The sequence below is a fragment of the Sciurus vulgaris genome, assembly GCF_902686455.1.
Source record: "Sciurus vulgaris genome assembly, chromosome: 14".
Lineage (NCBI taxonomy): Eukaryota > Metazoa > Chordata > Mammalia > Rodentia > Sciuridae > Sciurus > Sciurus vulgaris.
The window spans coordinates 23,173,049-23,245,137 of NC_136475.1; the positions used below are offsets into that span (position 1 = coordinate 23,173,049).

General features: G+C 39.4%; 1 long non-coding RNA gene across 1 annotated transcript; it reads left to right on the plus strand.

Annotated features, from left to right (window-relative positions):
* Positions 1 to 34,210: 34,210 nt before the first annotated feature.
* On the plus strand, positions 34,211 to 43,301 carry LOC306643667. Its single transcript, XR_013759029.1, has 3 exons — positions 34,211 to 34,304; positions 41,280 to 41,383; positions 43,076 to 43,301. It is a non-coding gene; the product is annotated as an uncharacterized lncRNA (long non-coding RNA).
* The last annotated feature ends 28,788 nt before the right edge of the window (positions 43,302 to 72,089 follow it).

Genomic DNA, 72,089 nt, shown 5'->3' on the forward strand with positions numbered 1-72,089 from the left:
ACAAACCCAAATAAATACAACTTTCTAATACTAGACAAAGGCGCCAAAAATATGCAATGGAGAAAAGATAGCCTCTTCAACAAATGGTGCTGGGAGAATTGGAAATCCATATGCAACAGAATGAAACTAAACCCATATCTCTCACCCTGCACAAAACTCAACTCAAAATGGATTAAGGACCTTGGAATCAGACCAGAGACCCTGCATCTTATAGAAGAAAAAGTAGGTCCAAACCTTCAACTTGTTGGCTTAGGACCAGACTTCCTCAACAGGACTCCCATAGCACAAGAAATAAAAGCAAGAATCAATAACTGGGATAGATTCAAATTAAAAAGCTTTCTCTCAGCAAAGGAAACTATCAGTAATGTGAAGAAAGAGCCTACAGAGTGGGAGAATGTCTTTGCCAATCATACTTCAGATAGAGCACTAATCTCCAGAATCTATAAAGAACTCAAAAAACTCTACACCAAGAATACAAATAATCCAATCGACAAATGGGCTAAGGAAATGAACAGACACTTCACAGAAGAAGATGTACAAGCAATCAATAAACATATGAAAAAATGTTCAACATCTCTAGTAATAAGAGAAATGCAAATCAAAACCACCCTAAGATTCCATCTCACCCCAATTAGAATGGCGATTATCAAAAATACAAGCAACAGGTGTTGGCGAGGATGTGGGGAGAAAGGTACACTCATACATTGCTGGTGGGGCTGCAAATTAGTGCAGCCACTCTGGAAAGCAGTGTGGAGATTCCTTAGAAAACTTGGAATGGACCCTCCATTTGACCCAGCTATCCCACTCCTTGGCCTATACCCAAAGGATCTAAAATCAGCATACTACAGAGATACAGCCACATCAATAGCTCCTCAATTCACAATAGCCAGACTATGGAACCAACCTAGATGCCCTTCAATTGACGAGTGGATAAAGAAACTGTGGTATATATACACAATGGAATATTACTCAGCCATAAAGAATGACAAAATTATGGCATTTGCAGGCAAATGGATGAAATTGGAGAATATCATGCTAAGTGAGATAAGCCAATCTCAAAAAGACAAGGGATGAATGATATCGCTAATAAGTGGAGGATGACACATAATGGGGGGGAGGGAAGGGTTAGTGTTAGGGTTAGAGTTAGGGTTAGGGAGGGGGGCAAATATGGAGGAAGAAAGTACTGTATAGAGGGTAAAGAGGGGTGGGAGGGGTGGGGGGAAGGGGAAAAATAACAGAATGAATCAAACAACATTACTGTATGTGGATTTATGATTACACAAATCGTATGCCTTTGCGCCATGTACAAACAGAGAGGCAACATGTATCCCATTTGTTTACAATAAAAAAAAAAAATAGAATTACTTCAGATTAAGTAGAGGGGAGTGAAGGGAGGGGAGGGGATATGGAGATAAGAAGGATAGCATGAAACAGATAATTATTACATTATGCACATATATGAGTGCATGACTGATGTCATTCTACAGCATGTACAATGAAAAAATGATAAATTATGACCCATTTATGTATGACAGATATATCAAAGTGCATAAATGCATTCTACTGTCATGTATAACTAATTAGAACAAATAAACTTTAAAAAAGAAATGGATAGGAGGTACTTACAGCTCTGGAGAAGGTGGTGCTGAACACAGAGAGAAGGGTGGTCTGAATGTGGAGATTAGTATTGAGACATGGGGGGCTGAGGAGCTAGACAGCAGGTAGGGAACTATTCTGGTGACATTAGGGATCCACTGAGGACTTTTAAACCCAAACCTTACAACGAGCATGTGAGAAGTGCAGACAGGAGAGTTATGTGACACCTCTGAGAGAAATTTAAGAGTCCAAGTTTCTGGCTTCTCATTCCCAGGGAGGAATTTTAACAAAGGTGGGTGGAACACAACTTGGCCAGTTGACCACCTATAACCCTGCAGAATGGTGGCGAGTTCCTGCCTTGAGGGAGGGTAGATACTGAGGAAAGAGACTGACTCAGTCTTCTCTTCCCCACCAGATTAGATTCAAGCCAGTCAGATGGACTGCTCTCCCTAGGAGCCATGGTTAAATTTAAGGATATTTGTCCATTGCTGCAGAGAATGGGTCTTCTGGAAACTCAGAGAACCTGGAGTCTGGAAATAATGTCTCTCTTTCAAGAGTCTCCCCACTTCCACTGGCTTTTAGCACTGATATTATACAATAATTCTTTGCAGGTAAACCCTTCAAACAAACAAACGAATGAGCAAACAGGCCTGCTGATCTAAGGACGCATCCTCACATCCTTCCTCTAAATGACCAGTTCTTTTCCACGTGTTTTCTATTTGTTCAAGTAAATCCTTTTGGAACTGTACATGTCAGTTCTCTCTTTACCAACTTTTCTGAGCAGATTACTGCCTGGAGCAGACCTGATTTTTTTTGTCTTACTTTTTTGCTCTTACCAGTTCAACTCATCTATTTTCTGCTGTCCCTAGTACAGTTGCAACTTATAAATGAAAGTTAATATGTTCTATTTTGAAGGGAGATTTAAAAGCTCCCTTTAATTCACTTCATAAACCTTATTAGGAAGTTATAACCAACCATTAAAAATTAATTAATTTCCTTGTACTAAAAATTACAGTTGTTTATCATAGGAAAATTTAAATCACAAGAAAGTATAAACAAAGATAAAATCAGAGAATTCTCATTAGTAGAGATAACTAGTTTTAGTCTGTGAATGCTGTGAATCGCTCTGCTCTTTGGTTCTATGGGTTTACACGTTTGTGCACACGCATGCACACAGATTTTGATTTAGGAACCAGAGAAGGAAAAAAGAAAACCCACCATGGTTTATTCTTTTTAAAGTGTCTTTACACAAGACCTGAGTTAAAGTCACTATTGCTCAAGACGGAGAGGGGGCGGATGTATGACATTGATGCTTTTTTCATATAGAGTCCATCATAAGCAACTTAAAACATCAGTATATTCCTGATTTATTCAAGTTTGGCAACACTTAAAACTTCAGTGCCAAATTCAATACTTTTTTTTTTTAATTTTTAAAATCAAGGTCATAGTAAGTGTTACTGGAGAAGGAAAAAAACAAAAAAACAAACAAAAAATCCCAGGTGGCTGGTGATTACAGTGGAGCCAGCTACTAGAAAGGATCAGTGGTCTTTTAATGAATCTGTTAGCAATTGTCACACTGTCTCCCTTCACCACAACTGGAGATTTTACAGCCTCTACATAAATATTGTCAAAGACCCCGATTGGTTCTTCAAGGTGTGAAAGAGCTAGTTTTCATTTTCTTTTCTTTTTTTAAAGTAATCTATTGTTTAGAAGAAACCCAAAGCCTTAGACTTAAAGATGTAGTTTATTCAAAAAAAGAGTGATTGTAATCAACACAACATATAATCATGTTGATTACTGCCCCCCTGCAAGAATTTAGGAGTTACTAAAAGCACTTATCCAGAAAAAGAAACTACTTAAAGCACCTTAAATGGGCTCATTCCCAAAAGGTTTATTCTGAGTAAAAGATGTCTTCTGGAGTAGAAGAGAAACACTTTTGAAATTAATATAAACTAGGAAGAGAGGCGGTACCTGTAATTAGTCTATGCTTTCAGCAAAAGCAAAATATCAATATGGGGTGGGACAGATTTCTGTTTGAACTTAGTTCTGATTCAATACAAGTTTTCTTTTTTGAAAAAGTCACAATAACGTAACTTAAAAAGTTTCTGGAAATATTTATTGTACATAGCCTAGAAGATGAAAAGAATGTAACTATTATTCTTGGTTTGTTTTGAGGTTATTTACTTGGGGCTAAGCACCTCATTTTTCTTGTGTACAAAAAGTAATTATGCAGTCAGAAGAAATATAGCTCATATACTTCAAAACATATGAAAAATGTAAAACTTTATTACACACATTAATTTCTAACAAAGGACATCTCTCGCATCCGTGTAACTGGGACAAGCCAGATAACTGATGTATATATATGGATGTTTCTCCCAAATGGGTTTTATAAAGGCAAACAGACAAATAAACAATTTCTTCTTTTATGTCTGTCTCTCTTTTATAAATTTTCACTTCCCAATATAGGCAATAGTTTCGAGGATTTTTTTTTTTGCGTGTGTGCGTATACATTAATATATTCTGCTAAAGTTAGTCTTGCTAGCTACCCCCTTCATTTCTCTTATTACTGCTTCGAGCTACTCATGTTGAATCTATTTCAACATGTCGCAAAGCTAATATATGAAAACCTACAAATTATGAACAAAATACATTCGTGGTTTTCCCAGGATGGCGCTTGCCCATTCTGACCTTCTGGAAATGTCAGCATATTCTTGGAAAGCCACTCTTGGTGTGAGCCAGGCCTGCTCTGTGTGACCTCATTCTTTCACTCCCAGAGCGGTGGTTTCTGGATAACAAGGTCTGGATTCTTGCCACTCATAGGCAGGAAGGTTTGTGGTTTGACTTCAGTTGTCTTGGGGCCTTTGCTGGATTCTCTGGGAGCTTCACACTGCACACAACAGGGTATGGCTAACACAGGGTAGAGAGGGTGGGTGGCGCTCACCTTGTGTACTCTAATATCTGGATAAATAATTTATCAACAAAAGGCAAATAAGTGTAATAAGGCAAAATAATAAACCTTCTTTCAGATGGGGTAACAAAGCTTACTTAACATGTTAAATTGTTAGGCCAGAAGTAGTCAGTAGACTCCCCTCTTCCTGGCTAAGTATGCAAAAAAGATTTGATGTTTGAAGCTATTTAATTAAATAAAAAATAAGCCAAAAAGAAATTTGCGAGTAAAAGGACAAATGTATGTATATGTGTGCATCCAAGTTTGGGGGTTGGTAAAGGGTTAGGAAATGGTTTAGAGTCATGAAAATATCACAAAGAAAGTGAATAAATAGTTTCTCAATATAATTCTCATGAGTCTCTTTGGTATGAGTTCTACAATTATCTTCACTATGTATGAGGCAAATGAGACACAGAGATATAACTTTGCCCAACATCTTAAGGTTAGCAAGTGACATAATGCATAGAATTTGGATAGTTAAATTTTGGAGCCCATACCCTGAACCACTGTGCTAGGATGAAATATATTTTTGTGAAAAAGTATGAGCATGTGTGTGTGTGTGTGTTACTACATAGCTCTTCTTTTGGAGCATATATTCTTTAAGGCCAGTGCTTACAAATTTCTCTAACATAGTATCATACACATATTAGACAACAAATGTTTGATGAATTAAATATCTCAAAATAACCCTGAAAGATACGGCAAGAAGTAACAAAAAGATTATTCAGAATGAAGAGCTACAATTTCTGAAACTGCATATAATTCAATATAAAAATCAAAATCAAATTTACCAAAAGGTAAAAGGATTTACATGTATATTTTAGCAGCATATGCATTATGTCAGGCAAGACATACCACCATTGAGCTAGAATGCACTAATCACTAAATTACATGACATTCCTCTGTAGTTCTTAAGGAAACACACAACAGAAAATATGGGATATTAAGCTAGAAAATGATGCATCTTCTCATTCCCTCTGCTATGAGATATTTCACAACCAGGCCATTGTCATTATGTAGGTGTCCTGACTGTAATATGTGGAATGCTTCTTCAGAGGTAGACAAACTATTTCATTTACAGATGCAGCAATCAAGGTTGAAATGAATAGATTTGGGGGAAGATGGGATGAATTGTTGAAATTGTTTTTGAGAGTGGTTTAACTACTCCAGCTTATGAAAGAAGCAAAGCAGCTGAAGCTTCCTCCCAGGGACTGAAGTTGAAATTAAGATGCATAATGGAACCACAGATTCACTGGTTTTAAGATGACTAAGAAGTGAGACAGAGTTATGCACGTTGATCTTGGAAGTTTCTTGGAAATTCTTTCCAGTGTGATGCTTGCAGGTGGTTGGTCGATACTGTAGGGAGACTGTTGCCTTTCTAAAGAATAACTCAGTTTGTTCTTGGAGAATGACACGGATAAGAAATAGAAGGCAAAAGTGATGAAATACGTTTTGAGGTCTGAACTAAATTCCTGGGTGACGTTTAGCTGAAAGGTTTTGCAATTCTATACTTTGGAGCTCCCTTAAAGATAAGAACTATGGTCCTCAAACTCAAACTTCAGCTACAATGTGTGGTATCTGCAACCTCAATTTCTAGTGGTTTGAGCTCACTTGGCAGGAAAAATTTCTCCTTTTCCAAAGTAGGAGAGAGAGAGAGAGAGAGAGAGAGAGAGAGAGAGAGAGAGAGAGAGAGAGAGAGAGAGAGAGAGAGAGAGAGAAAGATAACTTGAATGAGCACCCTGGTGTCTATAGATGCCTGTCCCCAAACCAAAACCACAACAAACAAAAACACTTCACTTCAAGAATAAAACTTGCAATCAGGACCATATTCATATTGGAATCCTACTGAGTTATCTTGCTGGTTTCAGAATAGAACTCTGCTCTGCTTCTGCCCTTCACAATCTCCTAGTAGACAGCAAACCCTTAGAAATCACCTAGAGCTAATTTGCCATTTTTTGTCATAGATCCTCCTACATCCCATTATCCAGAAATCTGCCAATTCCTAAACTTCTTAAGCATTAGAATTCAAGAAAAACACAACATAGGTAAGACTATCAATCTTCTGTTTGAGCCTAACAAATAGGACTAAATTTTAAAAAATATTTTACTCACCATTTGCTAGGGATTGAACTGTCTGATCTCATGATTTTTATTTGCATCTGTGTGGTCAGGAGAGCAAGGATAGAATTTTCAGTTTATGTTGTTCTAAGAAAGAGATCAAAATCATTTGTTTAGGTAGACAAAGATAGTCTTTTATGAACATCTCACATGACTTCCCTTTGATGATTACTGTTCACTTTGACAGATTAAGCATCTTTACTGGTACTACTGAAATTCATTCTTCAGAAAATACAAAAAGAACAGGATTGTCTGTCTTGAAGTTTGTTAAGTAATATGGATTTCAACCAGCCCATGCTGTTTTCACATATGAATAAATTTCATACATCAGAAAGATATTCTTCCTCTGACCATGGGTCAACCCTGCTTTTTGATTTTATAGGCATTGTTACAGAGTTTGAGAAGCCTGACTTCAAGATACTTGTTAAGGTTCAGGGTTCCGTATGGAATTCAGCAACTTCCTGGCAAATTGTAAGTGAAAAGTTATGGAAATCATGAGCAGCCCAGAAGTTGGTAGTACAGTTACAAACTAAGGTAGTAGAAATGATATATCAAGCTGGGCACAATGGCACATGCCTGTAATCCCAGTGACTGGGGAGGCTGAGGCAGGAGGATCACAAGTTCAAGGCCAGTCTCAGCAACTTAGTGAGGACCTAGGCAACTAAGCAAGACCTGTGTCAAAATAAGCACATAAAAAGGACTGGGGCAGTGACTCAGTGGTTAAGTGCCCCTGGGTTCAATCCCCTGTACCAAAAAAGGGAAAAAAAATGATATATCAAAATAAGAAGAATGGCAAACCAGACTAAACCAATTACGTTTGTAACAGTGAAATTGAAAGATGAAAGGAGTCCAAAATTAATATGGCCGACAGCAAATTTGAAAAGGAAGGTGAAGTTCACAGTCTTTTGGGAGTTCAGGCAAGTCCTGAGAAGGGCAACTCCCGCATGGATCTTCTTCCCCAGAAACATTCTTCTTAACAAGGGGGGGAAGATGAATGTCCAGAGTTGCTGGCCTACAGCCTAGAGTTTCATTCCTTGCATTACACTCCCTTCTCTCCATTTTGGCTAATCTTCAAACATTACGAAGAGTGGAGGGGTTGAGGTCTTTCTGAAATACAACCTCTCAAATGTTGATTTTCACATTTGTTTTTCTTTTTTTTTTTTTTTTTTTTTTTTTTTTTTTTGCGGTGCTGGGGATTGAACCCAGGGCCTTATGCTTGCAAGGCAAGCACTCTACCAACTGAGCTATCTCCCCAGCCCTTCACATTTGTTTTTCTTACAGCACTTTGGATATTAATGGAACACTCCAAAGTGGCTATTTCCAAATTCTGGATAATCTGTGCTATCAATTCTGATGTAGAATATTCTTGAGTTTTAGGAGTCTATGTTGGTTTATTTTTGAAGATTAAAAAAAGTATTACTTAGTCTTTTTGAAGACTGAGCAGAGGATTATTTTGTTTTCCTTCAGGTAAAGGAAGTCTTCCAGCTGAAGGAAATGGAGTTGGTTAAGGGAAAGCAGGATACAGGGAAAACCAGCTCTCAGCATTACAGGGACCTTTTTTTTAATGTTTTTTTTTTTTTTTTTTTTTTTTTCTTTCTTGTTGAACTTTAAGACTAGGTCTTTCCCCAAGTAAATGGTCTTCACTAAATTCATTTTACAATAATTTAAAAAAAAAAGTGAAAAAAATCAAAATGGAGTTTTAGTCTCAATTTGTTGGATTTTTTTGACAGTTTCCACCACATTAATTTTATTTTCCACACAAGAGAGAAGGTTGTAACTAATTAATATTGCTCTTCCATATTCCTTCCAGCCGAAAAAACACCCCACCAACATCCAGTCATTAAAACACTGTGTCAAATAAAAATGAGCTTTCCCTATGTCACTGTACATGAGGGAGGACCTGGGTGAATGGGACAGGTGCTACAAAGTATTCAGGGTGTGCTTCAGGCATACCTGCTTGCTAATTAGTCCATCCAGGCCAACATTGAATTGGAATATGCAACTCACTTTATAGGCCCTGTTAAAGTTTTGGTGATAATTTCTACAAGTGGGAATTTATTGCTTTCTATTTCTTATTTGCCCATGCTTTATCCACCAAATGCTGTGCCCTTAAAAATTAGATTTGATGGCACATCACCCAGTTCTCAGAAACATCTTCCTTCACTTACCCCTGAATTTCAGAGAGACACTGAGCAAGGCCACCAGTTGATCCAGCTCAGGATCCTCAGACATTTGTAAAATGCCTTTAAATGAAAGAGAAGTCTCCTGGCTAACATGCTAAGCCCTGTCTGTAATCCGCAGCCTTCCAAGGAGACAAAGAAGCTCTGGCATCCCTAATATAGTTACAATAAAGATAGGATGATGGTCCTCGAAGTAAACATAGAATAATTGTCCATAGAGGCTTATGCATAAAAGGCTTTGTCCCTAAATACTGGAAAGGCAGTCACCCTGAAACAATGGAGCAAATTAGCATGCAGCCAGACCCAGGCTCTTGGCTGCGCGCACACACACGCACACATGCACGCTCGCACGCTCATAGCTCACAGTGACGGATGCTCAGCGCTCTCTGGGAGGTCAACACCAAGAATCTTTCTTGGGAAGGCTGCATGTCAGATTTCAGACACTTTCCCTACAAATGGGCTTTCCCTACTCAAAGCGGGGGCTTTCTGATTCAGATAATAAAGTCCATTTACATGAAAAGATGCCGCTTTCAGTGACATGATTAATTTCGGAAATACCTGGCATCTGAATGAAGCCGAGACTTCAAGAAATGACTGATGATGAGAAAAGATAATTAGGCAAATGTCAAGAGTCAGTGTTTTGCTTGGTGACTGAGGGACTGGCCTGTCTACATTACACTATACTAATTCCAAATAGTAATGAAAGGCCTTTGTGGGAAGTTGGGGATGTTCAACCCGCAGTTACATCTAGACTCTCTTTAGCTCATGTTTCTCTGGTTTTTACCCCATCGTGACCAGTGGGATGCCTGTGCTTTACCTTCAATGACTTCTCAGCGAATCCCAGACAAAGATGGCCTTGTGTTTCCTGAAGACCGAAAATGTAAATTTATCTTGCTTTACATGTCATTTGTTCCAAAGTGACCCCTCTGTTCTGAGCCTTTTCAAAAATCTCATTGACTTCTCCTCCCTTCGGGGCGGGGCGGGAGGAAAAGCCAAATATCATTTAATACTCTGCAGAAAGGACTTTGAAGACAAAAACTGAAGAGGGAGGCAATACCTGTCTCCTCCCACATAGTTTTTTCAGCTCTTACTTCAGTATTTTTTTTTAAACGACATTTTTTCACTGGTGAGGTGTCAATGATCCTACTAGCTGGATGTCACAGAATGGGGTTGACAGGGAACAGAGCATTTCATGTGAGCTGAGGGAGTTTTTCCTCTAACGAAACTTTATAGAAAAAGTTTGTGTGTGAGTGTGAGTGTGTGTGTGTGTATGTGTGTGTGTGTGCTTGTATTTGTTTTTTTTTTTTTTTTTTTGTAGCAGGGATTGAGCTGGGTGTCACTTAACCATTGAGCCACATCCTCAGGCATTTTTATGTTTTTATTTTGAGACAGGGTCTTACAAGGTTGCTTAGTACCTTGCTAAATTGAGGCTGGCTTTGAACTTTCAATCCTCCTGCCCCAGCCTCCTGAGCCTCTGGGATTACAAGCATGTGCCAACACACCCAGCAGGGGAAAAAAAAAAAAAAAAAAACAGTTTCTAGAAATATCATGGGGGATGGTTTCTTTCTTTACTTTTTCTTTCTAGCAGTACGTTTTAATCCTTTTAAAAAAGTGTTTTTAAAAGACTACATGCATCAAAGATCACATACTTGTGGAGAGCATGGACCAAAAGTAATTCTTAACAATCCTTACCTCTTCATTTTACTTCTTTTTCTTCCACCTGACTGGTGTTTAAAGAGGGAAGGTGGGCCTCTATAAAACCACCTTCAGGAAACTGAACTACTCCAGAGAAAGACTGGTTTTAGCAATTGAGACCTAGGAATGGCAATTGGATTTACATTTGCTATTAGTGAATAGTAATTATGGGTTGAATTATGTTCCTCAAAAAGATCTACTGAAGTCTTAACTCCTAGTACCTCAGAGTGTTGCCTTGTTTGGAAATAGGATCATTGCAGAAGCAGTTAAAAAGAGGTGACACTGGAGTAGGCTTAATTCATTATGCCCACCATCTTTATAAGAAGACACAGGGGAAGATCATGTGACCACAGAGGCAGAGACTGGACCCATGAGCATGCAAGCCAAGCAACTCCAAGGATTGATGGCCACCACCGCAAGTGAGCCAGATGCAAGGAAATATTTTCCACTGCATATTTTAGAAGGAGTGGATCTCTACTAGTACCTTGATTTGGAGCCTCTGGCTTCCAGAGCTTTGACACAATAGATTTTAGTTTTGAGCCACCCAGTTTGTGGTATCTTATAACAGCAGTTCTGGGAAATTAATGCAATGGTCAGATAATTTAATACTGCAAGCCTACAGAGAACTGGAAATATTGTCTTTTCCCCCAACTCTGATAGTCTTACTCCAATTCTGTTATCATGGACAGATATATGTTTACTAAGAGACAATGTCACCTGTCACAAATGGTGAAGTGTAACTCAGTGTTCACCAGAAGCAGAGCATCTGCCTCTAAAAGGCTCTATGAATGTGAACATACTTCCAGCCTGTGTAAAACTGCTCTCAAGAGTCATGGCAGCCTTCCAAAATGAAATGCTTAATGCATTTAGTGAAATACTATATGTTAAATACATTAAGTGCCTTGCACAATCCTAATTTTGTCTGTCATAGAAAGCATCTTTTAAAGATAGGAGAGGAGAAATAAAATCAAGTGTCAACCTGCTTTATTCCTTTGGAGAAAAAAATTGAAATATATTCATATCCAATATGTGAGTTCTTTGATAAATCTACTTCTAATAGTGAGCTAAAGCTGGAAAAGATTGAAATTACCCATTGTGTGGAAATTTCTACTTAAAATAGAACAATTCCATCTTTTTGGTATAATTTCAAAGAGCTATAAAACTAAAGTAGTTAAGTATGATTAGTACTGTGTTAGTAAATATTAATGTATAAGTTGACATAAGTTAATTTCCTTCAAATTTTCAAAACTTGCTTTAGAAATGATATGGCTTAGTGCCACATTGTGCACATGACAAATTATGAATGATAAAAACAAAACAGGTTACTCCACTGTTTATAATTCATTTATATGACCCAGCATAAACATATTTACTGAAGTATGTGATTTCTTTGGCTTTCAGTCTTTGCTACTGTTCAAGCCATTTCTCCTGACAACTAACCAATTTAAAAATAGAAAGATGCTTTTTGGTTTGGGGACTTGAAAACTTAATGGACAGGAAGGGGTCCCACAGTCCAAATACAATGTGATTATATTTTCCTATTTGCTTTTAATCATTTGTAAATCCTGGGATGCTTAACATTTTATGTTTAAATATTATCTCAGTGCAAACCTTTCCCCCTGCTTATGCATAATTTCATCTAGAAATTAATATCTTCCACTTATAATGCATCAAAACTAGAAACATTTTCCTTCCTTAATGGTGTAGGAATTAGTGTAATTTTAAAGCACTCAAGAATATAATTATTTACATGTACTAGAAATATTAACTAGAACTATCTGATCAAGGTATGTGAAAAATTGGAGAAAAGAAAATCATTCCTTGAAGTTATAAATAGCTAGCTATACTAAATGTTACTTAAAAAAGAAATAATTAGGTTATACGGACATTCCAGATTGTAGAAGAATGTTTTCCTGGAATCCTTTGAAAATTAAATATCTTTCTGTGTTTTCAAAACAGTGCAAAGTATTTGAAGATCATTTATTTTCTGTTAAATTTAAAATGTATGTATATATGGCTTTGGTATTGTTGAAAGTGATAGAAAGAAATAAATGAAGTGTTAATTTAATAAATGTGTTGCCAGTTGTGCTAAAATTGAATGTAATGCATATATGTCAATTGGATGTATATATAGTTGTAATATTTTTTATCATTATTATGAAATGTGCTTAGTTTTATAAATGCATCTGCACATTGTGATGATTCCTATGCTCAGCTTAAATGAGATTTATCATTTTTCTTCTTTTGTTTATAAAGGTACAGTTTATATTTCTTCTGTGATTGATTATATTTCTGGAAGGTCTTGTGATTAACAATATAGTACATTTTTTATTGAGTTATTTCACACACAAATGGCAGGGCCCAAAGGGTATTCTGAGTTTACAGGGTTTTTCTAATATATGTGTTCCCTTCTGTATTAAAGCTGCTAATTAGTGCTTTTAAACAGCTCGACATTGAATTGGTGGAAAGCATTGTATCAGAGGCTAATATAAAACTGTTTATGTGGAAGGATATATAAAATAAGAAGGTGTTAAACCCAACACAAATTGAGTGGCAGGGGGTTCCCACCAGTGCTAATTTTATGTTTGTTTTGTCTCATTTAAAGTTAAGATGCCTGTGTTATAATTGTGATGTGGAACATGCTGTACTTACAGATGGACTGAAATGTGTCAATTTACAAGCTGCATTTGTCTGGCAAAGAAGTCTATGGGTAGTTTTACCAGGGAATAGCTATTCCTGGATTTTATTTTTTAACAAAAAGACATATGGGGATTTAAAGACATATATGTATATATCTATCTATATATATATAGATAGATAGATATATACATATATGTTTTGTATATGCTGTCTATATAAAACATGCTAAATGTTCCAGTTCCTACTAAGTATGTTCACTGAGCCTTTTGTTATATTTTGATCCACTTGTCTAACAGAGCAGTAATCTATTAATAGAATTTTGAACTTCTCAAGACAGTTTTACTAGTGAAATCAAATGTATGTGTGTTTAAACAAATTCATCAGTTTTGTTATCTTGAGTCAGATTCTACTCCAGTCTTACAGATAAGCCAGGCGAGAGGCAGCCTTACTAAGCAATCACCTCTTTCAGGTCTATATTCTCAGCTTCCACACAGATAGACTACAGATAGATAGTTAGAATAGTTCCTATTCTTAAGCCTTTTTAGGGAAATTTCTCACTTTTTAATTGTCACCAACATTTGATGATTGATTTCACTGAACGACTAGTTTCTGATTTCTGCTAGATCATCTCAGCTGATACACATGGGCATCCTGTGCAACCTGCAGGAAAACATTCTCACTGGTACCATCCTTGTCTTAGAAAGCACAGTGGTCTCAGAAATGCATCCTCCAGCTGTCCTCCCCCAGTGCCTTCTGATGCTCTACATAAGGGCTCAGTGATAGTAAGCTTTTTGCTTGGTTTTTAGTGCCTTTTACAAAGAGAACTCTGTTTAGATTTGAATATGGAAGCTTGGAAAAGTCCATGATGCCACACCTGGAGAAGGACATATTTCACATGGGTCCTGAACTAGATTTGGGGAATGTCCTATGGCCAGCCCAAGCCAGATCTTTGAAAATACATATATGTAATTGATAAACGCTTAGCAAGTTTGATTAAGAAAAAATGTGAATTCATAAATTGCCAACATCAGGAATTAAAAAGAAGATTCCACTTCAGATTCTTCAGATTTCAAAAACAATAGAAAAAGACAGAACTTTGACAATGATATTGAGGATTCAGATGAAATTAATCACTAAGCATGCACAAGATGAAACAGAAAATTAAAATACTCCCAGATATATTAATACTACTGCATCTGCCATTTAAACTGTGCTGCTGAGAGATCTTCAGACCTAGGTGCCCTCACAGATAAATTATTCCACACATTTAAAAAGAAATAATGCCAAACTCATAGAAATATTTTTAAAGAGTAAAAGAGTTATCTGTCAAGGATAGCACAGAGTTTTCATGTCTCCTTAAGCTCTTGTTGACAATTTCCTTTTTAAAAAATTCTCTTTAGTTATATACAGCACTAGGATACATCCTGACATAATCAAGAATGGAACTTATCTGCTCTAAGTTCCGTTTTCTTCTTTCTTTACATTAGTGTCTTGTGGGTCCCCAGTGTGGGAGCCCATGACACATCCGTGCATGAACATATGAAAGTTCAACTAGATTCACTTTACTGTTCTCCCACTGTCCCAGAAAATGACAATTTCTTAGACTCCTTCTCCTTCTCTCTATTTTGATGGTCTCGGCAGTTTGAAAAATGTGATTAGGTATTTTGTAGAACACCTATCTATTGGAATTTGAGTTTTTTTTAATTAGCCTGGGGTTATGGCTTTTTTGAAGGAAGACTATGAGAGGTACAACTTCATTCTCTTCACATCATATCGAGTGTGCGTCCTATCAACATGGTCTATCACTGCTGATATTGACCCTGATCACCCGGATGGAGTGGTGGTGTCAGGTTTTCCCGTTTGCCCCACCTCTCCCCCATTCTATATTGACTTCTTTGAACAGAAGTTACTACAGGCAACCCACACTGGAGAAGTGGGGACTCATGCTCCTTGTCGAAGGCTGAGTATCTATATGAATTATTTTTAATTCTTTTGCATGAGAGATTTGTCCCTTTTCTATCTATGTATTTGACTGATTTATTGATACCGATATAGACTTGTGGATATTATTCTCTACATTTGATTGTAATCCAATCAATGTTACCTTATTTTATTTAGTTGCTCAAGTTGTCCCAACTTTGACTTTGGGGACCTCTTTCCATTGGTCTCTGTATCCCTTTGACATACTCTCATCACTTTGGTGGGCTTTTTGGTTTCTTTCTTTCCTTTTCTTCCCACTCCTTCTTTTTTTTTTTTTTTTAATTTGGCAAATTTCTGGCACTCTAAGTTGTCACAGGTCCTTCTATTTTCCTGAGGTTTCCCCACTCTGTTTTCTCTTTAGCCTCCACATATGAAAGAAAACATACAACCCTTGACTTTCTAAGTCTGGCTTATTTCACTTAGCAAGATGTTCTCCAGTCTCATCCATTTACCAATAAATGCCATAATTCCATTCTTCTTGACAGTTGAGTAAAGTTCCATTGTGTACATGTGCACCACATTTTCTTTATCCATTTATCTGTCGAGGGACACCTAGGCTGGTTCCATCACTTGGCTATTGTGATTTGTGCTGCTGTGAACATTTGTACGCATGTATCACTGTAGCATCCTGACTTCAGTTCTTTTGGATACATACCAAGGAGTGGGATAACTGGGTCATATAGTAGTTCCATTCCCAGTATTTGGAGGACTCTCCAAAATGCTTTCCAAAGTACTGATTTACAATCCTACCACCAATGTGCAAGTTCACTTCCCTGCATTCTTGCCAGCATTTACTATTATTTGTATTTTAGATGACTGTCATTCTAACTGGAGTGAGATGAAATCTTAGTGTAGTTTTGATTTTTATTTCCCCAATTGCTAAGGATGTTGAACATTTTTTTTCATATATTTGTTGTTCATTTGTATTTTTTCTTTTGAGAAACACCTGTTTAGATCTTTTGCTTGTTCATTGATTGTGTTATTTATTTTTCTTGTGTTCAGTTCTTTATATGTTCTGAATATTAATCCCATGTCAGAAGAGAAGCTGACAAAGATTATTTCCCATTCTGTAGGCTCCCTGCATGCTTTTAATTTTTTGCTGTGCAGAAGCTTTTTAATTTGATGCCATCCCCTTTATTAATTCTTGGTTTTATATCTTGAGCTTTAGGTGTTTCATGAAGGAAGTCGATGCCTGCACCAACATGTTGAAGTGTTGACCCTACGTTTTCTTCAAACTGTTGCTGTGTTTATTTCCTAGCTCTTTGAACCACTCTGAGTTCATTTTTCTGCTAGATGAGAAAGAGGTATCTAGTTTCATACTTCTGCATATGGATATCCAGTTTTCCCAGCATCATTTGTTTAAAAAGCTATCTTTTCTCCAGTATAGGTTTTTGGCACCTTTGTGACTATGTCGATATGGATTTATCTCTGTGTCTTCTATTCTTTTCCTTTGGTCTTCGTGTCTGTGTTCATGAAGATACCACTCTGTTTCTGTTACTATAGTTCTGTAGTATAATTTGAGGTCTGGTATTGCTGTGCCTCCATCATCAGTCTCATGCTCAGCATTGCTTTGGCTGTTACGGGTCTTTTATTCTTCTTTATGAATTTTACAACTGTCTTGTGTCAGTTCTGTGAACAATGTCATTGATGTTTGGATGGGAATTGCGTTGAATCTGTAGCCAGTTTTTGGTAGTATGGCCATTTTTGACAATATTACTTATGCCTATCCAAGAACATGGGAGGCCTTTCCATCTTCTAAGCTCTTCTTCAATTTCTCTCTTCAGCATTCTATAATTTTCCATTGTAGAGATGTTTCAAATTCTTGGTTAGATTTATTCCCACTTTTTTTTTTTTTTTAAGGATATTGTGAAAGGAATTGTTTTCCTAATTTCTTTCTCAATAGGTTCATTATTGGTGTACAGGAAAGTTATTGATTTTTGCATATAAACCTTGCTGAATTTGTTTATCAGCTCTAGAAGTTCTCTGTTAGAGGTTTTTGAGTCTTCTAAGTATAGTATCATGTCATCAGCAAACAGATAATTTGACTTCTTTTCTCATTTGTAAAGGATACAGGACTTCTTTGAAAACTTCAGAACATTGAGAAAAATTAAAGAGAACAAAATAAATAGAGGAACAGAGCATATTCACAACTTGAAAATTTGTATTGTAAAGATGTTAATCTCATCCAAATTGATTAATGGATTCAATTAAATTCCAATTAAGATCTCAGAGAAAAATGTGAAAATTGACTAGTTTATTCTAAAATTTATAGGAAAATACAGTTCTAAAAATAGTCACAATATCTTGAGGGAGAAGAATTTAATATAAAATTGGAATACATAAGAAAGTATTGTATTGGCGAAAGTATAAACAAATAATGGGATAAAGAAATGTCCCGAAAAAATAAAGAGCCTTGAAAGAGAACTACATATACATGATCACTTCTACCTCTCCCAACATTTTAATATAAAAAGTTTCCAACATGATGCAATGTTGAAGAAGCTTGCAGTGAATACCTCTATACTTACCACCTAGATTTTACCATTTTAATTTTATGCTTATCATGTTTATGCATCTATTCATCTACCATATTTTTCATAAATTCTAGACACTACTACATTTTCCTCTAAATATTTCCTCTTTAATATAAAGAGTTCAATATATCTTTGCAGTTTTTCATTTCTGATGTGAAACTTCCAAACAATGAAATGAACAATTAAAGCTAAAATTTAAGAAATACATATACCTATGTAACATTCCACTCCCAAGTTACCATCATACTTTATGAATATTTCCATCACACCAGAAAGCTTCATCATGCCTATTTTCAGTCAATTGTTGTCCCATTTCTCAGAGACAATAATAATTCTGATTTTCTCTACCATAGAATTGTTTTTGGATATTTTGAATTGTGTGTAAATGGAGTCAGACTGTGTGTTCTATTCTTGTGTGTAATTTCATTCACTCATAAAGGGTATCTTAACGATTTATCAATATTGTTGCATGCATTGAGAGTTCACCCGTTCTTAATGAGTACAATTTCATTGTTTATGAATCTCTCAGTATGTTTATCCATTCGCCTACTGGTAGACACATAGGCAGTTCAAGTTTTGTCTATTATGAATAAAACTCTACGAATGCTGTTAAATGAGATCACTAAAAGAATGCATTAATAATTTTACAAGGGGCTGGAGAGATAGCTCAGTTGGTAGAGTGCTTGCGTTGCAAGCACAAGGCCCTGAGTTCGATCCCCAGCACCGCCCCCCCCCAAAAAAAATAATAATTTTACATGTTTCTCCATACTTTCAATTTCAACAATCTTTCCTATTTTTCTGATGGAGTTTCAGTTCAGAGATAAATTATACATGTGTGTCTAGTCTGTTATCTTTCCACAGTTCTTCCCATTAATTCTTCAATCAGCTCACCTAGTTTTTGTTCCATTTCATTGAATCTGCTATTTTTAATTTCCACAATGACTTCCCTCTACTAGATACCCTTTTGGAAGTCATTTTGTTGGAACTTTAGCAACAATGAGCAGCTATATCTTTTCCTGGGATTTTGTGACACTCCATTATTTTGATTTGGCTTCTGTTTATTTGGCTGTTTCTTTACATTTGTCAATTGCTCTTATGTACCCCAAACTCTCATCATTTGGAAACCCCCACCCACTGGCCAATGCCAATGGGTATATACATGGCAGAAAGATAACATGAAAGAAATGCCATATACCTTAATTGGAGCTAAGATCAGGAGAGACCTGCATGTCACTTCCCAAGTGGTAGCAAGTCTCACAGAATTCCCGGTACTCACATAGCACAGAAACAAAGAGTTGAGTTTTCTGGTCAGAAACCCATACATTCATTGTTGTGCAAGAGTCAAATATTTCCTATGTTCCCAGGAAGGTTGCTCAAGCAACTGAGTCCAACAAACAAACAAACAAAAACCAAATAAATAGCAACAACAACAAAAACAAAACCCCAAGTACCATATTAATGATTGATTTGCCAAAAGGACAGAATAATTGATCTGAAAAGGAATTTGGAAATCAGAGAGTGTGTATATTTTGACCTAGGTATTGCCATTGATGTCAGATCTAGGAATAGAACTGGTTCCTAATGATTCTGGGGTAAGTTTTTCTTCTTTATTCTAATATCACTTTTACTTCCAATGGTAGAGTTGAATCTGGGGCCATATCCACAATGAAAATTTTTAGAAATCTGTTTTAACTTAAACATGTGTGTGTGTGTGTGTGTGTGTGTGTGTGCGCGCGTGCAAATTCAGTTCTTTATTACACATGATTCTTGTTTGCTTTTGTATTTAGCCTACATTTCTAGTCTTTTGTTTTAATTCATTTTTATTGTAAACAAATGGGATATATCTTGTTTCTCTGTTTGTACATGAAGTAGAGGCATACCATTTGTGTAATCATACATTTACCTAGGGTAATAGTTTTCTATTCATTCTGTTATTTTTTTTCTTCCCCCCACCCCTCCCACACCTCTTATCCCTCTATAGAGTCCCTCCTTCCTCCATTCTTGCCCCCTCCCACCCCCTATGTGTCATCATCTGCTTATCAGTGAGATTATTCATCCTTTGTTTTTTTGAGATTGGCTTATCTCATTTAGCATGATATTCTCCAACTGCAGCCAAATTAAAGATTTGGACCTACTTTTTCTTCTATAAGATGCAGGGTCTCTGGACTGATTTCAAGGTCCTTGATCCATTGTGAGTTGATTTTTGTGCAGGGTGAGAGATAGGAGTTTAGTTTCATTCTGTTGCATATGAATTTCCAGTTTTCCCAGCACCATTTGCCTATAAATGCCATAATTTTATTATTCTTTATGGCTGAGTAATATTCCATTGTATATATATATATCAAAGTTTCTTTATCCATTCATCAATTGAGGGGCATCTAGGTTGGTTCCACAATCTGGCTATTGTGAATTGAGCAGCTATGAATATTGTTGTGGCTGTATCTCTGTAGTAGGCTGATTTTAAGTCCTTTGGGTATAGGCCGAGGATGGGATAGCTGGGTCAAATGGTAGGTCCATTCCAAGTTTTCTAAGGAATCTCCACACTGCTTTCCAGAGTGGCTGCAGCCCCACCAGCAATGTATGAGTGTACCTTTATCCCCACATCCTCTCCAACACCTATTGTTGCTTGTATTCTTGATAATCACCATTCTAATTGGGGTGAGATGGAATCTTAGTGTAGTTTTGATTTGCATTTCTCTTATTTCTAAAGATGGTGAACATTTTTTCATATGTTTGTTGATTGCTTGTAGATCTTCTTTTGTGAAGCGTCTTTTCATATCCTTAGCCCATTTGTTGATTGGGTTATTTGTATTCTTCGTGTAGAGTTTTTTGAGTTCTTTATATATTCCGGAAATTAGTGCTCTATCTGAAGTATGAGTGGCAAAGATATTCTCCCACTCTGTAGGCTCTCTCTTCGCATTGCTGATAGTTTCCTTTGCTGGGAGAAAGCTATTTAGTTTGAATCAATCCCAGTTATTGATTCTTGCTTTTATTTCTTGTGCTATAGGAGTCCTGTTAAGGAAGTCTGATCCTAAGCCAACAAGTTGAAGATTTGGACCTACTTTTTCTTCTATAAGATGCAGGGTCTCTGGTCTGATTCCGAGGTCCTTGATCCATTTTGAGTTGAGTTTTGTGCAGGATGAGAGATAGGGGTTTAGTTTCATTCTGTTGCATATGGATTTCCAGTTTTCCCAGCACCATTTGTTGAAGAGGCTATCTTTTCTCATATTTTTGGCCCCTTTGTCTAGTATGAGAAAATTGTATTTATTTGGGTTTGTGTTTGTGTCCTCTATTCTGTACCATTGATCTACCTGTCTATTTTGGTACCAATAGCATGCCGTTTTTGTTACTATTGCTTTGTAGTATAGTTAAAGGTCTGGTATTGTGATACCCCCTACTTCACTCTTCCTCCTAAGGATTGCTTTAACTATTCTGGATTTCTTATTCTTCCAGATGAATTTTATGACTGCTGGCTCTATTTCTGTAAGGTACGTCATTGGGATTTTAATTGGAATTGCATTGAATCTGTATAGCACTTCTGGTAGTATGGCCATTTTGACAATATTACTTCTGCCTATCCAAGAAGTTGGGAGATCTTTCCATCTTCTAAGGTTTTCTTTAATTTCTTTCTTTAGTGTTCTGTAGTTCTCATTGTAGAGGTCTTTCACCTCCTTTGTTAGATTGATTCCCAAGTATTTTATTTTATTTTTTTGAGGCTATTGTGAATGGGGTAGTTTTCCTAACTTCTCTTTCTGAAGATTCATCACTTATGTATAAAAATGCATTGGATTTATGAGCATTAATCTTATATCCTGCTACTTTACCAAATTCACTTATGCATTCTAAAAGTTTTCTGGTGGAATTTTCTGGTTTCTCTAAATATATAATCATGTCATCAGCAAATAGGGATAGTTTGAGTTCTTCTTTACATTTTCAGTTTGTGTTGTATGACACTGAGATTAAGCCTCTTTCCCTAAGTTTAATAGTCATGTGAGTTTTCCTTCTATTATTTCCCTGTTCCTATAGCTTACTCATTTTTTTCAGGCAAAGATATCTAGGGTCATTTTTCTTATTGATTTGTAGGAGTTTTTGTTTTTGTATTTAAGACAAATCTCATTCACAAACACAATTTTTCAAGAATATAACTATTTCTAAATAGTGAACTTAATTTATATTATAAATATTTGTTTCTGTCAGTTCTGGAAACTAAATCTCAAACGACTCATGATTCTCCCTATAGGCACATCATTTTCTCCTTAGACATGGAAAGCAAGCTGGATTAAACAAAAGAGTTTGCAAGCTTTCAGCCAATGAGCAAAATCTGACTAGCTACAGTGCTATTTCTTGACATACATAGGGTTTTAAATAATTGGAACCAATGTTTAAGAATTAAAAGATTTCATATTAAAAATTTAAAATTTCCATTCCTGTTAGGAAGTCAGGTTATCTGTACACACTGGGCCTGCAATCTTGCATGGAAGCAATTGCCCGGTGTGAAGGAGCAATTGCCACTTTCCAAGGGCACATTTGTGTTTCCAGTTTACAAGGATCCCACTGTATTTATTTAAAAAATGAAGGGACAGATAGAGAAGTGCATGCATTTGTATACCCATTTAATTACTATATGTTTCATATAAAACCTATCTATAATAATCGAAGCATGCATATTTATGTGCTTAGAGAAATAATTTCTGTTAGGATATTTATCAATCAATCAATTATTGCTGCTATATACCTCTTTCTCTTGTGGTATACCTGTACACTTCATCCATTCATGTTATCTGGTTCCTATAATCATTTACATTTTCAGTCTCTTTTTCTAGACATCATGAAAATTACATTAATGATAAGTAAACTCTTTAAAAATTGATATTTGGGAATTATTAATATAAGACATTCTTATATTAAGCATATATTGCCCAGACTATATTGGCAGGAATCTTTTCCTATTGCCTGATATAGTTGGAAATTGACTGTTTCATCTGGTCCCTTTAAGTCTTAAGGAATGTTTGCCTGAACACAAGCTTCTACTCATACTATTGACCCTATTGTGCATCTCTTAATAGTTGAACGATATGTCATGAGTTTTGTCTCACCCCTTTAACGAACTTTTGCTATATTTATATTTCATAGTATACATAAACATGTTGTTTGAATCTTAAATAATTGGAACCAATGTTTAAGAATCAAAAGATTTCATTAATTTAATTAAATTCATTAATTGATTAAAAGATTTCATTAATTTCAAACAACATTTCATGTTGTTTGAAATTTCATTCAGTTAATTCAGGTAATGACATTATACGTATTATAGAAGTTCTGTTTTTATATATCTAAGGCTAGACAAGAGAAAACAAATGCTTGTTACATCAGTGGTGCTTCTCTTTTTCTTTCCCCAGGGAGAACAAGTTGCAGTTACTATTTGAGATAATATGTATGAGTCAATATGTTAAATAACATTCTTCAACCTATTTGATTTTGTTTTTGATTCTGCACCATTTCTTATCTTAGTTTGAACTTACAGAATGTTATTCAGGAGCTGTTTTCTACAGAGGGAAAAGCTAGGCCACCTTTGCTTATACAGAGTTTGTAACAATATGTGTTTGCAAATTGCTTTCTTTGAGATGGGCAGGTGAAAGACACTATATAAGTGCCAAGTATTACTATCTGTCTAAATCTAGCTGAGTGAACAAATCTTTTTAATGCCCATTTTAATGACACAGTTGTTCCATATGGTGGACTTCAGATGCATAAAAAACTCCAGAGTTACTACATTCCCTGGAGAGAACCAGATTGTCCAGGTGTGCAATATTTTAAACTCAGGGCAGAATTAAGAGACACAGATTCTCAAAATTCAGACTCGAACAGCAACTTAGACCAAGTAAATTTCTCTATTGTTTCAAATGACACAGGGCTCTTTCATTAATGAAACAAAGCCATGTATTGCTTACTAAAATGGAGGTTTAATGATTTCATGGTATTTGGGTCTCTATAGGTTTTGGTAGGAGGAAGTTCCTGGGAGTTAAGTTACTGAGATTGAGTTGTTTATATAATTTTTCTCAAATTTGGTAGAAACTAAGTTTTTTTTTTTTTTTTTTTTTTTTTTTTTCTGGTGATTCTATGAAGATGGTGCTCTGCATGGAGGTCTCTGGTGGCCTATTTTAGGTTCAGTTGAATTTTGTTCACTGTGATTCAAATCTCCCCATGGCCTTTAGCTTAGCAGAAGGAACAACTAGGCACAGGCTTCAAGGTCTGTAGACCTCAGAAACTTATAACACTTTCAGAAAGTAGATTTGATTTTAAGAATAGTCTAATTGTCACAGTTTCCTTTTTCTTCTTTTGCTTTGTATTTGTTGTTGAAGCAGAGCCTCCTTTTTCTGATTGACCTAACCCTGTCTTGCAAAGTCACTCAGATGTCATGTGTGGCATCTTATGGATGCCAATTAGCCTTGACACCATTAAGCACTGGATGATGCAGTCTGAGTGAACAACAAAACCAAGACACAGGCTTTTTCCTGTGCTGATGGAAGGGTCAGATTAACTTGATAGGTTTTATGCCTTGATGGTTCCAATACTTAAGGCATTGTCAAAATGAGGCAGAAGTGGACCATACTGAACCCAGATCATGTGCACAGACAATATTCTCCACCCCCATGAGCAAATGGATGCTTCAAGTACAGAGGAGATGAGGGAGGAAATTCAGAACTTGCAATATGATTAAATTCATGTTAAGTTCTTGTCCTGCTCTTCAATCAGAAAAAAAGAAATTAGTTTTTGAGTTCCTTTTGATAACTACTTGTTTGTGCAGAGTCAGGTCTTTCAAATCCAATCTAAAGCTTCAGTTACCACACTATGTTGTAAGTTTTCCTAAGGAGATCTGAAGTGGTATCCACAGGTAAATTCAGAGAACTGGTCGGAGGGGAGGGCAGTCATACATGAACTGGCTGGGAATAACAGAAAGGGCAGGGAGAGCTTGAAGATTCTGGTCCCTGACCCCAGGCTTCAGTTGTGGGGCTGTGCCAACATGAATAGGCTAGTGAACTCTGGGAGAAGTTGTTTTTGGAGAACACAGAACCAGCACTACCTAGTTTTTCTCTATTAAAAGACAAGTTGCAAAATCTGGATCTGTGAGTAAAATATCCTGACTTTAAATGGTGGCTGCTTATTCCCTTTCTTATCTCTGTATTCCACTTAATGCCACCTTCAGATTCAAATACTTGAGGATCTCGTCTGATTCTAAAACATGCAACTTTTCTCTCTTTAACTTCTGTTGAACAGCACTTATACTCTAGGTGCTGTTTATTCTAGGTAAAAACAAAACATTTTTTCCATCAGAATCTTCCTTCTAAATTCTTTCTTTATCTGTTTACAACCTAAGCATTTGAACTATCTTAAAAGGCTAACATAGCCTTACAGTTTTTTTACTTAATGCACAAATGCAGTAACCTTTTCCGAATCACTCCTTGTAAGCTTAATTTCTCACTCACTCTCTGAATAAAATTATATTTTCAGTGGCCACCATGCCTATCTCAATTGCCAAATCTCATGACTAGCTCTTTCTGGGACTTCCAGACTTGTCATTATTGCTCACTGTGGTGGCATTTAATTTTTCCCTTCTGTAACTCACTTTGTATGAGTGGCCCTGAATTCTTCCTTTACCTGCATGAGCATTAACTTCACTCACACTTCTGTACCTAGGAATCCCAAATTTGTGTGTCCCCATAAAATTCTAGTTCTGAGTTCTTAACCTACCCCTAGACATCACCATGTAGAAATCTCAGTAGTATTCGAGAGTCAATACAAAAATATGTCTCCAATTCAACCTTTCCTTTTCCTCCATATCCTTGTCTTTAGAGTCCAGTTGGAAAAGAGAACATTAATTTTATTAACAGAGATAATTTGAGAGAGGAATTTGTTTAACAGGTATTGGAGCATCAAACTGAAGTCAAGGGACACTGAGAAAATAAGGCAATAGTAAATGTAGCAAGAGGTCCTGGACTTGGACTACTGGAAAGAGATCTCTCTGGCAGTTTGAAGGGGGTGCAAACTGAGACTGGCTTTAATTGTGTGGAAAATACTGGAAACAGGAAATAACTGCCACTTCCAAAATGGAAGGCTGCTGCTGGGGCAATGACCACTAGCACAAGAGCAAATCCAGAGAAGCAAGGTCCAGCCGCGTGTCCAGCCCTCCGTCTCTTTTATCACCCCACTGGTAGAGCAGAGCAGGAAGCCATTGGGAAAATGAGAAGGGGTATTTGCAGAGTCCCATCCCCTGCATTCCAGAGCTGAATATCTAAAGGTGGATTTGGAGCTGAAGGACATGGTACTTCTTCCCTATGCTTGTAAAAGTCTCTACCATTGTCCACCCTTGAGACTCAGTTATCTTCAGCTTTTTTTGACTTGGAATTCCACTTCCAATCAAATGCTAAGTCCTTTCAATTTCACCCCTAAGAAACGCCTTCACCCGCATCACCCCCTTGTAACTGATTTCTTGTCTAATATATTTCTGAAATTCCCTAATGCCTCTCCTATCTTCTTCTAGTCTTTTCCGTTCCTAGTCTAGATTAATTTCCCCACATCATTGCTCTGAATATGACTCTGTGGATCCAGGCTGGGATGAAGTCAAGATTTGTTGGCATGACTCTTAAGGCTTTTCACAATCTCCTCATCCCACCTTTAGACTTACTAAAAGCTGTGAAATGATAAATATGTTAAGTTGCTTGACTCTGGTAACCACTATGTATAAGTGTACAACTACAATATGTAATTATCAAACATCACGTTGTACCTGTTCAATCTATACAATAAAACAAGGTGAGATACACTTTCCTCAATCCTTACCCTATAATCTCCACACGCCTGATTCTGCTCATAACTTACAACTTGCCAAAGCCCCTTGAACTCTCAGCCTGCCACCAAGGTCATCTAACCACTGTCCTGAATGCCTTTGCCATCCTCATCAGATGCTTCTTGACACCATGTGAATGTCACCCACCTCTGTGACAAAACCCATGAACTCACCAGAGACTCAGTATACAGTTCTTTGAAAAAAGTGTATTAAGTCTATGAACACCTCCTCATTCTATAAGGTGTTACTGTAGGTATTATTTTCAGGACATGCATTATTTTAAATTGCAGCCCATTTCAAAAAGTCATTGAGTTTTTGGAAGGAAAGTAAAAGAAAATATGATCTCACTTCTCTTGTGGAAAAAAAAAAAGGTAAAGATGAAAATATTTAAAAGATCACTAAAGGACAATTAATAATTCTTTCTTGTCAGGAAACCAATGAAACGCACACACACACACACACACACACACACACACAGGCATGCACACCACATACACACACACTTAAACATAAAAGTTACCTCACTTTGAAGTAGTGGCAAGTTATCGAAATCTCAGCACAGGTTTTACAACTGGAAGTGAGCCTGTACTTGAAAGAAATACAGACAGCATGAAGAGTAGATGCAGAGGCACTGATACACTAACCAGAAGTTAAATATGGAGGTGCAGGCATGCTTCTATAAAAAGGGATAAAGCTATGTGAGGGGAGAAAGTAATATAACAATTGGGCATGAGTAAATAGAACTTAAGACTTTGTCATAAAACTTTGTTAAAGAATAATACAAGAATGCTTAGCAGAAGGAGAAAGACAAATTGAACAGATTTTGAAGGACAAATTTGAACAAGTGAAAATAAGTTTAAAATTTCATAAACAGCCAAGTTTCCCTTTTGACATATTCAAAAGTATGGAATTTGGGAAATAAAATACACAACGATGATTTCATAAAACTGACTTGTGAAATTGGCATTAAGGGATCTCGGATATAAAGTCTAACACCCAGGAAAAATGACGATGGTGATAATGATTGCTAAAATTTACTGAGCACCGTATGTGCCAGGCCTTCACTTAATGAACTTGCCCTTAACTTGTGTGAACTCCTTTGATTTGTGCAACCCCTTCTCCCTCCAATGACTCTTGTACTATGTTATCCACTTTACATGTGAGGACCCTGAAAGCAGAAAAAGTCAAAGTCATTTCATCCAGTTGTTCTGAGTTGGGTCCGGAATTCAAATCCGGGAGTCTGTCTCCAGGGCCATGCTATTGAACCCTAGCAGCATCTTACAATGGAGTTGTAAGGAGAGGACTGACTCCTAGAACCAGTGACTTATTGATAGAGGAAGCAAGCTTTTTCTAGAGGTTTTTAACACGACTTTGAAATAAAATAAGGGTCATGGGCCAAAGGGAAATTGACGAAGGTGATGACACAAGTCCTATTAACTAGTTTGTTCCAGAAAAGGGGAAAGGGAGGCTTGTTAGTCCAGGGAGCTCCACCTGAACAATGCTGCCTTCAGTCCAAATCACTGCTGAAGGAAGGAGAGTGCCGGAGCCGCAAGGTGATCAAAGGCCCTTCAGAGAAAGATGTGAAATGGCAGCCACAGGCTCTTCCCTGTCTCCAGAAGTTCACCGCACAGCATTTAATAATTGCCTCCCATTATTGCCTGACTGTCCTTTCCAAATAAATCCACCTGATTGGGATGGATTTGGTATGGGAATACCTGTTCCAGCCTATTAGCCAGCACCTTCCCTGAGATGTCCCTGTCCACATCTATTAAAGAGATTGGGTGATAATTCAGGCTGGGTTCTGGTTCTCCTCTCAGTTTGAGAATTACAATAATTAGTGCGGATCTTAGACCCCAACATTGGCATTTTGTTTTCAGCTCATCTTTGTCCCTTCTTAGCAGCAGAGGCAGGAGCTTTGGTATATGAAACCCCTTTACCAACCGTCAGGGCTCCTGACATTTCAGAGGGTGGGAGATTTTAGGGGCAGGTGTTCTTTTCACTTGGATTGTGCCCTTTGAAAGAGACTGTATTTCTGGTTATACTCATAGCTTCAGTCATTTCCCAGTGGACCATTCAAAACAAACCGGTAAAGCCTAAAGAGGGAGCACCAGTGACTTTTCTTGGCATAACCTGTTGGTTTAGGAGATCTTTTTTCTTGCAATAGGGTAATGTCAAAAAAATGGACATGGAGTTGAAGTCTGCCAGCATCCCACTTTCTGGCTCACTGTGAGGGAGAATATCATAGAAAAGACCCTCTCTTCTCCTGTTAGGGGACTGACTTTCCTTAATGTCCAGTACTCTGCCAGTTGCGGGCATGTTTCTGGGTTTTCCCAAGTCCTGAAGTCACCACCAACTCATGGTCCAGCCCCTGGAAGAGCAGTGTTTTGGTCCTAGGAGTCTCTGCCTCCTTTGTTATAGAGTATTGTTATTATTTAAGCACCATTAGGGTCAGATGCTCTTCTAAGCACTTTATCTGCAACAATCATTTAGCATTTACAACAACCTATAAGTCAGTGTTATTATTGGTCATCTTACTGGTAGGGCTCAAAACCAAGTCTTCAATAAACTAAGTACCCAAGGCCATGCAGCCAGTAGGCTGGGACTTAATGTTGGCCCCGTACTAGTGCCCTTCTCGCTCACTCCTCCCACCTTCAGGACAGAATAATTATGAGATAGCTTAGGTGTGGGTGAAATGTCACCAGCATAGAAGACCAAGAGATCAGAAAGAGCAACAGGATGGGTTTGTGGCCAGGGCAGCCAGGGAACTGACTTCAGAAACAGAGAAGAGAATTCAGCCACACAGGAAAAAGCACAAAGAGAAGTCATACATCACTGCATCTTCAGCAGCAGCAACAAAGGCACCCAACTCTGAGGGAGGGATGAAGGGCTAGACTGTTTCCACCTAGCCTCTGCTCCTCTTCACAACAGCCCCTGGCACCCCCATTTCACTGATAGAAAAACTGGCTGAAGAAGTTATGTGCCCAAGGTCTGAGAGAAAGTATCAGGGCCGCTATGCCAGCCCAGCTCCATACAGAAGAGTCAGAAGGAACAAAGTGGGGTTTGACCAACACACACATCCTGAAAGCATTTTGGGAAATGTTTCTGTGTAAATGGAGATATTGCAAAGAACCAGCATGGAACCTGTTTCTCTTTTTGCTCATGTGTGTTTATCTCTCTCCTTCTCTCTCTCTCCCCACATAAACAGACACACACACACACACACACACACACACACACACACACACACACACACACATGCATGAGCACACACACAGTCCTAAGATAGTTCTTTAAGGAAGAAAATCAAGCAGGATTAAACTGTATCACTTTTCAACTTGTGTAATTCCTGAGGATCTTTCTAGAAAAGTGAGGGACCTCAGGGAGGGAGCATTCTTTTTCTAGGAAGACCTTTAGTGATTTAATTGTAACTTTGATAGTGAGATGCTACTTGGAGATTCCTTAAATATGTTAGAATTATCAGTGGTACGTACGTAATCCTACATAATGTAAAAGTCATATTTAATTAAATTAATGTAACTGAAATAGTTCAGTTGGCTTAACTTGTTCATTTTCTCTAACTAAATATCAGCTTACACTAAAAATTTTATTAATCACAGTAATGAGAATTTTTATATTAAATATATATATTACATTTAGTTTAAACGTTAATAGTCTACATTATTTTAATAAATTGCGCTAAGGGAGTATATATGGAATAAGTCTCTCATGCAGATTTTATTGGTTGCTGCATAGTTAATAGACACTAATGTGATCAGAGCCTGGATGTGATCATAAGATCAGTAGTTAAAATGATTGAAATATAAATTAGAAGCTGGAATAATTGTTTGTTAGAAGCTCAGATAATAACTGTTTGGTAATGCTCGGAGGGTCGAAGAAATAAAACATTCAAATGTGCCGCAGTAGCAGGCGAAAGGAACACTCAGAGGCAGACAAAGGCAGTGGATGCTTCCCACTAATTGCTCCTCTCTCTTTTCTCTCTCTACGGAGGCCTGACATGCACCTCTGCCTCCCTTCTCTTGCCCCCTCTTGGTTCCTCCTGAGCCTCCTACTCAGCAAGGAGATCTTTCTTCCATTACTGAGGATGACAAACGTATGCCACCCATCTTGCCTGACGCTTGGAGAACTGGTAGATTAGCCACCTCTGCTTCCTGCAGGCTGGAATGCCAAGGGTTGGTAGCTTGTTTTTGCAAGGGACTCTTATTGATGCGAAATATTTTAAGCTTTGTGGATACTATGATCCTTATTGAAACGACTCTCCTCTGTCCTTATGGGCATAGAAAGCACCAATAGACAATAGTATGTGGCTGGGCCTGGTTGTGTGTCAATGCAACTTTATAAAAACGGACACTGGACTGAACTTGACCACCTTGCCTACGTTTACCACTTCCTGTACTGCGTTGTCAAATGTACCCAAACTCAAAGACACATCTAACCCTTTTTTGTAAAAACAAAATTCTCAGTTGAAATATCTTTCTCAACAGTGGGCTTCTGATGATTTCTTATACCTGTTTGTGTGCTCTGCGATCCTGATAGTAAAATTGGTGATGGCTAATAACATGGGAGCAATCTATGCTCTATGCCCTGATAGGCCTCAAGGTTAATTAAAACAGAGTGTGACTACATTTGAGAGATTTAATCAACTTTTGTGTCTCAAATTCTTGGTGGAATTACTGGGAAGTCATTTCCTTTTGTTTGCAGCCCCTGCCTCCTCTTTAACCCCTCCAATCCAATTAATTTACCTCCCTCTTTCACCTTTTGGAATATTGTTCCTTCAGTTATTTATCTTCTTAGTTTGGTGCAAATCAGGCACGTTTTCCATGTGGGATTTTGGTGCACCTGAGCAATGTATCCTCTCAATCTCTTTAATAAATTTCTTAAGGAAGTTGGGGATTTCTGAATGGTGACTTTTAAATGAAGGGCTTCTGATCCTTGTCTTCCCTTCTTCTGGAAACCCTATCATTTTAACATTGTTCTCTCTTAATCTCTTCCCCAGGCCAACTGTTTCAACTTTTGACTTCAATTATTCATTTTTAATGCATGTGTGTGCTAAATGCATTAATTTCTATTAAATTCCTTTAATTTGCTCACAATGGGCAAAATACTGTGAAAGACAATTTTGATGGAGACAAAGATTTAATACTCTGCCCTTGAGATATTACCCTCACATGTAATACTGCATGTGATAAACACAAATTAGCACAAAGAAAGTAAACACATAAAGGACACAAAGGCCTTATTTGGAGGGATCAGAAGGCAAAATAGGTATTAGTTGATTTTGCTGTGCAGTATCCACAGTACTTTCAAGTAACACAGTTTTCCTGCTTGCTTTGGATTCTCATGCCTCTTCACACTCAGCCACATACCAACTATGGTGCTGGTTATATTCTGGGAGGAGTCACTGTCCCCAAGTCCATTCACCTGACCAAAGCTGGGCTTATCTGTAAGCCTGAGACCCTGACCCAGGCCCCAAATGTTATCTTTGTGCCTTTGAGGAGGCACTTTCTCCCTTGTTAGACTGGAGTTTTGTGCCACCATGGGTCATTACAAAGATCTTCAAACGCAGCAAACATCAAGAAGCCCAGCAGACAGCTAGATCCTGCTGACATTGTCCAAAGTCTGCCTCAATGTAGAACTGAAGCTAAGCAAACTAGATTCCTCAGCTACTGGGACCATACTTTTTTAGCATAAGTCAGTTTGTTGGGTTTTCAGCCACTTGTAGCAGAGACATTGACAGAGCAAATGGTAGAGAGGGTTAGACCCTCAAGGTGACAAGATCTTCATAGTTAAAGATGAAATCATAGGTTCCATACATTTTCTATTTACATACAAACTTCTGCATTTGACAGTGTTGAATACAGTTTTCACCTTGGAGTTGAAGACTCATTCTAAGGATGCTGATAGTGGAGGTACTGACAGTGTTCATCACATTGTTCAAAGACACTTAAATCATTCCAGGAAACCAAAATAACTGAATCTGGAAAGGTCATTTCTGAGCACTTTAACACATTTCCTTATGTAACCCACTCAATTCCCTGGTGACTCTCCACTGGCAGGCCAAGTGACACTTCAAGGTCTCTGCAGATGTCTTACTTTTTCCACTGGTATTCTTGGGCTTCCAACCCCATGAGTTTTTTTAGCCTCTGCTAAGAGCCTAAGTAGAGCCTCTGTTCTCTACTGCTATTTTCACCCCTCTGTAAATGCATGGGAGGAGGTGAGAAACTAACATTTTTGGAAATTGGCCATGTGTCTTGATTTGTAAATTATCTTATTTAATTTTTTTTTTTTTTTTTTTGCCATGATTCTAAAAGGAAATTACTTTTTCATTTTCTTTTCCAGATGAAGAAAGGGAGAGGGAGGCTTTTTTTTTTTTTTAACTCATCAGCATTGCACAGCTAATACACAGGTACCTTTGACTACAAAGTTCTTGGTACTTAATTCCTTTATATCACTTTCTAAGTTATCTCTACGTTATATGGTATAGCAAACCATATGCCACTTTCCACTTCTATCCACTACCCAAGTAGAGGAGCTGAGGAGAGACAAGGAAGAAATTTTCTGGCTTGGCACCTGTGATCCAATGTCTAAGCTCTTCTCTGAAGCTCTGGTACCTCGTTGTCCTTGGGCAATCACCTTCCTTCCCCCAAAACTGCTGTTAATGACTTAAACCTCCTGAAAAGGCATAAGGCTGCGAGTGTAGTTGTGGCTCTTGGCAGCGACAAATTTCTGCAGCTTCTGCCATTAGCGGCAGCAGCTGTTGGGGAGGGTGAAGGGAGGTCTCCAGCATTTGTCGCCTCTTCAAGTACTTCCGGACCCCTCACAGCTGGACAGCCCAGATTCTATCAACACTCTTCAGAGTGCTATTCACAGTTGGATTCCTGCTCAGCTCTGACACAAGACAGCTTTTTCGAATAACAACACTTTCAAAGAATGTGTTCAGAATCACCACTTTGGCCCTTCTGTAATCCAAGTCTTCTCTGCACCCACTGTCCCTTAACCAACACAACCAAAGGATGCAGTGCGGCCCCTCAGCAGGGCCCAAAATGAGGTTCCCAGGCAAGTTAGCAAGTGTCTCCCTTTCCTTCACGTTTGTTAACCATAGAAACCAAACTCCAAGATCTGCCCTGGATATCCAGCTGTTTGCTAGGACAGACACGTAAACTAAACACTGGTGTCTAACAAGCTGGACACCAGATCCTGCCACTTCAGAACTGCGTTATTACTAGATCTCTCGAAAAGTGTCTTAGCTTCATACACAAAGCAGGAGTAAGCACTACTTCACGGAAATTTTATGAAGATTAAAAAAATACATATATAGAAATGATCTTAGCACATGGCATGTGTTTGGCACATAGTAACTATTATTGCTATATCCCTGATACTGTGGTTATCTTTCTGTTTTTGGTTGAGATCTATTTCTTCAGTGCATGGACACTCAGATCATCTTATGATGGGTTTTCATATTTTGCACCTTGAATTTCCAGTTGCTGGAGGAAATGAATTTCTGACACTCTAGGGTGCATCCTGAATATAGCCCTGAATTCACTTGTTGAAATCAAACACTTTTGCCTCAGATGACTCAACTTTCCACGGTCACATTGCAATATGGAAGGGGCAAAGCCCACTGCCCTGTAAAGCAGAACCTCAGGGCCGGTGAGCAAGCCTTCTGGTTTCTGCTTTGGCAAATCCACCAGTCCTCAAAGGGATATGGGAGACCTGTTCTCCAAGTCATATTTGCTGTGCAGGTAGACGGTTTCTCTGAACATGATATATTTAAAAAGATTTGGGTTTTACAATTTTGTGTTTTCTGCAAGATGTTTTGCTGTGCAGGATTTCCTTTAGAAGGAAGGAAATTCTATCATCCATGTTTCTAAATATTTCTGTCTTAATTCAGTACTCTCAGCTTTGGTAGGGATAGGGCAGGCATGGGCATATCCTAAAGGGAGGAGTTGGCAGGACTCCCTAGGGTCTTGAAGTTTTATCATCCTGTTTCTGTTGGGCCTGATCTTGAACTTGCTCTGGGCCAGGAAGGAACTATCCCCTGAAGAGCTCTAGTAGAATCAAACCCCTCCCTAGAAGGCAGACAGCACCCCACCTTCTTAATCTTGGCATTATGTTATTTTTGGCAGTAAAGTGCTGTGCTGTGCTCAAGAGCATGATGTGATACTGAAGACCCTTCTGGGTGGATTTCCCGTTGAGTGTGGGCTTGCTAGTACCTTTAGGGCCCTAGAATTGAGGCACAGAAAAAGCACAATGATTGACCTTCTGCTGAAAATGTGCCGAATAGATTGAACAAAAGGGAGGGTCACTTTATGAGTCCAACTCTGCTGTCGATACTGCAGGGCTGGAAGGAAACATAAAGCCGAGTTTCTGTCCTTAAGGAACCTGTGTTTGTGTTGGCAAGGAGAGACTCAGGCACACGAAGCAACAGGCTAGCTGAGGGACTGTGTGATTAAGTGACAACCAAATAGTACGAACAGAAAGTGCTCTGGGGGCCTGGCTTGGGAAGAGATGGCAGAGACAGCCAAGTGTTGACAGGTTTGCAGCGATCTGACGCTTTTGCAAATGCTTGCCCAGGGTTAGAGACACAGTTGTGACTGTGAACATGGCCATTCCAAAAATCACATCTGAATGATCCTTTCGTTTTCTCAAGTTTCAGGTCCCTGTTGATTGAGGAAATCACATTGGAAACTTTTCAGGGTCACAGGATAGTATTTTGTGCTTTCTAAGAAGTCAGTTAAGAGTTTCGACAGTTCTCAAGCTCTGGGAGGTTTGACAATTTTTAAGTGCATGAGAGATCAAGGTCTGCCTTCCTGCCACTTGCTGACCATGTGACACTGGGTTTGTAAAGCTGCTAAGTTTCACATTCTCTACTGAATAAGAATGATAGCATCATCCCAGGGCTGTTAGGGGGATCACAGGAAGGTGATATACAGAGTGCTTGCCACAGAAGGGGTAAAGTACAGGTTCTTCAAGGTCACGGGCAGACCTGGAAGGAACACCTCTGAAGTGAATGTAAAATCAGAGAATGTGGGATCTGCAAGGCATCACGGTGGTTAGTTGGGTCAATTTCCCATTTTATGGATGAGAAATGGAGACTGGGGTAAAAGAAGTTATCTGCTCAAGTACATGCAGCCAACCAGTCATAGAACTGGGCAAGTAGCTGTCTATCTTAACTGGCATTCCCCAGTGATCTCTGTACTATGACCTCCTGTGCAGCCCTGCATAAGTAGCCAACTCCAGCAATTCCTCTCGCCTCTTTCTTTCACTGTCTTCCTCCAATATCACCCATACCTAATTTGTTGCCAGCACTGTGTGGGATTGGAAAGCAAACAGGAGGCAGTTCTTGCTGTCAAGGACTTATTGGAATCACAGTTCTCCAGCTCACTGTGAGTGAAGGAGGAGATGGTCTGACTTGGGGATAGAGGGTCAGACAGGTATGAAGAGGGAGGCAAGTCAGTGGTGCTGGACAAGAAGGGATCTAGAGGTGGAAAGAACAAGTTCACATCCTTACCTTAACCTTCAGCAAGTTACAGAAACTATTTCTGTGCTTATGCCAGAAGGGAAGAAATCACCCAGAATCATAAGAAAGGACGTCCCACGCTAATTACTGACTCTCTTTCAACCTTTGGAGGAAAGTCCTTGCACGACAGTGATTTCTTTGCTTTTCAGGACCTAGTCCCAAGCTATTGCATGACTCAGAAGACTCAAGGTTACCAAAGATGTTTTTTAAAGAATAAACTTATTCCCAAATCCCTTTCAACATGGTGCCCCACAGGGTGGTGTGGTTCAATAAATGTGAGGCCACCTGAATTTTCTTGGGAAGTGAATCTGGTCTCTTCTTCTTCTTCTTCTTCAGAAACATTTTTCGTTTTTTCTACGTAGTTATTTCTCTAGCCAATTTCTGATGAGCAGCCTCATCTGGATATCTGAGCTCCCCTTGTTCTTTACAGTTCTGTTTCAGATACATTTTTCATCAGCTCTGTTATTACGCATTCTTTTCAGACTCGCTCTCGATGTAATAATAATACCTACTGTTTCCTTTACAGTGATTTATGACTTGGTTAAGGCTCTTAGATTTCTGTTCAGATTTCTAATCTGTTGACTTGGGTCACTTTGTATGATTTAATTATTGTCAGAAGTTGTGCTAAAGGTAGGGACACCTGAATTTAATTAATGCACTCTTTGCATATTTCACATCATAAATAATGATGCTCAATAAATTACATCATAATAGCAGTCCTGTGGTACCTCTCATGACAACTCCTTACACTTAAATCCACGCTGTGGATCCCAGGACCTTTCTGACCACTATGATATTTCTTTTCTCTTACTCACTTATGAATAGGTATAGTCCAAACTTTTAAAAGTTGACTAGTGATTGAGCACAACATAGTTTGGTTTTCTTCTTGGAGCTTTCTTTCTCTGGACATACAACAAATATTAAGAACACAGGAGGTCAGAACAAGTTCACATTTTGCTAGTCTCTTCATTGCAAATCTATACAAAGACTGCTGTGGGTTCTAGTGCAGTTGACAGGCCCCTGCCAGAGTATAGTTCCTTCAGATTGTACAAATCAAAGTTGCCACTTTAAGAAAGTATTTCAATTTTATTTTTATCGAAGATTTAAAAAGCAAAGCCTTTTAGCATCTCATTTCACTTACACACATAGCCCATTATAACCTGCATAAACAAGGATGACAAGTTGAGATTAATGAGCGTCCCCAAGTGACAGAACAATTTAATTGTCAGAAATCATAGGAGCTGAACTTTACCAGTGTATTTATATAAGACAGCCATAGTCTAAAAACTTCCCTAATTGATTATGACCAATAAGTAATAACTTGGAAAGCAGTTTTCTGGTATACAAATAACAAATGACTCATAATAGTTAATTGAGGTATTAAGATGCATAAGGGAAGAATATTAGATTGACTAGATAAATGATTCATAACACAAGGCAAATCACTGGCGAGTTCATACTCCTAAGTAGAATATAGCTTCATAAGCAACACTGAAAGTACATCAAATAAAAGGAATTGTGTTTGCTAAATGAACTCCCAGTTAATTGGGTATTATAGCTATGTTGCCTCCAGGCTCCAGTGGATTCTGGCTTTCAGGCAAAGCAGTTCTCTCATAAGTCCATTCAAGCCAGAATGCTTATCTTGAATGCTGTAGACCTCAGAATGGGAGGGTGTGAGGTTGGGAGATGAGTGGGGTGGACCAGGCAGACAGACGCCTGTAGAAAGTCATCTACATCATGGCTGAGCCAGCAGTGTGACACTGGATCCTGCATTTCAAGGCTAGGCCTCTGAGCAGCCATAGGCCCAGTTTTGGAGGACCAGGGAAACTGGTATAATGTCTCTTTTGTCACCCTCCATGATCTGGGTTGACCTGACTAGCAGGTGGCAGCAACTGCTGTGTATGATGCAACTTTGAGGAACCTCTGTACCTAAATACCTGTACCTCAATCTGTTCTAGATCATGCTTCATCTCAAACCCTATCTATTTAGTGCCTTAGCTCTGGAGAGTTTCTCAGACAGACATCATAAACAGTTTGCAGAGATGAGAGCACATCACCACTGATAGACAATGTAGCAGACAGCCTGGGAGAGGATACAAGGAGCCAAAGGAAAAATATTCAATTCACAACTGTGCTGGAGGCCTTGTTGCCAAATGGACTAGTCACAAACATTCTGCCCTAAACCCCTATTTTTCAGATTTTGCTACAAGGAGGAAGAGGGGAACAAGGAAATGAAAAGAGGTAAATGAAGGAAAAGAGGGTGAAGAAGAGACAAAAGAAGAGATTGAAGAAAAGGAGAAAAAGAGGAAAGAGAAGAGGTAAAGAAATAATTAAGCAATTTAGTGACTAAATTAAGAACTAAGACTATGAGTTCTAGAACTGCTGCTCTGTAATTGTGGGCCAATCATTTACCATTTGGTGCCTCAGCATTTTTATCTATAGAATGGGAAGGAAACAGGTTCTTCCTTGTAGGAACATGGGCTATTAAATGAGTTCATACAGAATAGAGTTCTTAGAGGAAGTTCTTGGCACTAAGCAGTCAATGAACAATAACTATTATCATTCCTAAGCATTTTCTGTATGTGGCAGGTCCTGCTACTGAGTCTTCAGGAGGTTAAGTCAATTGAGTTTAAGTCAGTCTGAGTTCAGTCATAGCAAAACAAAGTGACTAAACTCAGACTTTCTAACACCAGGTAATATTCTCTGTCATCTCTGCCTAATATATTTAAAAATAATTTCATATAGACATAAATTTAAGAGAAAGATCTTTTGTAGTCATTGATTATTTTGTCTTTCTTTGTCACACATAGATTTTAGTGCATGTTGTACAATACACATTTAGTAGTGTGCGAGAATTTCTTGTTGGAAATTTCATTCCAAATCCTGTACCCTCAATGCACTTTCATTGACTTTAAGTCATGAAGGTATAAAGATTCCAAATTCTTCAACTGCCCAAATTTCTCTTTCTCTCTTAGCACTTAACATTTTTGACTTATAGGAGAATTTTCTTATTTGTTGTCTTTATTGATTATTGTTTTTCCCCTCATGAGAATATATGTTTCAGGAGGGTCTGACTCACCTCTTTCGTTCATTGACATATGTTACTTGTCCAGAATTTTGTCTTTTCAATATACCTACATGAATGAATAAATAAAATAAGTATTTGTTGAATGAATAAAGACTAAACTAATTTTTCCCCTTGGATAATTCAGTATTTGTTACAAAGTCTTAGAAGAATGTGTGTGTGTGTGTTTGTATGTGTGTGTTTGTGTGTTGCTAGTGAGTGAATTCGGGACCTCTCACATGCTAGGCATGTGCCCTACCACTGTGTTACATCCTCAGCCTCTAAAAACACTTCTGATTAAACTATTCCCATTATCTTAGAGTTGGTAACAATTATCCCTGGGTCTTTTTAAAAACTGCCCTCATTTTATTATATGTCCTATCTTTCAAATTTTCACCTTGAGATGTAAAACTAAATGTACTATTTGGTTACTTTGTAAGTACCGTGCAGCAAAAATTAAAAATTTGACCTTTAATTTTTAATAACTGTCAGATCCCAAGAGAACGTGCTGCCATCTTGATCTGCCGGGCGTGTTTCACAGTAAGAGCGATGAAACTGCTAAGGCAGGAGCAGCGCCCACGGCTGTTTTGCTGGCTGGTGGTCAGGATTCAGAGGAGACACCTGGCTGCTGACGGTTGACCTCTCCGCACATTCTTGCTGCGCTCCATTACTCTACCCTACCAACCCTGCTCACGTGTCATGCATGCCATTCTCCTAGTGACCATAGAGAAGTTTATTCTTTAGATCTCATACATGTCTTTCCTCCCTCTTCTCTTCCTACATCATCCCCAAGGCAAACACTGGAGTTCAAGTGAAGGGCCCAGTGGTGGAAGCTCACGCTGCAGCCAGCCAGTTCTCGCTGGGCACTCCTGCCTGCAAGGTCCAGCATAGTTCTTTTTGACTGCCTCTTCTAGGCATGCTTGACAAATTACCCAGTTAGCATTTCCCTTGCCTCCATCTATGATTTCACTGGGAAACTATGCATAGGATACTTTGGAAATAAATATACATAAGAAACTACAATTCTGTGTGAATGACCCTCTACCTTGGAATGTCTAGAACTGTGAGAATTATATGACCAAGAAATATGTCCAGGCTGCTGGCTTGAAAAGTTACTATTCCTTATATGGAATCTGTACAGACAGGGAAGCCAAAGTTCCATAAATTAGAGATTTTTTTTCCCCCCAGCTACTAAGTGCCTCATCCTTGACCTATTTCATTTATAGGTTCCTTGAAGATACTAGACTAGGAAAGTTCATTGCCTTCTTCAAGGCCTTCCAGGAGAGGATCTTTAGAACATCCAGTGTTTTACACATGGACTCAATTGCAGGGAAAAGATCCAGGGATTGGGCACCCAAAGTCATGAGCATGGTGATGCAATTCTACCAGTACAATGTTAGGCCTGCTAAGGATGCAGGGTTCTGGATAGGATGCCCCCAGTGGGGTTTATTCATTATTGGTGGAAATTTTAAAATGTAGACATTCAGAAATATTTAGTCTGGTCTTCAGTAAGGCAGAAGGGCAAAAGGACATTCCTACAGGGCCCTCAGCTAGCACAATAAGTATTTCTCTTACTCTCTTTCCTTGCTGATGGGAAAATGGAGCAGGAAGCTATACGCCTCCAGCTAAAAGGAGAAATTCTATTTTTTAATAAGAGTAATTCTTTCACTCTTACACTGTAGAGTGGGGACATTTTGCAATCTTGAGTTGAAGAGGATATTTTAAAGTAGATTCAGAACACTGACAGCGTATGTTTCTAAGGACTGTGCTTTCACTACTCCTTGCCTGCAGTTCCGAAATCATCCTCTGTTCAGACCTCAGCTATTCCATTCATCAGGATCAGTCTTTAATTCCCTCTAAGCTTCTGTTTTCTCGTCTAAAAATGAGGATTGAAACTAGTACTTACCATATAGAATGGTTGTAAGAGTTTAACAAGTTAAAACAATATAAACACAAAGCCTGATGAATTCATGCCCTTTGATAAATAGCACTGATTATTACTCTGGTGAGTAATAATTTATTAACTGAACGTAGATTTTGAAAGATGAAGGTAGATTATGAATGGGTTCCACATGCATCAAAAAGTGGTCTCCTGAGTCCAAGTTCACAACCCTGTTTCTTCTCCTTTTCTAGACTCAAGAAAACATTGTCAGAGGTAGAGGGTAAAGGGGAAGAGTGACTTACCTGAACAATCTGCAGGAAGTACTGATAGTCGCACTGGAATTCTCCAGATGAAGGTTTGTGTTTCCTAGATGCTTAGATTAGTGTATGATCTTGCAAAGGAAATTAACTGCATTGGTATGCAGATTGATCTTCACATTGACCTAAAGATTAAAAAAAACATAGCAGATAAAGTAATAATTCTTCTTCCTGATGCCAAGAAGTTGATATGGACTTATACTGCTTTAATTTCAAGACCATTTCTTTCACAGTGTTGGATGACCTGGCAGGAGACTTGGCTTGGGGGCACCCTGAAAGCAAAGAAACAACACTACCCACTTTTGCAAATGAAAAAAACCCAGGGCTGGGGAGATAGCTCAGTTGGTAGAGTGCTTGCCTTCTAAGCACAAGGCCCTAGGATTGATCCCCGGCACCCCCCCCCAAAAAAAAAAAAAAGAAAAAAGAAAAAAACCCATCTTCTAGGAACAGATTAGAATTTTGAAATGGGTAAATTTAGAAACAGGTATTTTAGATATGGTGCACTTATCAGTCTTGTTGTTTAAGGTTTTTTTTTTTTTAATTTTAAATGTATTGAAGGAAGTAGGGATGGTAGTATAAGCTCATCTATTCTTAATGCCTCTATAGGTCTGATTGAACCCCTAGACTTAGAGCTGATTGGAACAATTTTATGACCATTTAGGCATTTGTCACCAAAACAAATATATATTTTACATTTAGGGAAGGCTAAAGAAAGGAATCTAAAATTGGTTTACAAGCTTAGTGATGGACATAGCGTGAGTATCGAATATTTCTATTTCATTTGAAAAAACACCATTCACTGTTAGAGGCTTTGATATAATTCAGACTCTGGGTAATTTTGATGTTGGTAAACCTGATTTTCTAGTCTTTTAAATCTCTAATCACTAAGCTTCTGGTTTTTGCTCTTTGAAGAAGCTAATACTCACATAATATTAATATTTTCCATTTTCACCAAAGCCAGCTTTAAATATTTCCTAATGCTAATGCATGATTTGTCTAAAGCATTTTAGCTAAATCTAATCTTTCATTACTGTTGATGCTCATCTCTATTTTCAAATAGTTAATTTGCTGACTTTCTGCAAAGTTCAGTTTTTGTTACATGTCTGATCAAGCTTAACAATAATTTCCTATATTCTATTAGCCAAAGTAATGTTTGTTTATGAGCTTAGAGTCATATTTATTAACATCCATGATTAACTGAAAATTGCCCCATGTGGTATTTCAATCCACAAATGTGTTTTGATTAGAGAAGGGACAATTATTCCATTTGCATTTGATTCTAACACAAATGGTATAATTTTCAGCTCTCTTAGTCAAATAGATAGTAGGATGGAAAAGAAAAAGGTAAGGTCTTAGAAAGGCAGCCCATGTGGTGGCTGCTCTCTGATCATTTAGACCCTAATGTAATTTATTTTTCTTTGTTGCATATTTCTATGAAATAGTTTGATATGGATAATTACCTTAATTGTTCATATACTCTCCAAAGTACACTGGGGTATTGTGCTTCACGGTATTGATCATTTCGTACTGTCTAAAATAGCCCATCCTCTTTAGAAGTGAATGTCTGACTATTTAGATTTGACACTTGACAGATACTATGCATGTAGGAATCCAGTAAATAAGAAAAACACATATTTTGAAAAGATGATTTATGTTCTTTTTAATTCGGACTACTTTCCCTGAAGCTTTTGTGGCTTGATCTAAATCCCCAAATCTGCTTTTTCATCCAGTAGAATAAAATTAACTTTTCGGAAATGGCTTGGACACATGGCAAGGGATTCTGAGTGTCTGATGCCACAAGAATCTGGAATCTGATCTTCAGAACTCTGAATGATTCGCAGTTCAGAAGCAATGGAGGCCCAGCATGGCTTCTAATGGACCCCAAGACATTACTGGTCTGTCTGCCTTTCCCAACTTGGTAACATCGGTCACCTCATGAGAAATTCCTGTGGATGCTCTGCTTTTGCTAGAGATAAGAGCAACTCTGTAGAGCCCCAAATCTTGTCCCACTCTTGTCAGACTGGGGTGGGAAGATTTTTTTTTTTTTTACTTACAATTAAAAATGAAAACTTATGTAAGATGACCTGGCTCTCGTTGTCATCCCTGGAGGCCTAAATAGACATTTAAGTTTCTGTCCTATTATTTTTTAACGTTGTACCCAACAGAATGACAGAAAGACACCAATACTCAACACTCTCTGTAATGTTGGTTATGTGGATGAATGAATGAATGAATGAGTGACCTATCAGGACACTTGTATGACCACAGACCTGAATTTCCCATTTCCAGCTTCTATGCTTTAGATGTTTCTTGACTCTGTCTGCTTAATTAACTGCACCAAAAGTTTTGCTCTAATTCCTAAAAAACTTCCTATGAATCAGGAACACCTCTTAAATTTTTCTTTTGATCAGTTTTAATCTGCATAGTACCCCCTTTTCATGCCAGAATGCCAGCTTTAATAAATCAGCCCTCTCAAATTGAATAAATCTATTTAAATACTTATAAAATATTAAGGATGCATTTGGGAAAAGCCTCTAAGGTTATTGTGGCACCCATGTACCTCACAGTAACTAATTTATTAAGCAGTTTGCAAACCTGGGAAGAAAGGAAAAAGAAAAATGGTTTCATAAACCAAGAGCAGAAGCCAATTTTTCAGCTCAGATGATGAAAGGAAGCATGCATTTCTAATCAAAAAGACAGATAAGCCTTCTTTCTCCCACCATTCCCTCACCGGCAAAGTGCCTTTTCATCATCAGCAACACTCCATTCCTAATGGCTGCCTGGGCCTTTCCGCACCTTCTCCATACACTGGTAATGTACACACAGCATCCCTTTGAAACAAGAGCCCATTAGCTGTGGCAGACTACCTTTTCACATGACGTTCTTCTGTTGCAAGTCATCAGTGCGGTGTTAAATCATTCCTACTGGGCATGCTCAGAATCCTGTCAAAGGGATAAACTGATATTTAGAGCCATAGCATGAAAATTGCTTTTCAGCCCCCTTGAAGGACAGTTAAAAAAAAAAAAAAAAAGGAAAAGAAAAGGGAAAAGGTCATAAACGAGACAGGTAAGACTGAGCTCATTCTTTCACTTTGGAGCTTCCCCTCTTTGTGTTTCTTTGGAGGATCCTCCGTGATCCTCATTCTGATGCATACCATGGCAGTACCTTTGTACAAAGAGTAGGCTCAGGGTCCCTAGATTGCTATTGTTCAGTTTCCAAGACATCCTGTCCCTGTGACACCTACTATCACCCTCTTCTGATAATTCAAGAGATGTTTGTATTAATGGCAGCTCTCATTGCAAATGCATTTGGTTTGCTTTTTGAGGTTCTGAAATATTTACCTTTCTATTATTCTTACTGCTGTGGTGTGCAGGTGCTGGTCATAGCGGCAGTCATGGGTGCCTACCGAGAATCCCATCTCCTAGGTCCTAAGTCCTAGTGCTTCTATGGTCCCCTCATTTCTCACACACCACCAGAAAGAAAACCCACTTGCTTCTCCCACCCTCAGGTTTATTGATTGTGTATTGATGCATAATAACTATATTCTTTTTAATATAGCATATGTAAAGCATATGGAAATGATTGTGAAGGGGAAAGATAGAGCCCAGAGGAGTCACCTTGTTATTTATTTTTAAGGATCAGGATCAAGAAACTACATGCTACACCTGGCTATGGCTTATGTTAGAATCATTCACCAAGTTTATGCAGAAAGTAATAAATATGGTGCCTGATGAGGCTTTAGAGAGATGGCTTTCAAAGATTGATTGACTGGACCCCCCCAAAATAGTTTATTAAAGGTAGCCTGTATTTCATTTTACCTTCACTAAAGGGTTTTGATTTCTTGACAAGCCACCCATTTATTAGGACTCAAATCATTTGTTATTTTAGGCCTGGATTGCTAAGTGCGTTTTCTTAACCTGCTTACATGTGGCATGTATCTCTGTTTTTCCTTCACCCAGGAAACTGGTTGGGACATGCTCAGAAATGGGATTTCGGTGAATTATTTTCCTGTCAGTGAATGGGGAGGAGGGAGCTAGAGACTATCATCTGTACCAGCGGGCTAGGTGACACTTCCCAATAGCTCTGAGAAATGCAGGGGAGATGGAGACCAAGTTGAGGATTGCTATTTCTGAGCATAATTCACCACCTTGCCATCACCAGTGCCTCTAAACATTTTTCACCACTTCCAGGGCCTCTTTGGGGACACAGTCCTGTGTGGCTATGATTGCTCTGATCTAACCTAGCTAACAAGATATGAACATGTGGGAGTTTCTGTGGCCTTGTGAATTTGCATTTGATGGGTTTGTTCCCTTTAATGCCTGCCCCTGCATCACAGTTTAGTGAAGCATTCAGCTAAGTAAGGTGCAAAACACAACCATCAGAGGGTCGGTAGGGATGTTCCCTACCGTGTGCATCAACCCCCTGCCAGGGAAGTGGCAGGGGAATGCCCAGTGGTTTGTCTGGACCTCTCTGTTTCGCCTGGACTCTCCTGCCCTCTCCCAGAGACAACCTGATCCCGTGAGTCTCCTTTAAGGTGGAGAATCTGTTTCTAAAAGGAGCCCTAGATGATATTCATTAACAGGAAAGATTGCCGGTAAGGATTTCAGAGAAAGTTCTGATTGCTAAATGCCATGCCGAAAATTCCTGCATCAAAAGCCAGCTGATGAGCATTTTGGCACATCAAATGAATACTTTTATTCCCGTTCCAGCGACACAGAGTCTATGGAAGGTGATTCCAAAGAACAAGCTCATATATCAGGGAGGGGTGGAGAGAGGGGAGTAAAACGTGACTCGATGTAAAAAGCATATTAAAGTCCCGGAAAACTCTGGCAAACTCAAGGGAGTGGTGGGGTTGGGGTTGGTGGTTGGATGGGGAGAACTCAGGGAGAGACAAGCCCCAGGATAGTTATCTCTGCCTTTGCAAGGGCTGGTTTTAATCACTTTCTTGTACCGTTCATTGGTGTCATTTGTCAAACCTTCGCATAAAGGTTGCAAAGTGAGGTTATTCAAGGGATACCTTCATCCATCTCCAAGCATTGACTGTAGTGGGGGTTGATTGCCATTCCCAGGTCTCTAGCTTGCTGCCTGCTTCTGTTCCTCCCTGGGAGGCTCAGCCCCAAGCAGGAATAGAGTGAGTCCCCAAGGCTCAATAGGCCTTGCAGCCTGTTGCCTGTGCTTTCTGGGGGTGTTCTCCCAGAAGACTGTTTGGAAGACTTCCTTTCTTGGAATTTACCGATTTGAAACAAATTCCTTTGCTTTGGACGTAGTCTGATAATTTAAACTGCATGATGATCAGAGTTGTTGATCGACTGTATTAACAATGCAGGAGAGCAGATTTCCTCTTGCTGTCCAGACCCTGGTGTGTTGTTTACCCTCTGGTACCAATTTCCAGGGATTGGTTTCACGATCCCCAATGGTTGAGACAAAGAGGATGAGCACAGGTACATGGGTCATATGGGAGCAGGGACATTCCCAGGTATGTGATTTGAGTTCTTTTAAATTCAAGGACAACGAGAAATGCCAGTGGCTGAAGTTCATGAAAGCTTCCCCACATCCAAACAGTGTTGGAAGGGTCGTATGTAGGTTATTAATTCCCACGTAGCTCTCTGAGGTTGGTAATCGTTTCAAGCCCACCTTGCAGATCCAGCCCACAATAACATTGGTGAGAGGGGAGGAAAGTGATTCAGGATGTCCCTCTCCCATCTGTGTCCACCAGCATGAGGCCTAGTGGGCATGCAGGCTAGTCTTGGAGAGGAATGTGGTATCTCCAGACAAGGACACATTGATCCGAGAGGGTGCACAGATAGCAGGAAGATTTCTAGAGAGGCATTCTGAATGAGAAATCTGTAAGATTAGAAATAATCCAAGTGGAAGTTTCAGATAACACCAGTGACTGGAACTGTATGGCCCAAGATGATTGGAAATCAGACTTTGCTTTGGACCAACTGAAATGCACAGAGATGAAGCATGGGTGGTAAGGAAGGCCAGTGGAATGACCTGGAAGGAGACAATGGTGGCATGCATGAGCTGGCACAGCAGCAGAGCGACCCCAGGCTGAGTGTGGGACCACATGAACCTGATATGATGTCAGTGAAGAGACTAATGGGGCTGATGTGTGAATTTGAATATAAATACTTAGCAACTCCTTATTTTGTGTTCATTTGCCTTTTTCTGACTTTATTTCCAAGGTTTTTCTTAAAAATGATGGTAGGGAAGATAGTATTGTTCAGCACATTATCCAATAGAAATTTAATGTGAATCACACATGCTTTTTAAAAAATGTCTAGTAGCCACTTTGAAAATATTTAAAAAAACTATATGTATATTATTTTATTTTATTTACTTTTTGATGCTGAGGATTGAACCCAGGGCAAGTGACCTACTGCTGAGCTACACACCCAATCCAGATAAAATTAATTTTAATAGTATATTTTTTAAATCCAGTATATTCAAGAATATCATCTCAACATATATTCAACATAAAACATTGTCAACGAAATTTTTTTACATTCTTTTTCTTGAACTAAGTCTTCAAAATCTGGAGTGTCTTTTATAGTATGTTTCATTTCAGACTGGTTTTCTTCTGGCTGCTTGCTTGTTAGTTCTCCATCCTTAGGAAAGTTTTTTAACCTCCATAAGCCTCTTTTTATTTCTTACCATATAATAGGAATAATAATTAAAATGAGCTCATGTATGTAACTGTGCTGAACCTAGGCACAGTGCTGGACTTCCAGGAAGCACTCAATAAATTTCAACAATACCACAACTATTATAGCCAACTTTCCACCCTGGCTTCCATCATTTAGAAACTTTCTCAGATGAAGTTTAACGTTCAGTTTCTAAGAACATTAGCCTTCCCATTTCTTTCCAGAATTTTCAATTACACACGCACACACACTTACATGTCTTTATTTTGATCTGGGACATTCTCCACCAGGGGCCTCTTTACATCCTCCTCCTCCTCTCCAGGAACATGTGGCAATGTCTGGAGACACGCTGGTGGTCACAGTCCAAGGTGGGTTGTGCAGGTGGCATCTAGTGCGTAGAAGCCAGGGAGGCCGAAAGCATCCAACAATGCACAGGTCAGCCTCCTGTTAAAAGAAATTATCTGACCCCAAATTTCAGCCAAAGTTGAGAAACTCTATTTTGAGTAGACTAACCTGTTTACATGCGTATGTGTGCATTTTTATTTTTTGATCCCTTTGGAGACAATTTAGTATTTGAGTTATGAACAGTAACACGAGGATCCTTGCCCATGATCTTTGCTATATCTCTCGGTTGTGTAAAGAGACTCTACAGAAGAAAGTCCACACACAGCCTTCCTTGGACTTTCTGCAGGGAAAACAGCATGATTTAGGGAGTCAGATGTGGGAGGCATACAGGCTCCCACACTCCTGTGACCTGCCACCAGTCAGCGGAGGCTCCACCATTGTGGGGCTGATTGAATCATGACACGGGTTTGGCTGCTGCTGGACTTGCTCTCTTGCCAGGAGCGAGTGCCATGTGAAAGCTGACAGCTGCCTTCCTGCCCCCTCAAATCTGCTGGGTCACAGGAGCCAAGCAAAGGCAGAGGCGCCCCACAGTGCCAGTTCTGGGGCAGGTGGCCCCATGATAAGTCCCCTTCCCACTCTTTTTTCCCATTTATCAAGTATGACAGATTTACTCAATTTATTCCAAGCTCTTGGAAAGACCTCCAGAGAAATGGCTTCCCATCCCCGTTGGAGGTGGGTTTGGAGGGCCCAGTTCATTCCCAGGGGTTCCCCCAGGATTTGTAGGCTCCAGGCTTCAAGTGAAGTACAACGGCTAGCTTTTCTCATTGGAGCTCTCTTGGGAAATCCTCACTTGGGATTCTGATCTTGGTTGATTTCTATACTCGTATACTTTTTCCTCTTACCATTGTCCTATTTTCCCTTAAGGTTTTCCAAAGAAAGTCTTTTGAGTTTTTCAGGTGCATCTTAGAAATGCAGGGTGCAGGCATGGGAGCTAGTTCATGACAAGCTCAAACAGGCAGGAGGTCTCAGTCTCTTTTGCTCCTGATCCTACTGAGACCTCACCTGTGGATATTCTTGCTGCCAAAAGCTGCTTCTATGCTTTCTTCATTTCTGCCTTCCAAGAAATGGCCACTGTGTTTGTTTTTGTCTTTGTCTGTGATTTCCTGGCTAGCTGTTGATGGTGCCTGTCATTCTCAGTGACCAGAGGGATCTCTTGTACCTTTCTCTGCTCTGAGGGTGGCTCCATGGCTGTGGAGAAATATAACCCTGTGCAGCAAATTTCACCTTCTGACATTGCACCTGGCAGCTGGGCTGATAACGCAAACTGACTGCAAACTCCAGTGCCCTCTGGTTCTGGTGACCTAGTTAACCTCCCAGATGAAAAGAGAGTGCTCGACAGAAGGGTGTGAGCTGAGAGCAGAGTCCCCTTGCCGTCCATTAAAATTCAAAGTAAGTATGAAGCCTCAAAAGGAAATGTTCTGGCTTTAAGACCATGTCTTGTGAACAGATGGATCCAAGCCAAGTAGCTGGCTACTTGCTCTTGCCAATGCTAGGGAGCTATTCCTCTCCCGCATGGCTTCTACTCTCACCGAATAATCGGGTTCCTTCTGGCCACCTGGAAAATGCAGAGTCAAACACCTGTTTAAGTAGATGTGGCGAGCTTTGGGCCTGCCACCACCGATCCATCTGCGGCACACAACATAACATTCACCAGCTGCTTTACTTAGCATGAGGTGGGAGTGTGAAGCTTTGATGAAAGCATCAACAACACACTTCAACCACCATAAAGTCCAATGATTTCCACATCGGCAGGGAGGAGCAGGCTCCCGACCTGGGGCCTGCCAAGGTTTTCCCCAGCATAAGCCCGAGTGAGCCTGGACTCACTGCTGGCCTCCTGAGCCCTAGGGCTGAGGCAATCCTTCTCCAGGAGCAGACGGTGACTTGGCTAAGCTGACACACTGATTCTAGAAAAATGAGTGTGTTCTGTTGGAAGCGCCACGGAGACCAGCATTTTACATAGAGCAATTCTCTCCTTTGTCTGGGTATGCCTCGATGGATGGAGAAACCATAAAAAAAAAAAAAAGAAGGGGAAAGATTTTTTATCCTGTGCATTTGGGTTTGTGTGTGGCATTTGCATTTTCCCTTTTGACCAGAGATCGTTGAGTTTGTGCTCCTTTAGTTCCGCTCCCATCCCAATAAAAATGGTCATTAAACACAATTAATCATGTGGTGCAAAGCAAAAAGCACAGTCTATCTCCATACATGGTTCTCCTAACATCCTCAGAAGTAGCATGTGATTCTATCTGGTAGGAGGTGCCAGGAGAAATACCAGAGCCTGAATCTTACAGCAATTTATGAATAACGGAATGATAAAGAGGGAATCATTTGTCGTCTTTTTCTCTGGCTTCATATTTGCATGAAGGCAGAATAATAAATGGAACTGAACATTTTATTGAGTGTTTAATATGTGCTGGGCTCTGTTCTAAGTACTTTATGCTAATTAACTAAATTTAATCCTCAGAACCTTAGGAGGGAGATATGATATTTTCTAGCTGAAGACTCTGATATGCACAGAGATTAAGTCACTTCCCAAAGGCCACATTGCTAGCAGGAACGGGAGGCAGGACGTGAATCTATGCAATCTTGGTTGAGAGCGATCTAGGTTGTATCTTTTGACAACAAGAAGTTGCATGCATCTACCTACTAGACTCTCCAAGGTGAATTCATTTTTAAATATTTCACCATGAGGCAGTTCTAAAACTCATGTTGTGAACATTTAAAGAGACTTTCGGGCAACTCCCTCTGAGGGACCCTCCTCCATGGCATTTAGGCATTGTGGACCTGGAAGTTTAGGGTTGTCACCTCTTGTTAACTCAGTTCTCACAAACTTCAGTGGCTATCCTAGCTCCTCAGGTGATCTCCAGTTCTATCTCCTTCTAACTGGCCAAAATCTGACGTTTGTGGTGTGAAGGGAATGTGGGATGTCCCAGTGTGGAAGAGCAAGGGTGACTTTCCAGGTTGCACTTTCCAGGTTTCCAGGTCCAGAGGTGAGGCTGCCTCCTCCACCTGCCTTTCATCTCCCCTCCTCCATCTAGAGCCATCTACTTTCCTGATATGCGCCTAGTATCTGTCCCACTAGCATCAGGAGCAATTGTTGTCAGCTTGTGAATTGTGAATGTTTGACCCAGGACTCGAACCCATGTCTTTAGTTACCATACTTGACCAAGGGAATTAGCACCAGTGAAGAAACAATCTACTGACCACTACCTTCGTATTTCTCTGAGAGTCACATCAAGGCTCAGGAGGTCACTTTAGAGCATTAGAAGACAAAGGTCTTTCATGACCAATTGAATCTTCCTCATAGCCAAGAAATTTTTTTTTTTTTTTTTTTTTTTTTTTTTTAATTTAGAGACAGAGTCTCACTGAGTTGCTTATGGCCTTGCTAAATTGCTGAGGCTGGCTTTGAACTTGCAATCCTCCAGCTTCAGCCTCCTCAGCTGCTGGGATTACAGGCGTGTGCCACCATGACAGTCTAAGAAATATTCCTCATTGACTAGTAACAGGAGGGGCAGAAGAAGGAGGGGCAAGTGATCTTTGCAGTGAGTTCATCTTTCACAAGTGTTGGCTGTTTCTCAGGCCTGTGAACTGGAGACCAGGATGGGCAGAGCCTTTGCGGGGACACCCATGTGCCCCATGTGGGCCAGAAAATCTCTGATTTTAACTATGTGATAAAAATAAAACTTTTCCCCACATTTTATTTTATTTAATCCTGATGAGAAGACAGAGACACAGAATCTAATCTCACTTCCTCACCTTGAAAAAGTCATCGAAGGACTCTCAGTTCAGTGTCCTTATCTACCACATGAAGGGATTGGGCCAGATAATCTCTCATCTCCTCTCAGTTGTATTGGTAGTTGATATGATTTCAATATATGTGAATGGGGTCATGTTCTTATTGTCTGATGAGATTCAAAAGAAAGTAAAGACTCTTTGAAACCTGAAACATTTAAAAAGCAACCAAGTTTACGATTTCATTGCATCTCACACACACACGCACACATGCACACACACACATACATATACATATATATATGCGGGGCGGGGAGAGTCAACAGCTGGAACATCATGTAAGATTTTTTTGAGCAATTTCAAAACACATGCCATGTGCTGAATGGAGATTTTTAGAACTTCTACAATCGCTAACTTCAACACTCACCTCTAATATATTCCGACTTAAAGTGTGCAACCTTGTTTAAAATGCACTGCTAAAGCATATATTTTCATGTATTGCTATGTCTGAATGCATGATAACCAGGTTGAAAATCAAATTATCCGTGTTAGGGTGAGTATTATAGTGTGAATACTGCCTGCTGGGCTGTGAATGAATCTTGTAAACACAATCAAATGCATCTTTCCCATTCTCACGCGTTCAGCCCCCACCCTGCTCCGAGAGAGGCAATTCTTCACCTTCTGCTTCCCAATGTCACGGCAGTTCATGTTTATTGTGGGTGACATCTTCAGCTTCAGCGCAGCGTGAGCTCAGCCATGTTGGAGCGGAACATTCTCCTCCTCAGATGAAAGTCGTTTCATGTGTAATGAAAACAAAATAAACACCCAGATCAATAAATGAATAAATAGATAAATAAATACTGCCCCTATTCCAGAGGTTTGTGAAATGCTTTGTTTAACGACAAGTGTCTGCTGAGAAATTTCAGATCTCTTGAACTGTTTGAGTAAGAGCAAAATGTGGATGTTTAAAGGTAGTCACTTTGGCTCCATTGCTAATTTGTGGAGCTATCCAGACAGAAGGGGTGGGATTTGCCTGCGACACTCAAGAGAAGACCCAGGACTTCAGGAAGTGGTAAGTCAGCAGAAAGCCAAGAGCTTTCAGGAAGGAGGGCCAGTGAGTGCTTTGCTCAGTCAGGAGCCCTGAGTTTGCAGCTTTGAGTCATCCCTGCTGAGGCCCACACCCTCTGTGGAACAGCCATGATAGGCATTTATGAGGTGCACAGCTTGGATACTGAAAAGGACTTGATCTGATGTTCGGAGCTCCGTCGCTCCAATGCCATACAAGGCAAGGTTGCTGTGAGATCTGAGCAGGAGATGGCCCTTGCAGGATTGTTCAGGACCTTCCCTCCTGCTGGCAGCATCCTTTCCAATTGGTGCCAAATCTCCAAAGTTGCAACTTACAGAAAGGGAAAACAAATTGCATGAATTATAGGGTTGCCCTGACCGGTTCTCTACGGAAGAAGTGAGTTAGTTACTCCCTCAGCAGAACAGTGTAGGTGAGGATGTAGAGATGAGTTTCTCTTTCTTTCCCAGGCCCTTCCTTTCTTCTTTTTGCACCAGTCCTGTCCTGACCTCCAAGTGCTCATTGTCCCGTGAGGGCCCTGTAGCTCTCAAGCAGGCCGCCCCACCCACGTCCACTGCCAAGTCCCTGGGCAGTGCCCCCTTGTCTCACGGTGCCCCTTATTCTGGGTTTCTCCAGGCCTGGGAATCTCTGATAAATTGAATTTGGAGTACAAAAACCTGATGAGGTTTTACGGCTCACCATTCCCAGGCAGGATTCCCATCTTGTCAGAGGTCTTCAATACCATGATCCCAAGGAGGTAGCACAAGTGACAGTGCCCCCAGGTCAGCCAATGGTGAAGCAGCCTGGGATCCTTCCAGGTCTGGAAATAATCCGAGTGGGCAGCTACACAGGCCCAGAGTCAGTCTGGCTATTTCCTGGAGACACCAGTGATTATTATGGATTTTGAACCCTCCCAAGAAGAGAAGTGGTCATCTCTCAGGGACGTGTGACCCCCACTGATCATCAGTTCTTTCCATGCAGTGGAAAAACAAGGCTAAAATGAACCTCAAAGTGAGCCTCAAAGAGGAGGAAACATCACAAAAGGAAGTCCTCTGTGCCAAGTGTGTGCAGAGAAGGGGTCCTTATGGCTGTGTTGGGAGCAGCCTGCAGAGGGTTCGAAGCACGTTGTTTTAATAAGTATCTGGCAGAACGACTGCCATTCCTCTGTAGATTTCTCTAAGCCAGAAGCAGAACAGGAAAATGCTGGGAACAGAAAGATCAGCATGAGCACGGAAGCCTGGAGATGATGACGCTTCTCCACTTTCATCTCAGACTCTCTTCCACCCTCACCCCTCCCCACACACGCGAGCTGCTTCGCCCCAGATCGCCTCCCTCCTTTAAGGTAGGTGGACCATTTTTCTGAGGCAGAATAAATCAGAATTCCTCTAACGTTTACCGGTCCTGAAAACTCAGGCCTGGGACTTCTGAGGACTTCATCTAGGGCATTTCAAGGTGAAGAGGAGTTCAGAATTCCCAGAGAAGCATGGCAAACAGGAAAGGGGACCTGCTGCAGCCTCTGGCTGTTGATCCAATACACTGTCCACAGTTCAGCAAAGAATTGTGAATTGCACCTCTGGAGGAAAGCAGGTTTTCTGTGCTTTAGAATAAAAACACCAATAGTTACCATGCAGCTACCACTTAATGAGTGTGTCAGGTACCGTGCTGAGTGTGCCTCACGCACATTATTTTAGTTAGTCAGTAGACATTCCTGCTTAGTACAGAAAAGCTAACAGAAGCTTAAAGAAATCAATTCACTTGCTTGGAATTATATGGTTAGTAAGTGGCAGAGGTGGGGTTCAAACTGAGGTAGCCTGATTCTAGACAAGGGAGTGGGAACAAACCCCAATGTCAACTCCTAAAGAGCAGAAACACTGTGTTGGTCTCTGTTGTAAACTATGACCTGTCAAATAGTCCTTGGCACATAGTAGGCACTTTATAAATACTGGTCAAATGAATGATATGAGATTAGATTCAATCAAAGTTTAACTCAATTGAAGAACTTTTAAAAAAATTAAAACTATTGTCCACTTTTTAAACATCTCAATTTGTGGGTGCCAAATCATTTTATTTTCATAAATTCATATGGAGTTGAAATGGCTCAAGTCCAATAGAGAAACTGGAGTTCAGAGAGTTAAAAAGTCTTAGATAATTCTCATAGCTAATTAATGATAATCATAAAAGTGGCTAATATTTTACCACTGCACATTTACTTTACATTTATTAAATTATTTCATCCCAATAATAACCCCTATATGTAGTTTCTCTTATCTTCTCCATGAAGGAAGGGACTGAAGCACAGACAGGCTAAGAACTAGTCTTTACATATTTACTTACCCTGCAAATCTGCGTTCAATCCACAGGGAGCTAAGACTAGGACTACGAATTAGCCACCTGTGTCTTGGTGGTTATTTTTGCATTTTGATCCATATAGTGCTATATACCTGAAAGACCTAAGAGATGATCTAACTCATTTGTCTCTGATTAAATTGGATGTACAGAGAAGGCAACAGACTTTTCTAGAGTCACACAGCTTCTTGATTGATGTCAAAGTTGAGGTTCGAACTGCCCTGTCCAGTTGGGTAGCAACTAGTCACATGTGTCTACCTAAATTTAAATGTAATAAAAATAAAAAAAAAAATTTAGACCCTAAGTAGTCCTGTGTTCTACAGTCACATCTGTGTGACTGCTACTGTACTGGACGGGACAGTTTATAAATGTCACTACCTCTGGTTTGCTCTCTTAATATACTCGTGTTCTTGTTGGTGGCACCATATCCCTGAGTTTCTCCACTGCCTATGACGTGGCATTCATGCATTCACCTTGTCTTCCTTATGTGACAGGCCCAGCATCAGCCCAGGCAGGAGGCAATCCTGTTTTTGAAAAACTTTGGGTTTCTCTTAAAGAGCTAAAACCTTCATTTCTTAAATAATTGAAGAACAATTCCCAGCAAATATAATAACCTTGTATTTATATTGTTATTAAAGGCTGAAAGGACTTTCACTTGCCTTTTTCTCAAATGACCCCTAGATATCAGAGCAGATGCAAATACACCCACTTTACAGAAAAAATGCTGAAGTTCTGTAGGTTTCAACGTGGGCTTGATTTTACACGTCAAAGCCTAGACTTGAAAATTCATATGTGTCTGGGCATACTGGAGGAATTCACAGTTAAAGAGTATCATCAAGGAAGGAAATTTTCTGATTTTCATTATCTATGTCCACAGCAGGTGTAGGACAGGCAGAGTTGAATAACACATGAATAGCACATGGTGTCTGTCCTCTCAGAGCTTATAATTCAGTTGAAGAAAGTGAGTCCCACATATCAACAAATAAAGTACAAGTTAGCAAGTAGCAAAGTTCATGATCATGTGCATTTGCCCCTTGACGTAGCCGCATGGTATATCATGGGTCCTAGTACATAGTAGGCACTCAATAAACACTGGCTGAATCATTTTGTGTGTATGTAATCGATGCTAAGGTCCAGACAAGGGGACAAGGCACTATATTTAACTATACAAGACCCTGAAATCTGACTCCGAATCCAGGTATTTATGTAGTTGTCAGTTAAAATGTACACTAACTTCTCTCATTACTTGAACTGTTTTTCTGATAGCAATTTTTATGTAAACACATCTTTACTTCGGGAAATCAGCAAGGGCATTAGATTACCAAGAAAGGCTAAAACTATTGTGGGAAACAGCAAAAGCCATTTGCATTTAAAGTAAAAATAGGAATGGAGGAAGGATACAGGAAAACTAGTCACAGACAGCTAGTTGTTAAACTCCAAATGAGGTAGCCTTTCAGAAGATGCTTGGGAAGATAGGTTGGGACTTGATTTGAGATATTTCTGTCACTTGACCCAACAACTAATGGAAACAAAAACTGGATTTAAAAAAAAATACATTGAAAAGCTATTTTAAAGCCTCTCAATACCATATGAATTTTGAATTGGGTATGAACAAATTTTACCCTATGAATAATGGCAGTGCTGTATTGGGATCAAGTCTTTTTTTTTAACTTTTTATTTTGAGGAAAACTAGAATTTAGTAGGTCAATGTTTTATTCATCTTCTTCATCTCAGTAGGAAATGAATGAATAATCAAATAGGTGAATTATATTTGGGAACATTTCTAATCTAATTCTGATCAGAGATAAGATGTAATGGTACGGGGTTTAGCAACACTGTCTTTTTCTAATGTATCTTTCCAAACTAAGATTTTCAGGGTTGGTAGAGGGGGAAGCCCGGAAGAGGAACTAGCAGGCTGCTCCCTCTGTATTTACTCATCTTAATTAATTTGCTAACTCTACTCTCCAAAATGAAATAGTATGAAGACTTGAAGCAGATGATACTGAAGTCTGATGCCCAGGGGTTCCTCGTTTCTTGCCCAGGTCCCACCTTAGGAAGCAAATTGGGCCTGATGCCTTCAAAGGAGTATCTGCAATTTAAATTGAGGCAGGTAGAGAGTTCCTCAGTGATAATTCTCTAGTAGCCACATTGTGGATCTGGCCATCCCTTCAAGTGTGAATTTCCACAAACAGCCTCCTAACAAGTTTCCCTGCCTTCAGGCCTTGCTTTCTGCAACCCACCTATTCCCGAACTAGCTCCGAATTCCCCTAGAAGAGAGTACACGCTCTTCAGTCACCCATTCAAGGTCCATCACCATGTGACCTACGTCTCTTCTAGAACCTAATTGTTCACTGTTCTTCTCCAAGCCATCGTGTCCCTCATTCCTTTATAATTATATTTAGGGATCTTCAACGTTTCAACTATCATCCTCCCCTCCCTGAATCTCCAGGCCTATGCATTTCCTGGAATATAGTAAGATGCATTACTTATTGAATGAACGGGTAGATAGATTTCACCTCTGCTTTTCTTTTCAAATTCTAACTTTTATATAAATCTTCTTCTTAACTAACCCATTTTTTCATTTGTCTAGTCCTAATTTGAATTCTAGATCATTTGTTTCTACATTGTATTTGACACTCAGCATAGGCTGACCTGTGTTCATTATTAATTAGCTAATTAATTCAGTAAATCAATGAGCATTTGTTGTAGGCTGTTACGTACCAGCCCCTGGACTAGGCACCAGGGATGGAGACCAACATGTTTCCCATTCCCTGTGAGGAGCATTTACTGTGGATGAGATGAAGAAATCACCAGGCATTGCTAGAAAAGATACACCCAGGGAGTGTCCTCTGAGCTCCGCTGGAGCATGCCAAAGGCCGGGATTCAATAAAGTCTGGGGCGGTGTCTCAGAAAATGTTCCCAAGAACCAGTAATGCTTGGTCTAAGGGGTGTTTTATTTGTGCGTGTCTTTCTCCTTCAGTCTATCTGGATAGGAGTTGTATTTTTCCTAGTTCCTCATATTTGGTAATAATATTCATCCTTAGAATTTTTGAGTTGATTTACTACAATTAAAGATATTTCATTTTGGGTGCAGTGGTGCATGCCTGTAATCCCAGCAGCAAGAAGTCTGAGGCAGGAGGATCCTGAGTTCAAAGTCAGCCTCAGCAAAGGTGAGGTGCTAAGCAACTCAGTGAGACCCTGTGTCTAAATAAAATGCAAATTAGGACTGGGGATGTGGCTCGGTGGTTGAATGCCCCTCAGTTCAATCACTGGTACAAAAAAAAAAAAAAAAAAAATTACGCTCTTATCTCCTCTTATCTCAATTAACTTTCACAAAGTCAACCTGACATAGGCAGGATAAGTAGGGGAGACCACAGGCCTAAGAGCAATATTAATTCAGGCTTTTAGGCAGTATGCATTTAAAATGGTTTTCTATGCCCATAGGGACCTTTCAATTCTACTGGGTAATTTGATGGGATGGGATTATTTAGAGGAGTTGGGCACTTTTTGATCTGCCTTTAAAAGTCCTGAGTTGAATCAGCTCCTCCTTCTCTTATGGCCTATCCAGCCCTTGTGTTTGGAGGTGTAAGAACCAGTCACTATGGGGAGCTGGAAAAGATACTTAGCAAATCCAACTTTGAGGGTTATCTGGGGGAGGGATGGAGACGATGGTGCCTGTAGAGGCATTCTTTTCCAAATGCATTTTAAAGAAGTCATGGGGCAGGGGTATTCTCAGCTTTAGCAGAGAACTAAGGTCTTCTTCCCAGGGGTAAGGAAAGTGGAGACATTGATGTTGACCAAAAGAGACCTGCATCTAATACTCTTAAACTTAAAAGTTAGATTATAATGAGTGCAGGTGAGAGCTCTCCTGCCAAAAGAACTTTCCTTCTAAATGTCAGGCGGCTCCTCCCTCACTTCTGTTAGTAGAGCTTTCCATGTCTCCAGGAAAGTGCCATATAAATATGGTAGAAATATGTTCCTGGATCATATGAGAAAGAAAAAAAAAAAAACATCAGCCTCAAGTTGCAGCAGAGTGAAAGTTTGTAAACCCAGAACTTTCCTCCAGTTCTCAGTCTAATCCTCGAAGCCACTTGGTGAAACTCCGAGATTACATGGTAACTTGACTAATAATTTAAGAGCTGCCAAAAGAAAAAATATAGTCCACCCTTCTTTGAAAGAAAGATCCATGAGTCATAGGCCTAAAAGCTCCAGTCTTTAAGCTGCAAATGTAGAAGCACTGAGCAGAAAATACCCAAACTCCTTTGAAACGAAAATAAGCCTGATACGTTGCAGGCACAAAGATTTGCAGCCATCACTCATCCACGTGAGGTCCCAGCACAGTTAGGGCTCTGGGATCGTGTAGACCAAGGTTTTCAGTTTTTAAGGGGGTTGACTTTCTCGAACAAAGGACCATGAAAATGTTTGTTTTCTTTTGTACTTGTTGCTGGTGATTTGTTTTCATTCAAGAGATCCTTAAAAGTGATCACACAGAGCTTTCGTCTCTTATGAGACCCACTGTTCCCAGTAGCTTTGTTTCCTTGAAAAGTAGATCCTGGTCTTAGGCTGCAAAGTAATGAAACCTCTTGCAAAATATGTGCATCCGTTTTACGATCAATGAACTTGCTCATTCATTATAGTTTATCACTTGTGTGCAATGTGCCATTTTGTCCCTGTGTGGAGGGGGAGAGTTTAGAGCACATGGTGGGATTAAGAGCACCATGGTGGGTTTTGAGGTTAGGCGGACATGGGTTTGAGGCCTGGCTAATCTGATCACCAGCTCCATGGCTTTAGGTGAGTTTTTCAACCTAGCCAAAAATTGGTCTCTTCATAATGTAGAATGATAGTGTGACTATGATATGGGATTGCAAGGAGGACCAAATGAGATGATGTATAGAAAGCCCTGAGCAGGGTGCTGGCATGTCACCAGCACTCGAAAAATACTAGGTGTTATTTTTGCTGTGGTTGCTATTTCTACCATCATCTAAATACCATGGAGTCTTGTCGAATTCACACTCTGATCTAAGACACGGACTCTTTATGCTTCTAGTGATAGTTTATTGGTTCTTGTCAGCACAGTGAGCCCTTGATGTGCTTTGATCGTGAATTAGGCGTGCCTGGTTCCACATATGATCTGCAGCGTCACGTGCCCTTCTGCTAGAGGCGATGAACGAAAGGGATGATACATTGAAGTGTGTCCAGCAGGGTCACTGCAGGATGGGGAAACAAAGTCATACCCAGAGCAAGAAGATACCTGAAGGTGTTTAGCAGAAAGAGGACATAGAAGGAAAAACAGAGCCCTTTTCAAACACATGAAGGTCAAAAGTGTCAAATAGGGATCGGACTGGATCAGTTTCTCAGTCTCAGGGGTACACACGTGATGGCTTGATGATTTTTTGTTAGAGGAGTTGTCCTATCCAATATATGATATTTTACAGTATCCCTGGATTCTATGCATTATATTTCAGTTACATTTTTGGTAATTGTAACCACAAAAGCATGTCTCCAGATTTTGCCAAATGTCTACTGGAGACCAGAGTAGTCCCTCCCCTTTGTTTGAAAACCACTGAACTAGATTAATCTTTTCAAATAAAACAGAATTGTGATCAGTTTATGGAAATACCTGTGAAGATGACATTTGTTCATCCCAAGGAAAATCCTATTACTATGCAGCAAGTTTCCCCAGAAGAACAGACATTTGGAAGATCAGTGAGCTCCTGGTCTTTGGAGGTATCCAAGCAAAGGCTAACCAATTATTGGGGATTTTCTAAGGAAAGCAGCTATTTTAAGTGGATTGTTGCAATCTTCCTTATACCTTCAATCTCTGTGTTCTTTATGAAATAAATTTCTATCATCTAAAATGAGATGCCCTTGGTAGGTCTAGCATAATCTCAGTTATAAAGAGGGGGTTAACATCAAGGCAGGAGAGGGATATCAACACTGTAATCTCAGATCCACTCTGTGAATTGTGAAATCTTTCTGGACCTCAGGATCCCAGGTGCTTTCTCTCATTCAAATCCAACTATTCTGTGGTTTTGAATGTTATTTCCTAACTATAATGTGAAGCCATAAACTTTCTCTGTCTCCGTTTCTGTTTTATAAATGAAAATCTAGAGGAACTCCCATGCGCTGAGATCAAGAGAGTCTGTTTGCTCGTGTTTAGCTTTTATAATTGGTATGGGAAGAATAATATAAGAGCTCATTAGCTTTAGATGAGCTACAGGTGAATATTGACTTTCACTGACAAACTAGGAACATGACTGGACCTCAAAACTGTTTTCTGCTAAAAATAGAATTCAGTGAACATAGAAGGCAATGGATATATAGTAAGTGGATTAAACAAAGTAAAAGTAACCTTCTATGAAGTAGATTGTATACCTAGTATTTCAGCATTTATCATGACTATTGTAACTCTATCATAAATTACAACTATATTAAATTTAGACACTTTTTTTCTACATACAATTTCTAACAAATTACGTTATCGCAGGTCATGCTGGGCAATATGGCTTTCTGATCTCATCTTTCTTTTCTCCTCATTTTTTTATTGGTGCATTATAGTTGTACATTCTAGGTCTTTCTAATATTAGCATCTATAAACTTTCAGAGAATGGTAAATAAATTTGTCTATTGCAAAGGTAATAAACTGATTTTGAAAGAGGATGTATTCTTCAACTGTCAGATCCTTGATTGCCTCTTCTTACTGAATTAACTATAATATCATCTGTTTGATATGTATCCCCAGAATTGTGTCCTGTCTGCTACCTTACTTCAGATTTTTCAAAACAAGACAGAACCATTTCAAAGACAAGTGAGTGGGGGGGAGGTGAAAAAGAGTAAGACAAAAAGAAGACAGTGCTTCAATTTCTCGAGCAAAAACACCACACAGTCTTCAATTTATTACAGATGTTCTGTTAGTTTCCTTACACTCCATCAGTCAGAATAGGTTAGGTTATGATGCAGTAACAAACAACTTCTAAATTTCAGAGCCTTAACAATAAAGGTGGTTTCTTATTTATATCCATTTTGTATCTATGTCAGTACTGCTCCATGTTTCCTTCTTTCCAGGTCGACAAAATGATTGCTCTTTGGGACATTGTTCGCCACTGAATAGAGGAAAAACAAAACTTTGAGACCATACACTGACTCTTAAAGCTTCTATATGTTAGTGACACACACACACTTTACAGTTTGTAGCAGGTCACATGGTCAAGCCCATCATCGGGGAGAGGAATGTAATTCTCCTCCAGGGAGGGGACATGAATATTTGTGATCAACAATACAAGCTTCCATAGTCCTTTTCTTCTGGAATTAATCATCACTCAGAAACAAGTTGAGTGATGTAAGCTTGAAAAATGGAAGCACACCTGTGTACCCACGCACGGAGGGAGAATTTGGACCGACATTGCTTTATCTGACGATCTCTTTTTCCTCCTGCTGAGTTGGACAGGGAATCTGAAGTCCTGTCATCTTTCCCACAGCCCCCTGCTAACTTTAGGAGAGAAGGCACCAGCTGTGTCCCCTGACAGAGTGAGGATGGCAGCTGTTAACGGAAACACCATGTTGTCTTAGGTAGTTTCCCTGTCAGTGCGTCTAGGGGTGTGTGACCACCTTGCTAACTAACCACTTGTAGAGGCATTTAAAAATCCATGTGTCTGGCCTTATTATGGTGAGACTATTCCACAGGAGCTGAGCATGAGCATGTGGCACTGATGAGCTCCTGTCTGTCTAGTTAGTTTGCCTTTGTGGGCTTCTCATTCTTACCAGTCCCCATTGCACATGACGTGTGTTGTTGAAATTGTGTCAGAGTGAAGATTTTTCATTGACTCTAAAAAGAGGAAAAACAAGCAAATTTGGTGTGCAACTCGTCTGCATGAATCTCCTATGCTGCCTTAACCCCTCATCCAGCAGTTTTCTTCATTGTACATCAGGACATGAATTTGTTGTTCTCTTTCCTCTGTGTCAAAACCAGGCACATCTCCCAAGTATTTGAGAAACTGTTCCTCTGTAAAAACTCCTAAGTATCTCCAAAGGACAAACTTGGAACTCTAAGACTAGATGGTGTCAAATGCTAAACAGCTTCTTGTTTGGGCAGTCAGGGGACATATTTAGATTTGAAGTCATTGTCTATAATCTACTAAATTCATGATTTTATGATATGATCAGGCATGCTGTTCTCTGCAATGGCCCAAATATAAGATAATGCAATGGAAACTGAATTGATTGGATATATAAACAGCCCTTGCTCCGAGATGGTGCTTTCTCTAGGTCAGATTTCTTGTGATTGGCAGGGAGCTGTGACAGCTCGTATTGTACATTCTTAAGAGGAACACGGGTAGAAATGGTCAATTAGAACTGCCACTCAGACTCTCCTCTTGTTGGCTGCTAGTGGACTGCCACTTGAGCTCTGAACTAGCTGTTAAGATGGGGAAATTCTGTTCCCCAATGTCAATGAACCGGTTAAGTGGGGTGATTCCAGGAAAATCTTAATTGCATGCCCACCTATCTAAAGTTACAACTCAGGAAAAATGAGGCAACTTACACATGTGCAATAGAATTAGCCATCCTCCCAGATAGGTACAGGATCACTCTTCAGAGTGAACTATTTCCTCCCATCTATTCCTAACACTGAGGCACATCTCTTCTTCCACTGAATAGTGTTCTCCTCTATGCACAGAAATCCCCCCCAAACCCATCACATAGGCACACTCCCTCCCAACACATAGTAGCACAACCATGTCTGATTTTGTCTCATCTCTTCTAATGCCCTTAAGGTGAATGGGGTCAGTAAAGAGAGTAGCTGGTAGGAGCTGGTCCTTAGCGAATTTCCTCCTTGACTGTGAAGGATGCTGTCAATCCATCCATCTTGCCCTGCATGTCTGTTGTCATGTGAAAGAAAACAGAAGATGAATTCAGTCCAATGTGGGAAACTTAGCAGATTGGAAAGACACACAGTTTTCATCAATGCCTTCCTGGGCAAAACATCTTTGTACTAAAGGAGAGCTAGAGAGAATGTCAGGTTTGGACTGAGAAATTCGGATTTCCTTGAAGCAATCTTTGGGATTTAGCAAGTTGATATGTCTAGGATAAGAAAAAGAGAAAAGAATAGAAGAGATAAGGGAAAAGGAGCAGAGGAGTTAAAAGAGACAGGGTGAGAAAGAAAGGGGAAGAGAAGAGAGGAGTGAAGAGAAAGGAAAGGAGAGAGCATTCTAATCACAAAGGACAGGTAGAAATCACTGCAGGAGACTCTCAGGGTGTCAAAGTAGTGTACAGCATTTGCCTACTGGGTGAAGTTGAGAAGATTAGAAAAGCATCCAGAAAGACTGGGCATGGGGTGAGCCTTACAAAGGGGAATGGGCAGGAACAAATCTTGAAGTAGAACATGAGGATATAGATGTGTTAAAGCACTTCTTCCATGAATGCTCTTTTATTCACCCCATAAGTCAGATTCCACGCTGCAACCTCTTGCAACACAGATGAAAAGAGGGTATCAAAGCAGTGCCCCCGGCAGTGCCATCGGCTGGCTCCTGCTCTACACCCTGTCTTCCAGGAACTGCTGGAGCCTCCTTGAGGTCCAGAAGGGATTGTGAAGGAGGCCTTTGTCCTCCACCAGCTTGTGCAAAAGGGAGTTCTTTCATCAGGTCCACCCTAACTACTCCCTTTGGTCCACTCTGGGGCTTTAACTTATGACAGCTCATTTTGAACTGAAACTTATTGGTGTTAATTCTTTTTCCCCCATATTTTTATTGGTGCATTGTAATTACATGTAATGATGGGATTCATTGTTAACATAGTCATACATGCATGCAATATAAGAATATAATGTGGCCAATACCATTCTCTATTGGGGATAATTCTGTGAGAATATAAATGCTTTGTCCTCCTAGATACACATATCTGTACCGAGGTGCCTCATTTCAAGAAGCAGTATTCACTGAGTTTTCATGGATTCAGAAGGGGCTAAAAGGTACAACATAAGTCAGAGGTTGGGTTGCCTTTATGGAACTAGTTAGAAAGAAACAATGTGTTCAGACACACTTCTAAAATCTGGGTGAAACTTCCTACTCAAATCACAGGGCTTTGCCCAAAAGTCAGAGCATCTAGAGATTGGACTGTGTGAGGTTTCTAGGAGATGGTCCTTGAAAGAGGTAAGATTTGTGCTTGGCCTTGAAGTCGAATTGACCTTTTCTAGGTACAAAAAAATACATGGTTCTATGCTACTTCTGTTAGTGGTGCTTGTTCTTTTTTCTTCCATCTGGAAAATCCCTACTCAGTCTTCAGGATGCATCCGAGAAATGAATTCTCCATGACACACACTTGCATACCACACTCATTTCCACCTCCCTAGGTACCTATTCCACACTGACATTTCCTATTCAGGTTCTCATCACACTGTACTCTAGGCACTACTTGGCACACATGTTTTCCCATTAGACAGTGACTTCTGCAAAGTTATGTGCTTTATCAGTTGTATGCAACCTATAGATGATTTGAAGCATGTAAGAGGTTGTGTTGATTATATACAAACACTATACCATTGTGTATGAAACTAGCATGCATGGATTTTGGTATTAGCAAGGTCCTGGAATCAATCCCCTGAGCATGTAGACATGAAGAGGGTTTAGATGGAAGGAGGAAAATTAGGAGAACATCCCAGGTCAGGTTAAGGTCATCAACATTTAGCATTAGTTTTATTTTGGAAACTTCTTTTCTCCCTAACTGGTCATCAAATTCACATCCTCTTACCATTTGATCAACTTCTGAACTTTCCCTTTGGATGTAAGAAGTTTTTTTGACTTATCCATTTCTAGATGGGAAATTCTATGACCATTCTCTATAATTTATACCACAATCTATATTCGGTATGCAGCAAGTGTGTTTAGAGACCTTGCAGATTAATGATATGAACACTGAACATTGGTGGGGAGAGTCTCATACTTCTGTTCTTAATAAGAAGCTGCTGGTCCAAGACGTGGTGGTAAAGAACTGAAGAAAGCAGGCATAGGCCGGTCCTCATGGGGCTTGCATTTCAGAGAAATCCAGACCAGGGTGTGCAATACAATGGCAGGTATGGTCAAGGACAAGGATAGGAGAAGGGCAAAGGGTCTGCTGGATTTATATCTATATTTTATATGGTGATCAGGGAATTTTTTTTCTGAGAAGGTGGCATTTGATCAGAAACCTAAGTGAAGTGAGGAATCCTTCAGGTAGACCTGTGTGTGTGGCAGGGATCTCTTAAGCAGAAGGTTGGTCAATGTGAGGTTTGTAGTCAGCATGTCCTTGGCCTGTTCAAAAACTACTCGGCAGGTCACATGACTGAACCTAGAGGAAGAAGGAGAGGGAAGTTGAGGTAAAAGCACATAAAGCTTTTTGGACCATCCCAAAGTTTTCTGATTTTATTCTAAACATAATAGGAAATTGTTGGAGGATTTTTGGCAGAGGAATAGCACAGACGAATCCATGAGTCTGTGGAGAATAAGACAGGGCTGGGTGGAGGCATGAAGGATAGGAAACTGTTAAAGCACAGAGCTTTGCAGAAGTCACTGTCTAGTGGGAAAACAGATGTGCCAGATGTGCCAACAAGTGCTCAGAGTACAGTGTGAATAGGAGAATGTGGATGTGCAATAGGCAGCAAGGGAGGTGGTATCCACGGATGGTGTCACTTCTCAGATGCATTGGAAGACCGAACAGGGATTTTCCAGATGGAAGAAAACAGAATAAGCCCCATGGACAGAAGTAGCAGCACATACAAAGGAGTTCAGAGGCACAAGGGAATGCCCCGTTTTGGAAGGACTGCAAGCAGTTAAGGATTACTGGACTCAGGTGAACATGGGGATTACCAGGACATGGGGTCTGTAAGAGCTGAAGCTTGGCGGACTCTGGAAAGCCTCACCTGGGTGTAACTTTACTGTATGGGAAATGGATGGGGAAGCATCAGCCTTGTGAGCACTGGAACACGTACTGATGTTTATGTTTCAGAAAGATTGTTCTGTCACTAGTGTGAGGGGAGGTGGCTGCTTAGCCTATGCAGTGTAGAATTTGGAGTCATACCAAATTGGGCTCAGATCCTAACTAGAATGGGTATTAGCTGAGTTTATGTAAGTGTCTTAATATCTCTTAACCTGGGTTTCCTTGTCTATAAAGTAGGGGAAAACAAATACCTTCTTCAAAAAAAGAGTTGTAAATTGTAGAAAGTGCTTAGCACATTCAGTGTCTGGTCCATCACAAAGGATTAATTGTTTAGAGGAAGTTTTATTATTACCAAGAATCAGGATGGACAGAGATGGGAGGTGGACATACTGGTGAGGAGACCATTGTATTGGGATAGCAGACACATGCCAAAGGCCCAAACTATGATAGAAGGGGTCAGAGGGAATGAAAAGGAGATCCAGATCATATTGATGGGCTGCAACTGACAGAACCTGATACTTTCTTGGTTATGAGAGTTGAGATGTTGGGAATGGCTTGGATTTCTAGAAAATACCAAAGGAGGTTAGTATGTGAGGTGACCATTTTCAAAATCCAGGAGAATAAAGAAGAAAAGGTTATCCAAGGACTCTTTCAAATCTCTAGTTGGATGTTGGTCTGTGCTCCTACTGAAACTACTCACAATAGGAAAAAGAGTATTTAATTCTCCTAAAGAAACCCAAGCAATATACAGAAGAAGAAATGGACCCAAGGTTTTAAAAAATGACAAATATCCACTATAAGTTCTTAGACTGAACTATTAGAATGTGTAGGGGTGAGGTTTCATTTACTGTATTGAAATATGTTTTAATTAGGAAGACTATCATAGGACTGTTGACAATTAGGCATTATATGAATGGTCTTTTGTTTAGTCTGAATATGGCAATGGGGGTGATCGTATTGATGACGATCTGATCCTTTTTAATATGATAGACAACTGTCTATACTTAGGGACACCCTCCAGGAAGTACTGATGGCCTCAGATAAACTTCTGTTGGCCTCAACTCTGCCGTGATTCTGTGGTGTGGCTCAGAGGACTAACTGCAGAGTTGTGAAATGAATAATCACAGACGATGATTATTCAATGTTACTGTCCCTCGTTTAGTGTTATCACTTTCAAACATGACTCTTCACTCAGTCCCAGAACTGGGAAATTGCCATATGAAAATGACATTTCTCTTTGCTCAGGGATTGCCATGCACATCGCAGCATTTTAGGGAGCATCCCAAAGCTGTTTGAATAGGGTTCAGGAGAGGGTCTGGGGGAGGATCTGAAAGGATAGAGCAGTTTTATACAGCAGTCTAGAGAAAGGTCTCCATTCTGCTCACTTCCCTGGTAAATTCAAGCTGAAAGCTTACCCTGCTGAGTTGCACCAAACATATACATTTATCCTGGATAATTCCTTTGCTATCAAAGAACCAAGTTTATATAAGCCTACCCGCCTTTGCAAGCAATGGTGTTTCCTGGATGGAGCATGAATAATTAGCTGTGAGAGTCATGACCACACGGCCCCCGACCCACATGGATGTTTCAAGACGCAGTATAGAAATCCACATCGTTTCCATACCATAAAAGGTTAGTCTCTTAATGAACATCTTATCTGAAAAGCCCAGCTACAGTATGTTTCTGGAACCTCATAAGGATCACGTTTACTTCATGTTTTGATGCTCTTCAGCTACAAAGGGAAAAAGAAAAAAAAATGGAAGAGGGGAAAAAATGTCAAGTTACAGTTCTGTGCTGTGACCACTGTAAAAAACGAGTACACTATTGTTACATGTGAATGGACTGCCAAGCAAATACATTTGATTATTTCTCATAAATATTCAGTGAAGTCTGTGTTTTCCTTGAAGTTGCAGAGAAGCCATGACTGGGAGGTCTTGTGTTTCCCAACTGCTTATGAGCATTGTTATGGCCGGACATAAATTAGGGAAGCCAGGATTTCAACCAAGGAAGAAAAGACTATAAAGATTTCTGCCCCTTATTAACTACTGTGCGACCACTAGGTTTATGAATGGAGGAAAATGTTCCAAATAGGAGCCAAAATGTGGTGAATGTCCTCAGAGGCATTATGAGAAAATGTCCTCACGGTAGAGAGAGAGAGAAAGAGAAGGAATTTAAACTAACTGCACACCTAAGTAATGCTGTGAGAGAAGGAATAAAAAACTCTGCAGGTCTTTTGAGAGCTGGCAGAGGCCACCTGCTAGTCATGGCAGACAGGAGTATACTTTCAGTGCTAAGTAAATAAACTTAATTGTAAGTTAGTAAGACCACAGAAAGTATAAACTAAACATTTTGTTACCGATTCTGAAATGTCTCCACTGAAAGTTCATGGAAATGAGAACTTTCTCTTTAAAATCAAGACAGCAAGGGTGAGAGCTTGTAACTGCCCGGAACAGAGCCGTGGGGACAAGTGGTTAAAAATATGATTTTTATAAACAGACCTGACAGTGCAAACTTAATGCAAAACCCTATGCATGTAGCATCATTTATGTGCGCAGATCGTTTAAGTTAGACTTGCAGGAAAGGAGTAGTAAGATTTGTGAATTAAACTTTTATTTAGCTGGGCTCGTATACCTTTATCTTGGAGTAGATAGTAGAATCTTCCCCAGCCTTCCAAGAGTTAAGAACCTGTCAGCATTTTCTTCTTTCAAACTTCCTATGCATGTTTTCAGAAAATTTGGTTCTAAAAATATAGTCTATACATAAAATATTCTGAGAGTAGACTTAACTTTGCTACAGAATTCCCTGGGGTATCACCAAATTCATGACACTGAACTGAACTTAGAGAAACATTATAAACAATACTTAACTAAGATCCTTCCTTCCTCCTCATACATAAAGATTGAAAATAGTGGTAGTTTCTTTTCCTCTGGAAATTTATTAGCCAATATTTCCTCACTCCAGTTCAATCTCCTTTGGTATTTGAAGAGAAACCACAAAACACTAGTGGTTAATATTGTTTTAAGCCTCACCCTCTCGCTTCACTGTATCTTTGGTTAGATCTGCTTTTAATATGCCACTTTGCAAGTTTAATTAAAATCATAGCAGCTCAATCCTATGAGTTTGGACAACTCTGGATATCAACACAGACTTCAGAAATTATGAAAGAGACATAACTCTCAAAATTGCACAGTTGGCTTACCAATAATTTAGCTTGAAATGTCTGGTTTTTAAACACATAAATATTTAACATGATTAAAATGTATTTACTCTTACTGTACACTTACTTCAAAAGATTATTTGTTGCTCTTTGAGAGTGTTGCTTAACAAAACATGGTTCTTATTTGAGTGTGGATTACCTTCCTGGTACATCCGTTTGTGCATGTTCTCAGTATGACCCCAAACATCACAGCCTCATTCCATCTGCCTTGAAAATTCAAGTTGGTGGTCTGTCACTCTTCCACTCTTGAGCTTACAGATAGTTTTGAGTCTTTTTGGTGTGCAAAAAGGATTTTTTTTTTTTTTTTGTTATTGCTCTTTATTTGCATATTGTCCTTATTGCTGGAGCAATCCGACTCAAGTCACACTAGCTCATGTCCCTGAAAGTGGACGAGGGTTGAGAATGGTGGCCTGGTGCCATTGGAGCTTTAGAAAATACTTACCATATGGGATGATTTTGAAGAGGTTTGGTCATTATCTTAGATGTGGTACATGCAGTACTTTCTGCATGACTTCTCTGGAGTGATTGACTATTGTATTGCCTATTTCCTTAGCACATTCTGTGATCTTCTGAAAGCTTGTGTGGTATGCTTAGTTCTACTCTATTAATTATATAGTGTATCCTCAAACTTTGCTCTATTGTTTTGCTATTAAGAATTAACAAAGCACTTTCTTGGGCTTGTCCGTCCCTGTGAGACCATGTCTTTCCTGTGTTCAGAGTCTCTTCCCTATCTCCAGAGAGAGGATATTTTGTAATACATAAACTTACTCCTCTGGTATATTAAGAAGAAAACCTCTCACTAAAAATACAACATGATTTCAACCATGAAGAAGATGTTAAATTCCATTTTGACATCTTGAGCTCTCCTTACACCAAGGAAGTCTGATATTGGGAGGTGAACTGAGGACAGGGCATCTATTTTAGCTCTAAATATTGCTGGAGTTTGTGGGATTCAACCAAGTCCTGAATGCTAGAAGAACATCTCTTCAGATTAAAATTGCAGTGAATAAATATTCATCTCTGGTTCATTTTACACACAGATATTTTGTTTTCTTTCTCCCCCTTTCCTTAGTAGTTACAGAGATGCTGGCAGAGGGAAAAAGGCTTTATGTGAATGTGTCCTATTCAGAAATTTTGCTGAATGATCACTGCCAAGGTCTTTAAATTTGTTGTTCTTAAAAATTGAGGCCTGTAGTTTGGTCAAGGTTGGGACAGAAATCATTAACTTCTCTCTACCGAGTGAAATCAGGCCTGTAATTTACTTGCATTCAGAAACCAAGTAGGGGACTTGTACTACTTACACCCAATCTTCTCATTGGTAGTTTAACACCTCTATAAATTCAATTTGATGAGTTCAAAGAGAATTTCATATGTGCAGGAGAATAAAATATCATCACCTGATTGTTGCCTATCTGACCTTGAATGTAAAA